Raw genomic sequence first — 72,089 nt, 5'->3', positions numbered from 1 at the left:
CAAAAGAAAGTCATAGACATAAGCAACAGGTAATACATTTGTAATGACTAAATTACAGAGCATGATTAGGCATATGTGCTATGGTCATGTTGAAGGATAGGGTCAGGAGAGCAGGATAGGAAGATAAAACCTATGTGGTGGTACTAGGCAGTGTTGTTAATGAACACTCTGGACTCTGGAGATCATTGTTTTATAAACATTAAGGGGTATTGACAGCAGGAATGGACAGAAGTAAGGCTTATGCCGCGTACACACGGTCGGACTTTTCGTCTACAAAAGTCCGACAGCCTGTCCGACATACTTCCGACGTACCTTCGGCGGACTTGCGGCAGACTTTCTTACGAACGGACTTGCCTACACACGACCACACAAAAGTCCGACGGATTCGTACGTGATGACGTACACCGGACTAAAATAAGGAAGTTCATAGCCAGTAGCCAATAGCTGCCCTAGCATGGGTTTTTGTCCGTCGGACTAGCACACAGACGAGCGGATTTCGGGGTCCGTCGTACTTACGACGTAAAGATTTGAAGCATGTTTCAAATCTAAAGTCCGTCGGATTTGAGGCTAAAAAAGTCAGTTGAAAGTCCGGAGAAGCCCACACACGATCGGATTACCAGCCAGCTTTAGTCCGTCAGCGTCCGTTGGACTTTTGTAGACGAAAAGTCCGACCGTGTGTACGCGGCATTAGAAATTAGACTGAGTGGGACTGGTAGAAAGATAGGGGCTTAAAAAGGCTTGAAGAGGAGAAAGTGAGAAATAGTAGTGTGACACCCCCAAATGGGACAGGGGCTTTTGGAAGGGACAGCAGGGTAGCCTCTTGCCTACTGATTATGGGCCCTGGCTTTTGAGGATGCTCTATTATTTGGGAGGTATGTGCCTGAGGGACCCATGCAGTAGTTTTGCTTTAGTTTCGGGTCCATGTCTTCCCAAAACACACAGACTCTGGGAATCTAGGACCTGGGAACAGATGAGGGGCCTCTGTGCCCAAACCAGCAATGACTGCTTCACCCGCTCCTAGACTCAGAGACTCAGTATAGATGTAATTATAATCAGCTCAAAACAACCTATTGCTGAGGTCTCCTGCTATATTTTGTTTATTAAGGATGAACTCCCTCATTGAATAATTTCCCCATTGTGTGCCTCCTATGTGTGATTTCTCATTGTTAACCACTAGCCGACCAGCACGCAACGATGTACGTCTGCACAATGGCACGGCTGGGCAAATAGGCATACAGGTACATTCCCTTTAAATTGCGGGATTGTGGGCACGCGCGTCAGCCGCGTGCTCTGTGACAGTGCTCGCGGGACACGCAGACTCGATGTCCGTCGGGGGCCTGTGATTGTGTCACAGATCAGAAGGACAGGGAGATGCCATTGTAAACAAGGCATTTCCCTGCTCTGCCTAGTGACTTGACAGGGATCTACTGCTCCCTGTCATTGGGAGCAGTGATCGCTGTCATGTCAGTGGAAGCCCATCCCCCCCCCACAGTTAGAACACCTCCCTATGACACGCTTAACCCCTTCATCGCCCCCTAGTGTTTAACCCCTTCCCTGCCATTGTCATTTACACAGTAATCAAGAAAAAGGAATCCCCCTTCATTGGGACTTTGAAGGCAACAAACACACATGTAATTACAAAAAATATTATTTATTATATGTACATAAAAATATTTAATCATATGATGACCAATATTAAAAAGACATAGAGAAATGTTATACAAGTATGAAAAACAGCATAGACAAACACAAAAATAAACAAGTTACATGAAATGTATGACAAAAAAAGTTGTTACTCTCCGGTATATAGTGATTCCCGGTACTGATTTGCGGGATCGTGCCGCCTTGCCACAGCATACTGACGGCGACTGGTCAGCAAGTGGTTAAGGTTTGTATTGTATAGGATAATGTGATCAAGCTCTGATTTAATTTTGTGTGGTTCAAATTCTAGGTGAGTTTACCATAAACTCAGTTCCAGTTTGCACCTAATCTAGTGTCGTCTAGTACGTGGGTGCATTTCTCAGCTATAATAGTGGGTCCCTGGTTCCAGAGTGGAGGAGGCTATATTTTGGCAGAAGCACCAAAGTAGATGCTGGGTGCCAGGTGGTCCATCACAGGTAGGTTATGGGAAGCCTACAAGGACAAGATAATATGGAAAAGGATGGAACTAGAGTCAGTAAATGGTGATATCTTATGAAGACCAGGTAGGGTCAGAGAGACTCAATTAGACTGTGGTAGTAAAACAAAAGTCAAGCCAATAATACCAGGTTTTCCCAAATGTATCTTCTTGTTGGTGAATGGAAACTGTAAGGTCTTCCATTTGCATTCCTACATTGATGCGGGCAAACCATTGTGATATATTGTGAGGTGTAGTTTGCTTGCATAGAACTGGAATATAGGTTCTAGCAGCTTTTAATAGGTGAATTAACAAAGAATTTGATTTTTTTTTGAGGGAGAGATGATTGATATGAAATAAAAATGAGAGCGGCTAGTCCAAAGTCTTTAATATTGGCATTAATTCATAGTATTAATAGCATAGGTTCTACTGATGATGTCATCTTTGACAAAACTAGTAGGGCAGAGGCGGAACACACGCTACTACACATATGTGATCCCGCCACGGCCATCTTGGATTCTGGAATATGAGTTGTTTATGTGATATGAAGTGCCTGATTGTCATCTCTTTTTGTAAGTGCATTTTACTACATTAAATTGGTGTTTTAATTGTGATTACACAATGGAGAGCGTGTCTTTTTCTTTTTCAGGATACTATGTCCAACTGAGTATATATGCACAGCAATCTATTACAATACGGGCAGTATCATCGTTTGACATTTAGTTTTGAGGAAAGCTGGATATCTTAGATGGAAACACAAGCGCTGGATGACCACTCTTAATTGAGGGTCATATGATTATGGTAACCCTCCCTCTGTTGCACACCAAGGTGCTGTGTGGTTTATCATTAAGAAATTCAGTGGCGGTTGGTATCCACATCTGTTATTTCCCTTATAATCAAAGAATCACTGAATTCACAGTTTTTGGCTTTATGTTTGGATTTCTTTGTTTTATTTTTTATATATAATTTTTTATTTTTTTTTTTAGCAGAGACCCTAGGGAATAAAATAGCAGTCATTGCAATTTTTTATGTCACACAGTATTTGCGCAGCAATTTATCAAAGGCAAATTTTTTTTTAGAAAAATAAAACACTAAAGTTAGCCCAATTTGTTTGTATAATGTGAAAGTCGATGTTACGCAGAATAACGAGATACCTAACATGTCATGTTTAAATTGCACACTCTCATGGAATGGTGCCTAACTTCGGCGCTTAAAAATCTCCATAGGCGATGATTTACATTTTTTACAGATTTCCTGTTTTTGGAGTTATAGAAGAGGTCTTGAGCTAGAATTATTGCCCTCTAACATCTGCGGCAATACCACACATGTGTGGTTTGAACACTGTTTACCTATGCGGGCGCGACTTACGTATGCGCTCGCTTCTGCATGCGAGCACAAGGAGACAGGGGAACACTTTAATTTTTTTTTAGTTGTTTATTTTATTTAACTTTTTTATTTTTACACTTTCCCTTGAAATTTTTTTTTATCACTTTTATTCCTATTACAAGGAGTGCAAACATCCATTGTAATAGGAATAAAGCATGACAGGTTCTCTTTACAGCGAGATCTAGGGTCCCCAGATCTCGCCTCTAGGCTGGAAAGCCTGAAATTAAAAAAGAAAAAGAAATCTCAGCTTCCCAGCAAACAAATCCACAGTGTTTACATCTGTCAGTGCCGGAAGTGACATCAAAACATTGTGCCCGGTCTTCGAAGGTCAATAAGATGGCCAGGGACTATGTGATCTATGGTCAGCTCTATGGTAAGCAGCACCAGCCGATTCTTTCTCTGGCTTGCCAGTCGCACGGGCGTGCCGGTAGAAGCATCGGAGGGCGGCGGGAGGAGGGGGACGTTCCATCCTGCTGCCTGTAAAAACAATCAAGCAGCTGAATAGCCTCTATAATTGTTTTCACATTGCAGGGAATCGCCAGCAGAAAAAAAGATATCATATGACGTCCTACTGTATGGAAGTAGTTAATTCATAAAACAACATGTTTAGGGGGCTCAAAGATCTCCTTCTTCAAGGCTTAGGCTTCATAAGTAGCTAGGAGAACTCATAAATAAAAAAATAATCAGAAGAGTGCACCAGCATCTAAGTGTAGAAGATATATTAAAACATTTAAAAAAAAGGGGGTTAAAATGCACTCACTGAATGGAAAGGGTTAAATAGCATGTTATCCAACTTGGAGTGAAACCACTTGGGGAGTCATGGGCTATTGCAAAGGTCAGCAGGGTAAAAAATGCAGAGCTGCACCAGAAAGCTGCTTGTATGTGGCAGCAGGGTGGTTCAGAGGCTTCCAGGATGTGCCCCTCAGCAGCTCCGGGCTCGGCTTTACTTTGGATGTAGGTGGATGAGTTCTGCTGGGACGTCATGTGTTATAGGCATGGTTACATGTTTCAGGGCTTTGCGGGCTGCTACATATTTAAAGGAAAAAGGGCAGGACCAATTGAAATACGGGTATAGCGCACCCCGCTGTTGTTTCCTGCTTGGAACACTGAATGGAGATATCTAGTGGCGGATTACTATATTGCAACAGCAACAAATGACGTAATAGGCAAGGGAAAATTAATATAAATGGAAAGGAACAGTAATAAACACATTATGAATTTTTGGATGAAGACTTTTTGGACTCATACAGTGCCTTGAAAAAGTATTCACACCCCTTGAATTTTCCCACATTTTGTCATGTTACAACCAAAAACGTTAATGTATTTTATTGAGATTTTATGTGATAGACAAATACAAAGTGACACATAATTGTGAAGTAGAAGGAAAATGATTAATGGTTTTCAAATTTTTTTACAAATAAATATATGAAAAGTGTGGCGTGCATTTGTATTCAGCCCCCCTGAGTCAATAATTTGTAAAACCACCTTTCGCCATAGCTGCAAGTCTTTTTGGGGATGTCTCTACCAGCTTTGCACATCTAGAGAGTGAGATTTTTGCCCATTCTTCTTTGTAAAATAGCTCAAGCTCTGTCAGATTGGATGAAGAGCGTCTATGAACAGCAATTTGTAACTTCAATCATTTTTATTGGTATAAAAGTTGTACAATCAACAACTGACATAACAGAATATCATTTATATGGTTGTCATTACATGTGCAGCTTGGACTCATACAGAAGCAACTTCAAATGTTTGGGTACAATGGAATAAGCAGCTTCTGGATGTATTATATGACTTACAAAGAGTTATTCATAAGTTATTCATACCTTGTATAACTTGGGCTAGGACTAAGAAAACACTAAAAAAATAATAAAAACAGAGATGTGTCATAATCTGACACTGAGTCAAAAGTAAAGAATAACAATAAAGAGGAATGGAATGTTGCACAGCTCGGTTCAAGCATATATCGAAACAGTAAGAACATTTGTTAACAGTTATTTACCACTTGGCTCAACCTTTATGGTTGGCTGTGTTCCATATAGACCAGCTGGACCACTTGCCTCTCATTTTTTGGTAATTACCTTGGGCTGCTGCGAACATTAGTTCATAGGAAGCGTGGGTGTTAGTTGTCTCAACTACTTCCTTGAACGTGGGAGGATTTGCGTCCTCCCAGTGTCGCATTATTGCCAATCTAGTACTAAGGAGGATATGGATGACTATGGTCCTTGCTGCAGTTGGTATGTATTCTATACCTAGTGATAGTACTGCCACAGCTGCATCGGGGGGGGGACTGTGAAATCTTTGAGATTAAATTAAATACTTTGGACCATAGCACCTGTAGGCCTGGGCATTTCCACAAGACATGGTACAATGTGTCAATTTATCTGCAATTTCTCCAACAAAGAGGTGAAGTCTGCGAGTCAAATTTAGAAATTTGGTATGGCGTTAAATAACATCTCAGCAATATTTTGTGGGTTACAATAAAACAATAACAAACAATAACAATAAAGAAGAATGGAATGTTGCACAGCTCGGTTCAAGTGTATATCGAAACAGTAAGAACATTTGTTAACAGTTATTTACCACTTGGCTCAACCTTGATGGTTGGCTGTGTACCATATAGACCAGCTGGACCACTTGGCTCTCATTTTTTGGACCATAGTACCTGTAGGCCTGGGCATTTCCACAAGACATGGTACAATGTGTCAATTTATCTGCAATTTCTCCAACAAAGAGGTGAAGTCTGCGAGTCAAATTTAGAAATTTGGTATAGCGTTAAATAACATCTCAGCAATATTTTGTAGGTTACCTCCCATAAATGAACGCTCTTTGTCGCAGTAAATGTATTGCGCAGAGCTTTTTGCCAATGTTCCTCGGTGTACGTTGTACCCAGGTCTTGTTCCCACGCTTAAATGTTGGTAGTTTTTGTAAATACGTTCTTGTTGTTCAGAAGGCTATAGAACATCGAGATTCCCTTGATAGTAGAGCAGAGATTTGTGAGAAAAAGTGTTGCTCGCCATGGCAATAAAATGGAGATCTTAGGATTTGTGTGAAGGAAGTGGACAATTTGAAGATACCTATACTGGTCATTGTCATCTAATCCATACTCTATTTATAATGCCCTAAATGTTTTAGGTGTTGGACCCACCATTAGGTCTTCCACTACCTTGATGTCTTTGGCCATTCATTGTGTTATATGTAAGTCTGGGATGATTATTGGTAGACTCGATATGGTAAGCGGCAGGGGTTTCATTACCTGATCTGTGAATTCTAAGGATGAAAACGTCTTCCATGCTTGTAGAGTGGCCTCCATCGTAGGTGATATATGCAGATGAATATGTGAATGGATTCTGCAAGTCAGAAGTAGGTCAGCTAAGTTTTTGCTGGGGGTCTGCATTTTCTCTAGTTCTAACCATTTAGGGTTAGGAGCTGGGTAAACCAAGCTTTAGCCTTTGAAAGAATTGAAGCTGTGTGGTAATCTTTCAATAAGACATGCCCTACTCCTCCAGCACTAGGGATGAGCCGAACACCCCCCCTGGTTCGGTTCGCACCAGAACCTGCGAACGAACCGAAAGTTCGCGTAAACTTTAAAACCCCATTAAATTCTATGGGACTCGAACGTTCGAAATCAAAAGTGCAATTTTTAAAGGGTAATATGCATGGTATTGTCCTAAAAAGGGTTTGGGGACCCGGATCCTGCCCCAGGGGACATGTATCAATGCAAAAAAAGTTCTAAAATGCCGTTTTTTCAGGAGCAGTGATTTTAATGATGCTTAAAGTGAAAAAAAAGTGAAATATTCCTTTAAATATCGTACCTGAGGAGTGTCTATAGTATGCCTGTAAAGTGGCGCTTGTTTCCCGTGCTTAAAACAGTCCCTGCACAAAATGACATTTTTAAAGGAATAAAAGTCATTTAAAACTGCTCGCGGCTTTAATGTAATGTCGGGTCCCAGCAATATGGATGAAAATCAGTGAGACAAATGGCATGGGTACCCCCCCAGTCCATTACCAGGCCCTTCGGGTCTTGTATGGATATTAAGGGGAATCCCATACCCAAATTAAAAAAAGGAAAGGCGTGGGGCCCCCAGGCCCTATATACTCTAAACAGCAGGATACAGGCGGGAGACAGGGACTGTAGGTTTGTTGTTAAGTAGAATCTGTTTGTAATTTTAAACTGGTACATTTTTAAAGTGTAGCTCCAGCCAAAAAATCTATTTTTAAGCTTTTTGGAAAACATAGGGAAGGGTTATCACCCCTGTAACATTTGTTTTGCTGTCTGTGCACCTCTTCAGAAGATTTCACCTCACTTTTTGTCCCAATGACATATGTTTTTTGAAAATATGGGGTTTTTAGTGAAACAAGGATTGGTGATAAAGCATCAGTGAAGAGGAGACATGTTTTTCCCATATTAACTCTTACAGGAGAGAATTTTCCTTATTAGGGGTAGATTTCATCTCACTTCCTGTTGTCTCCTCCCGTTTGCAAGTAGGAGTCGTTTGTAAGGTGGATGTTTGAAAGTAGGGGCCTGCCCTATATACTCTGCAGAAATTGGGGCCTTAGGTGTTGGTGTTGCCACAACACTGTAAGTCCTCACAGTTACTCTTGGTGGGTGCTGGAACGGGCCCTGCTGTGAAATATTAGATCAAGAATTGTAATTACATGTCCCTGTTGAACAGGGGCAGAAAAATTGGGCCTTGGGCACTGGTGCTGGTGCCACAACACTGCAACCCCTCACAAATACTCTAGTTGGAGCGCAGGAATGAGCCCTGCTGTAAAGTATTGCATCAAAAATTGTAATTACACGCCCCAGTTAAACAGGGGCTGAAAAATTGGGCCTTAGGCACTGGTGCTGGTGCCACAACACTGCAACCCCTCACAGATACTCTAGTTGAGCACAGCAACGAACCCTCCTGCAAAATGTTGCATCAAAAAATTGTAATTACACGCCCCTGTCAGAGGCTAAAAAATTGGGCCTTAGCCACTGGTGGTGGCGCCCAGAACCAAAAATGTTCTTACAAGCTATCAGCATGATCATTGAGGAGGAAGAGGATAATCACTCAGCATAACAGGATAGTCACTCAGCATCAGCATAGGCAGTCTTGAAGGGATCTGACATTTAAAAAAAAATTATTTGGATACATCAGCATCATGTGCCTGGTAGCTGGTGGTGATCCAAGACTGATTCATTTTTAAGAAGGTCAGTCGATCGACCGAGTCGGTGGACAGGCACACCCTGTGATCGGTTACAAAGCCTCCAGCAGCACTGAATGTGCGTTCCAAAAGAACGCTGGATGCAGGACAGGCCAGTAGCTCAATTGCAAGTCAGATCTTGCCCCTAGGTATTCCTGCACCATGTAAAACAGACGCTGGCAATGGTTGCTGGACCCGATCATACCTTGGGGCTGCGGGCTAAAAAATTGTCTGAACGCATTGGTCAGATGGGCACCTTCTCCACCGCTCCTTCTTCGACCGACCGAAGCCTCGGCAACATGTTGTCCAGGAACAGGAGTTTGTAACCTCTCAGTCTCTGGGAACGCGTTGCACAGACCTTTCTGCAAGGCCTCCCGAAAATATTTCATCCTCTACTCCCTCTGTGACGGCAAGATAAGGTTGGCAACCTTACCCTTGTAACGTGGATCAAGGAGGGTTGCTAGCCAGTAATGATCCCTCTCCTTGATACCACAAATACGAGGATCCTTCCGCAGGCTTTGCAGGATCAGGGAGGCCATACAGCGTAGGTTTGCTAAGGCATTCAGTCAGGAGTCCTCTGGGTCACTAAGGACAACATGATCCGCACTCACCTCCTCCCAGCCAAGTACAAGTCCATGGGTTCCTTGGGACTGTAAATGATCCCTTGAAGACTGCTGCTGATGCTGAGTGCCAGGCTCCACCTCCATGCTGACACAATCCTCCTCCTCCTCGTCTTCCTTGTCCTCTTCCTGTGTGATCGGCGGGCACGCAAGAACACTGTCTGGATAAAGGGGGCCTTGAGAGGTAAGGAAGTCCACCTATTCCTCCCTCTGTTCTGCCTCAAGTGCCCTGTCCATTATTCCACGCAGTGTGTGCTCCAACGAGTGGAAAAGAGGGACAGTGTCACTGATGCATGCATTGTCAATGCTCACCATCCTCGTGGCCTCCTCAAATGGTGACAGGACAGCGCATGCATCCCTAATCATAGCCCACTGGCATGGGAAAAAAAAACAAGGTCCCCTGACCCTGTCCTGGTGCCATAGTCGCATAGCATTCTGATGGCCCTCTGCTGCGTGTGCAGCCGCTGCAGCATGGCCAACGTTGAGTTCCACCTGGTGGGCATGTCACAGATTAGGCAGTTCTTGGGCAGGTTAAATTCCTTTTGGAGGTCAGCCAGCCGAGCACTGGCATTATATGACCTGCGGAAATGCATACAGACTTTCCTGGCCTGCCTCAGGACATCCTGTAAGCCTGGGTACCTGCCCAAGAACCGCTGCACCACCAAGTTAAGGACATGAGCCAAACAGGGCACATGGGTCAGTTGTGCCTGTCGGAGGGCAGAGAGGAGGTTGTTGCCATTGTCGCAAACCACCATACCTGGCTTAAGCTGGCGTGGCGTCAACCACCTCTAAACCTGCCCCTGCAGAACTGACAAAATTTCTGCCCCAGTGTGGCTCCTGTCCCACAAGCACACTAGCTCAAGCACCGCATGGCATCTTTTTTCCGGTGTGCTTGCGTAGCCCCTTGAACACCTACGGAGCATCGCTAGTTTCGAGGACAAATCAGCACAGGAAGAGGCCATGGAGGAAGAAGAAGAGGAGGGGGTGGAGGAGAGAGGTGTGTCACAAGGCAGCAGATTAAGTGCTAGCAATTTATCCAAGCTAGCATTCAACCGCTGGGCATGTGGATGGCTGGGAGTGAACTTCTTTCGGCGGTGCAGCAGCTGGGGCAGGGAAATTTGCCTGGTACAAGCTGAAGTCGGTGTACCGATAGCAAATTGCCCCCAAGTACTTGGCTGTGACACACCTAATTCTATACCTTCATTCCTCTCAGTGCAGTTCTCAGAGAGGACTGAAGGTATAGTGGGGTTGGAGATCCCAGCTGATGAGGAGCAAGAAGAGGTCCTCTTTGTTCTTTGGTGTGGGTCTTTTAGGTACGCTTGCCAATGAACTGCATAGCAGGTCGACATATGTCTGGTCAAGCATGTGGTGCCCAAGCGGGTGATGTATTGGCCACGTGAGATACGCTTGAGACATATATTGCAAATAGCAGCAGTGGGATATGATGCTTTTGTCTCAAAAAAGGCCTAAACCAAAGAACCTTTGGAATAACGCGCAGAGACAGCAGCGCCCTGCACATGCGGAGCTCTGCGGTGTGATGCAGTCGGTGTGCTGCCCTTAAGCTGGCCTCTGGAGGGCATCCTGCCTCGTTGGTGATGTGCCTCCTCCTCCTCCTCCTCTCTCCTATCAGGCACCCACATGGAGTCAGTGACCTCATCATCCCCTCCCTCCTCATCACTGGAGCAAACCTGCCAGTATGCTGCAGCTGGGGGAACATGACTGCCAGATTGCTGTCCTTCTTGGGCACCCCATCTCTCTGGGCTCACGTCACTGCCTTCCTCTAGCTGGGTACAATCATCGGAACCTTCAAAATGGTAGCTTTAGGTGCACACTGTGCAGAGGACGCAGTACACTAACTGTAAATACTGTAGCTGCCTGCCTGTGGTATTAATAGGATCAGAAGAACACCACCAATTTTATTCAGGTAGCTTTAGGTGCACACTGTGCAGAGGACGCACTACACTAACTGTAAATACTGTAGCTGCCTGCCTGTGGTATTAATAGAGCAGAACAACAGTAATTGTCTTCAGGTAGCTTTAGGTGCACACTGTGCAGAGGACACAGTACACTAACTGTAAATACTGTAGCTGCCTGCTTGTACTATTAATAGGAGCAGAACAACAGCAATTTTCTTCAGGTAGCTTTAGCTGCACACTGTGCAGAAAACACAGTATACTAACTGTAAATACTGTAGCTTCCTGCCTGTTGTATTAATGGGAGCAGAACAACAGCAATTGTCTTCAGGTAGCTTTTGGTGCACACTGTGCAGAGGATGCAGTACACTAACTGCAAATACTGCAGCTGCCTGCGGTATTAATAGGATCAGAAAAACACCACCAATTTTCTTCAGGTAGCTTTAGGTGCACACTGTGCAGGAGACGCACTACACTAACTTGCAAATACTACAGATGCCTGTGGTACTAATAGGATCAGAAGAACACCACCAATTTTCTTCAGGTAGCTTTAGGTGCACACTGTGCAGAGGACGCACTACACTAACTGTAAATATTTTAGCTAATAGGGCTAATAGGATCAGAAGAACACCAGCAATTTTCTTCAGGTAGCTGTAAATACTGTAAAAACACCTGCCTGCCTGTCAGTAGGAAGGGAATAACAGGAACGGATCTAGCTAAACTGAATACAGTATATATATATATATATATATATATATATATATATATATATATATATATAACACCTAGGATGCATATATATACACAATACACTGTAAGTGCAGCTAACTGACTTGCCTGCCTACTCTATCCAACTTAAATCAAATGACACTGTCTCTCTCTCTATCTCTCTCTCAACGCCAGAACACACTACACAGGGCCGAAGTGCAGGTGGCCTTATATAGTGTGGGGCGTGTACTAAAACCCCTGAGCCATAATTGGCCAAAGCCACCCTGGCTTTGGCCAATTAAGGCTCTCTGTACAGACGGCGCTGTGATTGGCCAAGCATGAGGTTCATAGTGCATGCTTGGCCAATCATCAGCCAGCAATGCACTGTGATGCCGCAGTGAATTATGGGCCGTGACGCGCCACTCGAATTTGCGCAAACGGCCCATATACATGGGTTCGACTCGAACTCGAAGCTCATCCCTATTCAGCACTTCTGGACATTATTAGTTTCTTAAAGGCACACCTTGCTTTTTTACCTTGCCATAGGTATTTATTTAACAGGGATTGGGCTTTGGAAAAGAAGGTATTGGGGACTGGGATTGGAATTGTACGATATAGGTAAAGCAGCTGTGGCAGGACTATCATCTTAAACGCAGCTAATCGGCCTGACCAAGATAGTTCTACCTTAGAAAACTCCTGTAATTTCTTACTCATTATGCCTAGAAATGGGGTGTAGTTGGCTGTAAAAAAGTTGTCTGTGGTTGCTGTAATGCCGCGTACACACGGTCGGACTTTCTAGAAAGCTAGGTCCGACGTACTTGCCGCCAGACTTCCGGCGGACTACCGCCGGACTTTCTGAACGGCCGGACTTGCCTACACACGGCCGGACTTTCCGGAATCCGGTCTTCCCGACGGACTTCCGCCGGACTTTCAGAATGAACGGACTTTCCCACACACGGACAAGTCCGTTCATTTTGAACGTGACTTGGGTACGACGGGACTAGAAAAGGAATTCAATCTCGCCGCTTTTTTTGGCGAGATTGAAACCTTGCGAGCCCCGTCGCAGGCCCTTAGGTCTGGTATGGAACTTTAAGGGGAACCCCCTACGCCGAAAAACCGGCGTGGGGGTCCCCCCCAAATCCATACCAGACCCCGATCCGAGCACGCAGCCCGGCCGGTGAGGAAAGGGGGTGGGGACGAGCGAGCGCCCCCCCCCCTGAACCGTACCAGGCCGCATGCCCTCAACATGGGGGGGTGCTTTGGGGGAGGGGGCGCCTTGCGGTGCCCCCCCCACCACAAAGCACCTTGTCCCCATGTTGATGAGGACAAGGGCCTCTTCCCGACAACCCTGGCCGTTGGTTGTCGGGGTCTGCGGGCGGGGGCTTATCGGAATCTGGGAGCCCCCTTTAATAAGGGGGCCCCCAGATCTCGGCCCCCCACCCTATGTAAATGAGTATGGGGTACATGGTACCCCTACCCATTTACCTAGGAAAAAAGTGTAAGTAATAAAACACACTACACAGGTTTTTAAAATATTTTATTAAACAGCTCCGGGGGGGGGGGGATCTTCCTCCGGCTTCGGGGGTCCCTCTGCTTCATCTTCTCCTGGCGTCCGGTTGGTTCTTCTCCGCTCTCCGGCCTCTTCTCCCGGTGTCCCAGGTCTTCGGCCGGCCCCTCCGCTGTCTTCAGGTAGCTCTATTGCCAGCGGAGGTCCGGACTTCTGGGCTTCTTGGCTTCTTGGCTTCTTGTGTTCTCTTCTCTTCTCTTCCCCCAGATGTTGACACGACGCTCTCTCCGGCTGGACTGGTCTCTGAGGGCTGCGTTGTGACTTATATAGGCGGAGACCCCGCCCCCATATGATGTCACAGTCCCTGGGCATGCTGGGACTGTGACGTTTTAGGGGGCGTGGTCGACCACGCCCCCTAAAACGTCACAGTCCCAGCATGCCCAGGGACTGTGACATCATATGGGGGCGGGGTCTCCGCCTATATAAGTCACAACGCAGCCCTCAGAGACCAGTCCAGCCGGAGAGAGCGTCGTGTCAACATCTGGGGGAAGAGAAGAGACCACGCCCCCTAAAACGTCACAGTCCCAGCATGCCCAGGGACTGTGACATCATATGGGGGCGGGGTCTCCGCCTATATAAGTCACAACGCAGCCCTCAGAGACCAGTCCAGCCGGAGAGAGCGTCGTGTCAACATCTGGGGGAAGAGAAGAGAAGAGAACACAAGAAGCCAAGAAGCCAAGAAGCCCAGAAGTCCGGACCTCCGCTGGCAATAGAGCTACCTGAAGACAGCGGAGGGGCCGGCCGAAGACCTGGGACACCGGGAGAAGAGGCCGGAGAGCGGAGAAGAACCAACCGGACGCCGGGAGAAGATGAAGCGGAGGGACCCCCGAAGCCGGAGGAAGATCCCCCCCCCCCGGAGCTGTTTAATAAAATATTTTAAAAACCTGTGTAGTGTGTTTTATTACTTACACTTTTTTCCTAGGTAAATGGGTAGGGGTACCATGTACCCCATACTCATTTACATAGGGTGGGGGGCCGGGATCTGGGGGCCCCCTTATTAAAGGGGGCTCCCAGATTCCGATAAGCCCCCGCCCGCAGACCCCGACAACCAACGGCCAGGGTTGTCGGGAAGAGGCCCTTGTCCTCATCAACATGGGGACAAGGTGCTTTGTGGTGGGGGGGCACCGCAAGGCGTCCCCTCCCCCAAAGCACCCCCCATGTTGAGGGCATGCGGCCTGGTACGGTTCAGGGGGGGGGGGCGCTCGTTCGTCCCCACCCCCTTTCCTCACCGGCCGGGCTGCGTGCTCGGATCGGGGTCTGGTATGGATTTTAGGGGGACCCCACGCCGTTTTTTCGGCGTAGGGGTTCCCCTTTATAATCCATACCAGACCTAAGGGCCTGGTATGCCCCGCGCTCGCCGCAATAGGAAGATTTGTTTTTCCTATTGCAGCGAGCGCGAGATGCAGTAACCTGCTCCTCCGTCGTATCTGGTCCTTCGGACTAGCATACAGACGAACGGGCTTTCCGTCAGGAACTGAGTCCGGCGGAGGTACGACGTAAAGATTTGAAGCAGGCTTCAAATCTAAAGTACGTCGGATTTCCGCAAAAATCCGACCAAAACGGTCCGTCGGAAGTCCGATGGAGACCACACACGGTCGGACTTTCCGCCGGACTTTGTCCGGCGGCGTCCATCGGACTTTTGCAGGTGAAAAGTCCGACCGTGTGTACGCGGCATAAGAGTTATTCCCAAATATTTTATCCCATCATTTTTCCAGGAATATGGGATCCTTGAGCTAAGTTTTGCTTGTAGAGGTGGAGCAATACCCAAACCCATTATGTAAGATTTGTTTTTGTTGACTTTATAATAAGATAGTTTATTAAATAGTTCCAAAGTCGAGTGGACTGAAGCCAGGGAAGTTTCCACATCAGTGAGGGTCATAATGATATAGTCTGCGAATAGACTTATTGTATGGGTAGAGTTGGGTGTAGGGAAACCTTTAATGTCAGGGTGCGAGCGGATGTAAATAGCCAAGGGCTCCATTGAAAGATTGAAGATTAGAGGTGACAAAGGGCAACCTTGTCTGGTGCCATTCGTGATGTCGAATGGCTTGGACAGTACACCTGAAGTGAAAACCTGGGCAGAAGGTTTGGAGTATAGAGCTAGGATCACACTTAGGATATTACCTGAAAAGCTAAATCTCCGCAATACTTGGGCAAGATACTGCCAATGAATGCGATCAAAGGCCTTCTCTGCGTATAGTGCTAACAACAGAGAAGGCCTTTTATGCACCTTAGCTAAATGTATAATGTTTGTCAATCTGCGAGTGGCATCGGACGTCTGACGTCCTTTAGTAAATCCCGTCTGGTCTGGGTTTATAAGAAGGGGGAGTAAGTCTAATAGTCGGGAAGCAATAAGCTTAGCATAAACCTTCAGATCAATGTTGAGCAGTGATATGGGCCTGAAGTTTGGGAGTGTGGTAGGATCCTTCCCTGGCTTCGGCAAGGTCACAATTATAGCGTTCAACACAGGACTTTTTTTCAGCAGGAACTAGGGGGAACTCAGTTCCACCACCTCTGGCTCAGGTCTTCTGCTCCCTGCTCACCACTATCACTTGGACTATCACTTGGTAACACTGAAGTCCAGCTTCTGCATTTACAAGTGATAGCTTATCTCAGGTGCCCAGGGTTCAGTGCAGTCATGGGCAGGAGAGGGTGCATGGTAGGCTGCAGGGGGGTTGTATGCAGAGGGAAGAGCTACTATTTGATGCCATTTGGCAGGTATGTGAGTGTGGCGGGCATGGTTGAGTTCCTGCACCTATTCTCTGAGAAAAAAAGCTCTGGTTCAACATCTCAGGAGGGAAGGAGGCTGAGGCAGAAGCAGCATTAAAAGTGCGTTCCATATAAGGGGTCAATAGTAATTTGAAAGTTTTATAGTAGTCATCTGGGCCCGATGATTCATTAATTGGGAGTGAATCAATAGCATTGTGTATCTCTGTAGTACTGAATGGTTGATTCAGAGGCTGTAATTGTTCTTGCGAGATATTGGGTATATCTAAGTCTTGTAAAAATAGGTTGATTGCATCGATATTGGGTTGGACAGTGTCTGTATCATCTTTTAAATTATATAGAGTGATATAATAATGACTGTAGGCATCGGCTATATCTTGAGGATGAAGAAGCTTATTTTTGGGGAGGGGATGTATTATATATGGAATCTTAGTTTTGTGTCTGAACCCTTTTACTCTGCGTAGCATAATATGTCATTTTGAGTTTTTGGGATGCTTTTTCAAAGTTCTCCAATAATAGGAGTCTAATGCCGCTTACACACAAGCGGACTTTACGGCAGACTTTGTCCGATGGACTTTTCGATGGACTTTACGACAGACTTTTCGAATGAACAGACTTGCCTACACACGATCAACCAAAGTCCGACGGATTTGTTCATGATGACGTACGACCGGACTAAAACAAGGAAGTTTATAGCCAGTAGCCAATAGCTGCCCTAGCGTCGGTTTTTGTCCATCAGACTAGCATACAGACGAGCGGACTTTTCGAGCGGACTCGAGTCCATCGAAAAGATATGAAACATGTTTCATTTCTAGGTCCGTCGAACTTTTGGGGAAAAAAAGTCAGCTGGAGCCCACACACGATCGAATTGTCCGACAGACTCCGGTCCACAGGACCAAGTATGCCGTAAAGTCTGGTCGTGCGTACGTGGCATTAGATCATACCTCAACTGTGTGGGTTGTTGAGAAATTATGGGGATGACATTTGTTTGTTGCTTGTTTCTAAAAGGAAAATTTTGTCTGTTAGCTCTTTTATTCAATTTTGCTGCTGCCTCTTGGCCCTTGCTCCTAATTGTATGAGCATACCATGTATATACGCTTTATGTGCATTCCATAATACAAATTGATCCTGCACAGAGGATTCCTTATTACTAAAAAAACTCTTTTAAATGCATTTCAATGACTTTTCTAGAGTCTGTTTGCTGCAACAGATATGAATTTGACCTCCACATTGGAGTTATGTTGCTAGCCGCAGCGTCCTCTAAAGAAAGAGTGATGGACGCATGGTCCGACCACTAGGGATGAGCTTCGCGTTCGAGTCGAACCCATGTTCGACTGGAACATTGGCTGCTCAATCGTTCGATGAATTGCGAACGATATGGGCCGTTAGCGCCAAATTCGTGTTGCGCGTCACGGCCAATAATTCATTGCGGCATCGCAGTGCATTGCAGGCTGATGATTGGCCAAGCATGCACTATGACCCGCATGCTTGGCCAATCACAGCGCCGTCAGTAGAGAGAGCTGTAATTGGCCAAAGCTAGGGTGGCTTTGGCCAATTATGGTTCAGGGGGTTTAGAACACGCCCCACACTATATAAGGCTGCCTGCACAGCAGCCCTGTGTAGTGTGTTCTGGCGTGCTTAGAGAGAGAGAGACAGTGTCATTTCATTTGAGTTAGCTGGATTAGGCAGGACAGTCAGGGAGTTAGCTGCACTTACAATGTATTGTGTATATATATGCATCCCAGGTGTTGTATATATATATAAATATATATATATATATATATATATATATATATATATATATATATACACTGTATTCAGTTTAGCTAGATCCGTTCCTGTTATCTTCCTACTGAAAGCCAGGCTTGTCTTTTTACAGTATTTACAGCTACCTGAAGAAAATTGCTGGTGTTCCTTTGATCCTATTAGTACCACAGTCAGGCAGCTAGACTATTTACAGTTAGTGTAGTGCGTCCTCCTCACAGTGTTCAGTTAAAGCTACAAGTTAGTTTAGTGTGACCTCTGCACAGTGTTCAGCTAAAACTACAAGTTAGTGTAGTGCGTCCTCCTCACAGTGTTCAGCTAAAGCTACAAGTTAGTTTAGTGTGACCTCTGCACAGTGTTCAGCTAAAGCTACAAGTTAGTGTAGTGCGTCCTCTGAACAGTGTTCAGCTAAAACTACAAGTTAGTGTAGAGCGACCTCTGCACAGTGTTCAGCTAAAGCTACAAGTTAGTGTACTGCGTCCTCTGAACAATGTTCAGCTAAAACTACAAGTTAGTGTAGTGCGACCTCTGCACAGTGTTCAGCTAAAGCTACAAGTTAATGTAGTGCATCCTCTGAACAGTATTCAGCTAAAACTACAAGTTATTGTAGTGCGACCTCTGCACAGTGTTCAGCTAAAGCTACAACTTAGTGTAATGCGTCCCCCTCACAGTGTTCAGCTAAAGCTACAAGTTAGTTTAGTGTGACCTCTGCACAGTGTTCAGCTAAAGCTACAAATTAGGGTAGTGTGTCCTCCTCACAGTGTTCAGCTAAAGCTACAAGTTAGTGTAGTGCTTCCTCCACACAGTGTTCAGCTAAAACTACAAGTTAGTGTAGTGCGACCTCTGCACAGTGTTCAGCTAAAGCCACAAGTTAGTGTAGTGCGTCCTCCTCACAGTGTTCAACTAAAACTACAAGTTAGTGTAGTGCGACCTCTGCACAGTGTTCAGCTAAAGCTACAAGTTAGTGTAGTGCGTCCTCTGAACAGTGTTCAGCTAAAACTACAAGTTAGTGTAGTGTGACCTCTGCACAGTGTTCAGCTAAAGCTACAAGTTAGTGCAGTGCGTCCTCTGAACAGTGTTCAGCGAAAACTACAAGTTAGTGTAGTGCGACCTCTGCACAGTGTTCAGCTAAAGCTACAAATTAGTGTAGTGCGTCCTCCTCACAGTGTTCAGCTAAAACTACAAGTTAGTATAGTGCAACCTCTGCACAGTGTTAAGCTAAAGCTACAAGTTAGTGTAGTGCGTCCTCCTCACAGTGTTCAGCTAAAACTACAAGTTAGTGTAGTGCGTCCTCCTCACAGTGTTCAGCTAAAGCTACAAGTTAGTTTAGTGTGACCTCTGCACAGTGTTCAGCTAAAGCTACAAGTTAGTGTAGTGCGTCCTCTGAACAGTGTTCAGCTAAAACTACAAGTTAGTGTAGAGCGACCTCTGCACAGTGTTCAGCTAAAGCTACAAGTTAGTGTAGTGCGTCCTCTGAACAGTGTTCAGCTAAAACTACAAGTTAGTGTAGTGCGACCTCTGCATAGTGTTCAGCTAAAGCTACAAGTTAGTGTAGTGTGTCCTCTGAACAGTATTCAGCTAAAACTACAAGTTATTGTAGTGCGACCTCTGCACAGTGTTCAGCTAAAGCTACAACTTAGTGTAGTGCGTCCGCCTCACAGTGTTCAGCTAAAGCTACAAGTTAGTTTAGTGTGACCTCTGCACAGTGTTCAGCTAAAGCTACAAATTAGGGTAGTGTGTCCTCCTCACAGTGTTCAGCTAAAGCTACAAGTTAGTGTAGTGCTTCCTCCACACAGTGTTCAGCTAAAACTACAAGTTAGTGTAGTGTGACCTCTGCACAGTGTTCAGCTAAAGCTACAAGTTAGTGTAGTGCGTCCTCTGAACAGTGTTCAGCTAAAACTACAAGTTAGTGTAGTGCGACCTCTGCACAGTGTTCAGCTAAAGCTACAAGTTAGTGTAGTGCGTCCTCTGAACAGTGTTCAGCTAAAACTACAAGTTAGTGTAGTGTGACCTCTGCACAGTGTTCAGCTAAAGCTACAAGTTAGTGCAGTGCGTCCTCTGAACAGTGTTCAGCTAAAACTACAAGTTAGTGTAGTGCGACCTCTGCACAGTGTTCAGCTAAAGCTACAAGTTAGTGTAGTGCGTCCTCCTCACAGTGTTCAGCTAAAACTACAAGTTAGTATAGTGCAACCTCTGCACAGTGTTAAGCTAAAGCTACAAGTTAGTGTAGTGCGTCCTCCTCACAGTGTTCAGCTAAAGCTACAAGTTACTGTAGTGTGACCTCTACACAGTGTTCAGCTAAAGCTACAAGTTAGGGTTGTGCGTCCTCCTCACAGTGTTCAGCTAAAACTACAAGTTAGTATAGTGCAACCTCTGCACAGTGTTAAGCTAAAGCTACAAGTTAGTGTAGTGCGTCCTCCTCACAGTGTTCAGCTAAAGCTACAAGTTACTGTAGTGTGACCTCTACACAGTGTTCAGCTAAAGCTACAAGTTAGGGTTGTGCGTCCTCCTCACAGTGTTCAGCTAAAGCTACAAGTTAGTGTAATGCATCCTCCTCACAGTGTTCAGCTAAAACTACAAGTTAGTGTAGTGCAACCTCTGCACAGTGTTCAGCTAAAGCTACAAGTTAGTGTAGTGTGTCCTCTGAACAGTGTTCAGCTAAAGCTACAAGTTAGTGTAGTGCGTCCTCCTCACAGTGTTCAGCTAAAACTACAAGTTAGTTTTTTGCGAGCTCTGCACAGTGTTCACCTAAAGCTACCTTTAGAAGGCTGGTGGTGTTTTCCTGATCCTATCACTACCGCAGGCAGCTAAATAAGCTACAAGTTAGTTTTTTGCGAGCTCTGCACAGTGTTCACCTGAAGCTACCTGTAGAAGGTTGGTGGTGTTTTCCTGATCCTATCACTACCGCAGGCAGCTAAATAAGCTACAAGTTCATTTTTTGCAAGTTCTGCACAGTGTTCAGCTAAAATTACAAGTTAGTGTAGTGCGAGCTCTGCACAGTGTTCAACTAAAGCTACAAGTTAGCGTAGTGCATCCTCTGAACAGTGTTCAGCTAAAACTACAAGTTACTGTAGTGCGACCTCTGCACAGTGTTCAGCTAAAGCTACAAGATAGTGTAGGGAGTCCTCTGAACAGTATTCAGCTAAAACTACAAGTTAGTGTAGTGCGACCTCTGCACAGTGTTCAGCTAAAGCTACAAGTTAGTGTAGTGTGTCCTCTGAACAATGTTCAGCTAAAACTACAAGTTAGTGTAGTGCGACCTCTGCACAGTGTTCAGCTAAAACTACAAGTTAGTGTAGTGCGACCTCTGCACAGTATTCAGCTAAAGCTACAAGTTAGTGTAGTACGTCCTCTGAACAGTGTTCAGCTAAAACTACAAGTTAGTGTAGTGCGACCTCTGCACAGTGTTCAGCTAAAGCTACAAGTTAGTGTACTGCGTCCTCTGAACAGTGTTCAGCTAAAACTACAAGTTAGTGTAGTGCGACCTCTGCACAGTGTTCAGCTAAAGCTACAAGTTAGTGTAGTGCATCCTCCTCACAGTGTTCAGCTAAAACTACAAGTTAGTATAGTGCAACCTCTGCACAGTGTTAAGCTAAAGCTACAAGTTAGTGTATTGCGTCCTCCTCACAGTGTTCAGCTAAAGCTACAAGTTAGTGTAGTGTGACCTCTGCACAGTGTTCAGCTAAAGCTACAAGTTAGTGTAGTGCGTCCTCTGAACAGTGTTCAGCTAAAACTACAAGTTAGTGTAGTGTGACCTCTGCACAGTGTTCAGCTAAAGCTACAAGTTAGTGCAGTGCGTCCTCTGAACAGTGTTCAGCTAAAACTACAAGTTAGTGTAGTGCGACCTCTGCACAGTGTTCAGCTAAAGCTACAAGTTAGTGTAGTGCGTCCTCCTCACAGTGTTCAGCTAAAACTACAAGTTAGTATAGTGCAACCTCTGCACAGTGTTAAGCTAAAGCTACAAGTTAGTGTAGTGCGTCCTCCTCACAGTGTTCAGCTAAAGCTACAAGTTACTGTAGTGTGACCTCTACACAGTGTTCAGCTAAAGCTACAAGTTAGGGTTGTGCGTCCTCCTCACAGTGTTCAGCTAAAACTACAAGTTAGTATAGTGCAACCTCTGCACAGTGTTAAGCTAAAGCTACAAGTTAGTGTAGTGCGTCCTCCTCACAGTGTTCAGCTAAAGCTACAAGTTACTGTAGTGTGACCTCTACACAGTGTTCAGCTAAAGCTACAAGTTAGGGTTGTGCGTCCTCCTCACAGTGTTCAGCTAAAGCTACAAGTTAGTGTAATGCATCCTCCTCACAGTGTTCAGCTAAAACTACAAGTTAGTGTAGTGCAACCTCTGCACAGTGTTCAGCTAAAGCTACAAGTTAGTGTAGTGTGTCCTCTGAACAGTGTTCAGCTAAAGCTACAAGTTAGTGTAGTGCGTCCTCCTCACAGTGTTCAGCTAAAACTACAAGTTAGTTTTTTGCGAGCTCTGCACAGTGTTCACCTAAAGCTACCTTTAGAAGGCTGGTGGTGTTTTCCTGATCCTATCACTACCGCAGGCAGCTAAATAAGCTTGTTAGTTAGTTTTTTGCGAGCTCTGCACAGTGTTCACCTGAAGCTACCTGTAGAAGGTTGGTGGTGTTTTCCTGATCCTATCACTACCGCAGGCAGCTAAATAAGCTACAAGTTCATTTTTTGCAAGTTCTGCACAGTGTTCAGCTAAAATTACAAGTTAGTGTAGTGCGAGCTCTGCACAGTGTTCAACTAAAGCTACAAGTTAGCGTAGTGCATCCTCTGAACAGTGTTCAGCTAAAACTACAAGTTACTGTAGTGCGACCTCTGCACAGTGTTCAGCTAAAGCTACAAGATAGTGTAGGGAGTCCTCTGAACAGTATTCAGCTAAAACTACAAGTTAGTGTAGTGCGACCTCTGCACAGTGTTCAGCTAAAGCTACAAGTTAGTGTAGTGTGTCCTCTGAACAATGTTCAGCTAAAACTACAAGTTAGTGTAGTGCGACCTCTGCACAGTGTTCAGCTAAAACTACAAGTTAGTGTAGTGCGACCTCTGCACAGTATTCAGCTAAAGCTACAAGTTAGTGTAGTACGTCCTCTGAACAGTGTTCAGCTAAAACTACAAGTTAGTGTAGTGCGACCTCTGCACAGTGTTCAGCTAAAGCTACAAGTTAGTGTACTGCGTCCTCTGAACAGTGTTCAGCTAAAACTACAAGTTAGTGTAGTGCGACCTCTGCACAGTGTTCAGCTAAAGCTACAAGTTAGTGTAGTGCATCCTCCTCACAGTGTTCAGCTAAAACTACAAGTTAGTATAGTGCAACCTCTGCACAGTGTTAAGCTAAAGCTACAAGTTAGTGTATTGCGTCCTCCTCACAGTGTTCAGCTAAAGCTACAAGTTAGTGTAGTGTGACCTCTGCACAGTGTTCAGCTAAAGCTACAAGTTAGGGTAGTGCGTCCTCCTCACAGTGTTCAGCTAAAGCTACAAGTTAGTGTAATGCGTCCTCCTCACAGTGTTCAGCTAAAGCTACAAGTTAGTGTAGTGTGACCTCTGCACAGTGTTCAGCTAAAGCTACAAGTTAGGGTAGTGCGTCCTCCTCACAGTGTTGAGCTAAAGCTACAAGTTAGTGTAATGCGTCCTCCTCACAGTGTTCAGCTAAAACTACAAGTTAGTGTAGTGTGTCCTCTGAACAGTGTTCAGCTAAAGCTACAAGTTAGTGTAGTGTGTCCTCCTCACAGTGTTCAGCTAAAACTACAAGTTCGTTTTTTGCGAGCTCTGCACAGTGTTCAGCTAAAACTACAAGTTAGTGTAGTGCGAGCTCTGCACAGTGTTCAGCTAAAGCTACAAGTTAGCGTAGTGCGTCCTCTGAACAGTGTTCAGCTAAAACTACAAGTTAGTGTAGTGCGACCTCTGCACAGTGTTCAGCTAAAGCTACAAGTTAGTGTAGTGCATCCTCTGAACAGTATTCATCTAAAACTACAAGTTAGTGTAGTGCGACCTCTGCACAGTGTTCAGCTAAAGCTACAAGTTAGTGTAGTGCGTCCTCTGAACAATGGTCAGCTAAAACTACAAGTTAGTGTAGTGCGACCTCTGCACAGTGTTCAGCTAAAGCTACAAGTTAGTGTAGTGCGTCCTCCTCACAGTGTTCAGCTAAAACTACAAGTTAGTATAGTGCAACCTCTGCACAGTGTTCAGCTAAAGCTACAAGTTAGTGTAGTGCATCCTCCTCACAGTGTTCAGCTAAAGCTACAAGTTAGTTTAGTGTGACCTCTGCACAGTGTTCAGCAAAAGCTACAAGTTAGGGTAGTGTGTCCTCCTCACAGTGTTCAGCTAAAGCTACAAGTTAGTGTAGTGCTTCCTCCTCACAGTGTTAAGCTAAAGCTACAAGTTAGTGTAGTGCGTCCTCTGAACAGTGTTCAGCTAAAGCTACAAGTTAGTGTAGTGTGACCTCTGCACAGTGTTCAGCTAAAGCTACAAGTTAGGGTAGTGCATCCTCCTCAAAGTGTTCAGCTAAAGCTACAAGTTAGTGTAATGTGTCCTCTTCACAGTGTTCAGCTAAAACTACAAGTTAGTGTAGTGCAACCTCTGCACAGTGTTCAGCTAAAGCTACAAGTTAATGTAGTGTGTCCTCTGAACAGTGTTCAGCTAAAGCTACAAGTTAGTGTAGTGCGTCCTCCTCAGAGTGTTCAGCTAAAACTACAAGTTATTTTTTGTGAGCTCTGCACAGTGTTCACCTAAAGCTACCTTTAGAAGGTTGGTGGTGTTTTCCTGATCCTATCACTACCGCAGGCAGCTAAATAAGCTACAAGTTAGTTTTTTGCGAGCTCTGCACAGTGTTCACCTAAAGCTACCTGTAGAAGGTTGGTGGTGTTTTCCTGATCCTATCACTTCCGCAGGCAGCTAAATAAGCTACAAGTTCGTTTTTTGCGAGCTGTGCACAGTGTTCAGCTAAAACTACAAGTTAGTGTAGTGCGAGCTCTGCACAGTGTTCAGCTAAAGCTACAAGTTAGCGTAGTGCGTCCTCTGAACAGTGTTCAGCTAAAACTACAAGTTAGTGTAGTGCGACCTCTGCACAGTGTTCAGCTAAAGCTACAAGTTAGTGTAGTGCATCCTCTGAACAGTATTCATCTAAAACTACAAGTTAGTGTAGTGCGACCTCTGCACAGTGTTCAGCTAAAGCTACAAGTTAGTGTAGTGCGTCCTCTGAACAATGGTCAGCTAAAACTACAAGTTAGTGTAGTGCGACCTCTGCACAGTGTTCAGCTAAAGCTACAAGTTAGTGTAGTGCGTCCTCCTCACAGTGTTCAGCTAAAACTACAAGTTAGTATAGTGCAACCTCTGCACAGTGTTCAGCTAAAGCTACAAGTTAGTGTAGTGCGTCCTCCTCACAGTGTTCAGCTAAAGCTACAAGTTAGTTTAGTGTGACCTCTGCACAGTGTTCAGCTAAAGCTACAAGTTAGGGTAGTGTGTCCTCCTCACAGTGTTCAGCTGAAGCTACAAGTTAGTGTAGTGCTTCCTCCTCACAGTGTTCAGCTAAAACTACAAGTTAGTGTAGTGCAACCTCTGCACAGTGTTCAGCTAAAGCTACAAGTTAGTGTAGTGTGTCCTCTGAACAGTGTTCAGCTAAAACTAAAAGTTATTTTTTTGCGAGCTCTGCACAGTGTTCACCTAAAGCTACCTTTAGAAGGTTGGTGGTGTTTTCCTGATCCTATCACTACCGCAGGCAACTAAATAAGCTACAAGTTAGTTTTTAGCAAGCTCTAGACAGTGTTCACCTATAGCTACCTGTAGAAGGTTGGTGGTGTTTTCCTGATCCTATCACTACCGCAGGCAGCTAAATAAGCTACAAGTTCGTTTTTTGCGAGCTCTGCACAGTGTTCACCTAAAGCTACCTGTAGAAGGTTGGTGGTGTTTTCCTGATCCTATCACTACCGTAGGCAGCTAAATAAGCTACAAGTTCTTTTTGCAAGCTCTGCACAGTGTTCAGCTAAAACTACAAGTTAGTGTAGTGCGAGCTCTGCACAGTGTTCAGCTAAAGCTACCTGTAGAAGTTCGGTGGTGTTTTCCTGATCCTATCACTACCGCAGGCAGCTAAATAATCTACAAGTTAGTTTTTTGCGAGCTCTGCACAGTGTTCACCTAAAGCTACCTGTAGAAGGTTGGTGGTGTTTTCCTGATCCTATCACTACCGCAGGCAGCTAAATAAGCTACAAGTTAGTTTTTTGGGAGCTCTGCACAGTGTTCACCTAAAGCTACCTGTAGAAGGTTGGTGGTGTTTTCCTGATCCTATCACTACCGCAGGCAGCTAAATAAGCTACAAGTTAGTTTTTTGCGAGCTCTGCACAGTGTTCACCTAAAGCTACCTGTAGAAGGTTGGTGGTGTTTTCCTGATCCTATCACTACCGCAGGCAGCTAAATAAGCTACAAGTTAGTTATTTGCGAGCTCTGCACAGTGTTCACCTAAAGCTACCTGTAGAAGGTTGGTGGCGTTTTCCTGATCCTATCACTACCGCAGGCAGCTAAATAAGCTACAAGTTCGTTTTTTGCGAGCTGTGCACAGTGTTCAGCTAAAACTACAAGTTAGTGTAGTGCGAGCTCTGCACAGTGTTCAGCTAAAGCTACCTGTAGAAGGTTGGTGGTGTTCTCATACTACAGGCAGGCAGTTGATTTTGCTAGCTGCAGTATCAATATATATATATATATATATATATATATATATATATATATATATATATATATATATATATATATATATATATCCCAGCTTAGTGCAGCTACAGGCCATTAGTATGTCTAGAAGGCCAACAAGGAGAGGCAGACAGTCACAAACCGATAAAAGAGGGCAAGCAGGCTCTGTGTCTAGAGGCAACAGTGCTGGTCATGGAGACGGTGCATACTCATCTGCATGTGGCCGTGGGACACGCTTGGCCTTTTTTTCGGCAGCTGGCTGTGTTGAGCCGCAACATGTGGAAGACTTGGTCGAGTGGATGACCAAGCCGTCCTCATCCTCCTCATCCTCTCTCACCCATGCTCAGGGTACTTTGTCTGGCAAAGCAGCTGCCAACACGGCCTCTTCCCTCGGCTCAATGGCATCAGTGACTCCTTCCCTAGCCCCACCATGTCCTCCTGAGGCGTCCCTCGAACTGTTTGACCACAGTGTTGGGTACATGCTCCAGGAGGATGCCCAGCGTTTAGAAGGCTCTGATGATGATACTGAGCTAGATGAAGGCAGTAACGTGAGCACGGACAGAGGGGGTGCCCAAGAAGGACAGCAATCTGGCAGTCATGCTCCCCCTGCTGCAGCATACTGCCAGGTTTCCTCCAGTGATGAGGAGGGAGGGGATGATGAGGTCACTGACTTAACGTGGGTGCCTGATAGGAGAGGGGAGGAGGAGGCACATCACCAACGAGGCAGGATGCCCTCCAGGGGCCAGCCTAAGGACAGCACACTGACTGCATCACACCCCAAAGCTCCGCATGTGCAGGGCGCTGCTGTCTCTGCGCGTTATTCCAAAATTTCTTTGGTGTGGGCCTTTTTTGATAGAGTGCATCAGATCGCACCGCTGCTATTTGCAACATATGTCTCAAGCGTATCTCGCATCGTCAAAACATGTCCCGCTTGGGCACCACATGCTTGACCAGACATATGTTGACCTGCCATGCAGTTCGTTGGCAAGCATATCCAAAAGACCCACACCAAAGAACAAAGAGGACCTCTCCTTGCTTCTCATCAGCTGAGATCTCCAACCCCACTATACCTTCAGTCCTCTCTGAGACCTGCACTGAGAGGAATGAAGGTGTAGAATTAGGTGTGTCACAGCCAAGTACTTGTGGGTAATCTGCTTTCGGTACACCGACGTCAGATTATACCAGGCAAATTTCCCTGCCCCAGCTGCTGCACCACCGAAAGAAGTTCGCTCCCAACCATCCACATGCCCAGCGGTTGAATGCTAGCTTGGCAAAATTGCTAGCACTTCAACTGCTGCCTTTTCAGTTGGTAGACTCTGCCCCCTTCCATGAGTTTGTGGAATGTGCAGTTCCTCAGTGGCAGGTACCCAAACGTCACTTTTTCTCACGGAAGGCGATTCCGGCTCTCTACCGGCATGTGGAAGGCAATGTCTTGGTCTCGCTGGACAGGGCGGTCAGCGGTAAGGTGCATATTACCGCTGACTTATGGTCCAGCAGGCATGGACAGGGACATTACCTAAGTTTCACCGCGCATTGGGTGACTCTTCTGGCAGCTGGGTAGGATGCAGGACAAGGTGCAGTAGTGTTGGAGGTTGTTCCGCCACCACGCCTCCAAAATGCCACTACTAATGATTGTGGCACACCTCTCTCCTCCGCCCCCTCCTCTTCTTTTTCCTCCATGGCCTCTTCCTGTGCTTTGTCCTTGGAATCAGCGGTGCTCCGTAGGCATTCAAGGGGCTACGCAAGTATGCAGGCCAAAAGATGCCATTCGGTGCTTGAGCTGGTGTGCTTGGGGGACAGGAGCCACACTGGGGCAGAGGTTCTGTCAGCTCTGCAGGGGCAGGTTCAGAGGTGGTTGACGCCACGCCAACTTAAGGCAGGAATGGTGGTTTGCGACAATGGCACCAACCTCCTCTCTGCCCTCCGACAGGGACAAATGACCCATGTGCCCTGTTTGGCTCATGTCCTTAACTTGGTGGTGCAGCGGTTCTTGGGCAGGTACCCGGGCTTACAGGATGTCCTGAGGCAGGCCAGGAAAGTCTGTGTGCATTTCCGCCAGTCATATAATGCCAGTGCTCGGCTGGCAGACCTCCAAAAGGAGTTTAACCTGCCCAAGAACCGCCTAATCTGTGACATGCTCACCAGCTGGAACTCAACGTTGGCCATGCTTCAGCAGCTGCACATGCAGCAGAGGGCCATCAATGAGTACCTGTGCGACTATGGCACCAGGACAGGGTCAGGGAGCTTGTTTTTTTTCCCCACGCCAGTGGGCCATGATCAGGGATGCATGCACTGTCCTGTCAGCATTTGAGGAGGCCGCGAGGATGGTGAGCAGTGACAGTGCATGCATCAGTGACACTGTCCCCCTTGCCCACCTGTTGGAGCACACGCTGCGTGGAATAATGGACAGGGCACTTGAAGCAGAACAGAGGCAGGAAGAGGAGGACTTCCTTAGCTTTCAAGGCCCCCTTTATCCAGACAGTGTTCCTGCGTGCCCGCCGATCACACAGGAAGAGGACGAGGAGGAGAAGGATTGTGTTAGTATGGAGGTGGAGCCTGGCACTCAGCATCAGCAGCAGTCTTTAAGGGATCAGTCTCAAGAAACACATGGACTTGTACGTGGCTGGGAGGAGGTGGCTGCGGACCATGCCGCCCTTAGTGACCCAGAGGACTCCGGACCGAATGCCTCAGCAAACCTACGCTGCATGGCCTTCCTGATCCTGCAAAGCCTGCGTAAGGATCCTCGTATTCGTGGTATCAAGGAGAAGGACCAATACTGGCTGGCAACCCTCCTTAATCCACGTTACAAGGGTAAGGTTGCGGACCTTATCTTGCCGTCGCAGAGGGAGCAGAGGATGAAACATCTTTGGGAGGCCTTGCAGAAAGGTCTGTGCAACGTGTTCTCAGAGACTGGGAGGTTACAAACTGCTGTTTCTGGACAACGTGTTGCTGAGGCTTCGGTCAGTCAAAGAAGGAGCGGTGGAGAAGGTGGCCGTCTGACTGATGCGTTCAGACAATTTTTTAGTCCGCAGACCTAAGGGCAAGATCTGACTTGGATACCTTTCCCACCGAAAATGCTCTGGGTTGCTGAGTCTTGAGGATGGATCACTGGCCAGAGCTTGCACAGTATGCAATTGAGCTACTGGCCTGTCCTGCATCCAGCGTTCTTTCGGAACGCACATTCAGTGCTGCTGGAGGCTTTGTAACCGATCACAGGGTGCGTCTGTCCACCGACTCGGTCGATCAACTGACCTTCATAAAAATGAATCAGTCTTGGATCACCACCAGCCAACAAGTACCTGATGCTGATGTAACCGAATATTTTTTTTTTAAATCTCAGATCCCTTCAAAGACTGCCTATGCTGATGCTGAGTGACTATCCTGAGTAATTATCCTCTTCCTCCTCAATGATCACGCTGATAGCTTGTAAGAACATTTTTGGTTCTGGGCGCCGCCACCAGTGCCTAAGGCCCAATTTTTCTGCCCCTGTTTAACAGGGGCATGTAATTACAATTTTTGATGCAATACTTTGCAGCAGGGCTCGTTCCTGCGTTCCAGCTAGAGTATCTGTGAGGGGTTGCAGTGTTGTGGCACCAGCACCAGTGCCTAAGGCCCAATTTTTCTGCCCCTGTTTAACAGGGGCGTGTAATTATAATTTTTGATGCAATACTTTGCAGCAGGGCTCGTTCCTGCGTTCCAACTAGAGTATCTGTGAGGAGTTGCAGTGCTGTGGCACCAGCACCAGTGCCTAAGGCCCAATTTTTCAGCCCTTGTTTAACAGGGGCACGTAATTACAATTTTTGAGGCAATACTTTGCAGCAGAGCTCGTTCCTGCGTTCCAACTAGAGTATCTGTGAGGAGTTGCAGTGTTGTGGCACCAGCACCCGTGCCTAAGGCCCAATTTTTCAGCCCCTGTTCAACAGGGGCATGTAATTACAATTCTTGATCTAATATTTCACAGCAGGGCCCGTTTCTGCACCCACCAAGAGTGAGTGAGGACTTACAGTGTTGTGGCACCAGCACCACCACCACCACCAAAGGCCCAATTTTTCTGCTCCTGTTCAACAAGTGCATGTAATTACAATTCTTGATCTAATAATTCACAGCAAGGCCCTGTGAGGGCTTACAGTGTTGTGGCCACAACAACACCTAAGGCCCAAATTTCTGCTGAGTATATAGGGCAGGCCCCTACTTTGAAACATCCAACTTACAAACGACTCCTACTTTCAAACGGAAGGAGACAACAGGAAGTGAAATGAAATCTACCCCTAGGAAGGGAAATTCTCTCCTGTAAGTGAGTTAATATGGGAAAAACATTTCTCCTTTCCACTGATACTTTATCACCAATCCTTGTTTCACAAATAACCCTAAATTTTCAAAAAACATTTGTCATTCGGACAAAAAGTGAGGTGAAATCTTTTGAAGAGGAGCACAGACAGCAAAACAAATGTCACAGGGGTGATAACCCTTCCCTATGTTTTCCAAAAAGCTTAAAATAGATTTTTTGGTTGGAGCTAAACACGCTCGCTGTATAAATGTTAATGGTCCCAAAAACTGTGTCAAAAGTGTCCGATGTGTCCGCCATAATGTCGCAGTCACGAAAAAAAAATCGCGATCGCCGCTATTACTAGTAAAATAAATAAATAAATAATTTTTTAAAAAATGCCATAAATCTATCCCGTATTTTGTAGACGCTATAACTTTTGCGCAAACCAATCAATATACGCTTATTGCATTTTTTTTTTACCAAAAATATGTAGAAGAATACGCATCGGCCAAAACTGAGGAAAAAATTTGTTTTTTTTAAAGAAAATTGGGATATTTATTATAGCAACAAGTAAGAAATATTGTGTTTTTTTCAAAATTGTCGCTCTTCTTTTGTTTATAGCGCAAAAAATAAAAACCGCATAGGTGATCAAATACCACCAAAAGAAAGCTCTATTTGTGGGGAAAAAAGGACGTCAATTTTGTTTGGGTACAACGGAGCAGAACTGCGCAATTGTCGTTTAAAGTGCGACAGCGCTGAAAACTAAAAATTGGTCTGGGAAGGAAGGGGGTGAAAATGCCCTGTATTGAACTGGTTAAAGCCGCAAGCAGTTTTAAATGACTTTTTTTCCTTTAAAATTTACATTTTGTGCAGGGACTGTTCTAAGCATGGGAAACACGTGCCACTTTACAGGCATACTATAGAAACAGCCATTTTTAAAACTTTTTTTGCATTGATACATGTCCCCTGGGGCAGGAACCGGGTCCCCAAACCCTTTTTAGGACAATACCAAGCAAATTAGCCTTTAAAATGAGCACTTTTGATTTCGAACATTCGAATCCCATAGACGTCAATGGGGTTCTAACATTCGTGCAAATTTTCGGTCCGTTCACAGGTTCTGGTGCGAACCGAACCGGGGGGTGTTCGGCTCATCCCTACCGACCACGTAATAGTGTTTATTGCTGCAGATAGAGTATCTTGATCAACTAGGAATAATTCAATTCGGGAGTAGGCTCTATGTGGCAAAGAAAAAAAGTCAAGTCTCTTTCTCCTGCGTGTAGGCACCTCCAGGCATCAAATAGATCCTGCTTGTGGACTGAAGACAAAAGAGATGGGCTTGTGCATTTGGTGCCTGGGGAAGAGTCCATGCTAGGGTCTGGTGTTGCATTAAAGTTGCCGCACAACATTAACCTTCCTTTTTGGTGTACCTTCACCCTTCGCAGCATTTTGTGGAAGAAGCGGACTTGGTGTTGATTAGGTGATTGCGTTCACGATAGTATATGTGGTTGAATTGAGGTTGCATACTATAATAAGGTAGCGGCAGGGGCGGACTGACCATTGAGCCACTCGGGCACTGCCCGAGGGCCCTGGGCCACTAGGGGGCCCCATCAGAGTTGCCAGCCTCAGTAAAACCAGGGACAGTATGTATAAATCTGTGTTTTTTTACATCTGTCTGTGTATACTGTGTGTACATGTATGTGTATACTGTGTGATTGAATACTGTGTGTGTTTATACTGTGTGGCCCCATAATCTCTGATTGCCTGGGGGCCCCATAATCTCCTATTGCCTGGGGGCCCCATGAGTTATTAGTCTGCCCCTGGGTAGCGGCCTCTGGTGTCTTTAACTACCTCATGTATAGTAAATGCCACAGAGTCTTTTATTGCTGTGAGGACCCCTTTCGGTTTATTGTGGGCGTTAGCAGTGAATATATGTGGAAAGCTTCTATGGGAGCAAGTCGGAGGAGCTGATGCAGAAAAGTGTGTTTCTTGAACACATAGAATGTCAGCATTGTTAGAGGGAGCTTCCTTCCACATGGACCTCCTTTTGGCTGGGTGGTTGAGGCCTTTAGAGTTAATAGAAAGGATTTTTATTCCCATTTTTGAAGAGTAATGCCCTGTACACATGATCGGATATTGATCGGACATTCTGACCACAAAATCCATCGGATTTTTTCCGACGGATGTTGGCTCAAACTTGTCTTGCATACACACGGTCGCACAAAGTTGTTGAAATTTCCGAAAGGTCAACAACACGGTGACGTACAACACGTACGACGGGACTATAAAAGGGCAGTTCAATACCAAGCACGCAACCCTTTGGGCTCCTTTTGCTAATCTCGTGTTAGTAAAAGTTTGGTGGGAGACCCTTTTTCAGACTCGTGGTTTTCAGTTTGTTTTTCTGCTGTTCAGTTTGTGCTTGTGGGTTTATATCTGGTCTTCAGTGCGTGTCGTGAGTTCCCATTGGTTTATCATTGTGTTCTTGTCCTCTCGTTGCTGATTTTCAGGTCGCTCTTCACAGGCCTTGCTGTTCTTCAGTGCGTTCTGTTACTTTGTTCTGACCAGCCGACCGCGTTGAAGCCATGTTGCATGTACGTATTTATCGTAGATTTTATGCTGTGCAGGGGCTTGGTGTTGGGGTTCTTACTTTGACACAAGTCCAGTCCATGAACAGGGTGGGGAGGATTTCATGGACCAAGAATTGGTTGCTCCAGCGCGACCAATTCTGTCACATGCCTTTGCTCCGTGAGATCCGTGAGAATAAATCCTGACGATTTCAGGAATTTTCTCAGGATGACGGACCCCGTTTTTCACCGTTTGTTGGCTTTGCTGACCCTTTATATCGGCAGGCAGGATACCTGCATGCAGCAAGTCCTCACTCCGGAGCAGAGGCTAGTCGCCACATTGCGGTACTTGGGGACGGGGAGAAGCCTGTAGGACCTCAGTTCTCGACAGGCATCTCCCCCCAGACTCTGGGGATCATTATACCAGAGACCTGTTCTGCCATCGTACAGGTCCTGCAGAAGGACTATATTAAGGTAAGATTTATATCCTTTAACATCACATTTTATTGTATTAAATGTTAGATAATATATTGTATTTCTTTCCTAATTCCCTAATTACCATGATTGTAATATGCTGTGAATGTCCCCTTTGTCCTTATGTATGCTGGAATGTTTTAACTTTTTTTTGTCCTTCATACATATTTGCCCTCACTTACCTCCCCAGTATGCTCTCCTGGGCCTATATCCACCTTGCCTAGTCACTTAACAATGTATTTTGTCAGCTCCATAGTAGTGCTTTACCCTAAACACCCCCTAAAATGTGTACAAATGTTATTTGTGTCCTTAAATTCTGGCAGAGTGCCAGAGGCTTTTTTTTTGGGTCCCAAACTCATTCGGAACCCTCCCTCCCCCAACCGCTAAGTCAACCCATAACAATCCTCTATCTGCTGACTTTGCCAAACCCATACACACTATATACCTACCTCTTTTGTGGTCAAATTTCTGTATGAATTCCCCAAAGCATGTAGTGCAAGGGCCTGCCTGAATACTTTCAAATGGTATTGTTTAAAGTTTTTGGACCCTATTATTATTTTGATAGGTAATTGCAGAATGTTAAAATTGTGCTCCAATTTGGACAGTGTGTATTTATGTTTGTATTATGACACTTCTTATCTGTCCAGTGGGCTGCCAATAGTGTAAGTAAGGAGGGGGTGGCCAAAGCAATACACATTATTTAGGCATTCATCTCTCATCATACATCCCCCCCTAAAAAATTAACAATGGGCCATCAGAAGGGGTGAGGAATTTGATAAGTGGACCTTAAACTTTTGTCTTTAAATACTTCCTAAAACAAATGTTATACTGATGTTGGGCAAGAATGTTTGTGTCTAATCTGCTTTCAATGTTTATGTGCAAAATGACTCATTTTTTTATTCTTGTTTGACTCCACAGTTTCCTTCCAACCCACAGGAATGGCAGACTGTGGCCTCCCACTTTGCCCAGCGGTGGGACTTTCCTAACTGAGGAGGGGCAATTGATGGGAAACATGTCCACATAGTCCCACCTCCCAACTCGGGGTCATACTATTACAACTACAAGGGGTTCCTGTATGTGGACGTGGGGAAGAATGGCCGGATGTCGGATGGTGGAGTCATCACCCAGACAGAGTTTTACAGGCATCTCCAGAATGACAGTTTGGGCTTGCCACCTCCAGAAGACAATGCAGAAGGACTCCCATTCGTCTTCGTTGTGGATGAAGCGTTTGCGCTGGGGGACCATCTTATGTGGCCATTCACTATGAGGACCCTCTCCCCGGACCTGAGGGTTTTTAATTACCGACTGGTCAGAGCCAGAAGAGTGGTGGAGAATACGTTTGGAATAATAGCCAGCCGGTTCTGCTTATTTCTTACACCCATACACATACACAATATAAACTCAATCACATCATCCTGTGTTGCTGTGTTCTTCACAACTTTTTAAGGAGAAATTCTTTCAACTATGCTGCCTTAGTTGGGCCTGAGGCCGGAATTCATATTAATGAACCAACCCTGACGGCGCTTGAAACTGGCCGTCCTGGCTTGCCCCCCACACAGTGCCCGCAAGGTCCGTATAAGATACATGGAATACTTTGCGGGTAGGGGGGCCATCGATATGCCAGACAATGTCGGACACATTTTTAAAATAAAAATATATTTGAAACTGAACAAATATTTGCTTTGATTTACTGCTTGGCTTTCTTTTAGCTATCTCCTCGGTTATATTTTATTAATGTTCTAATTTTTTGGCCTTTTTGTTCAACAGTGCAAAAGAAATTTCATTGACACATGAGTTGACAATCTCTTCTTCGGCTAACTATTATTATTATGTTGTGTGTCTGCTACACACACACCTTTTTTTTTGTTAATGTATGTAATGCATTAATGACAAAAATATTAATAATTTTAAACACCGTGACCAAAATTTGGGGAGTCCTGAAAATGGCGTGATTGTGTAAAATTATAAAGCACTGTTGGGTGTTATTTACTAAAGGAAAATACACTTGAGACTGCACTGAAACTGCACTTGTAGTGCAAAGTGGATTTGCCTTTAGTAAATAACCCACATTGTCATTGAAACCAACAACTTTACTACAAAAAATGTTTTTGAGCATTGAAAGAAGAAGCCACACATTGTTGATTATCAATCTTTTTTAATCAAAGCACAATCACATGTTCGTTTAAAAAAGGGTTTTTGAACAAACCAACATGTTTGTTGTATAAAAATTTTTAAGGTCACATTAAGTAGAAATTGCCTTTCAAGGTAAAACAAGCATGTTTAAACCAATAAAACAATACACAACTCTGGAACTTACAAAGTTCAACTTTTATAAAGTGAAGGCAATATCAGACATGAGTATGTACAAACTGTGTTTGATATTGCGTTCAGCAGATGGGGTGATGTCACCCCTGTAAAAGCCAAATTTAGAAGATGCACACAAATTGACTAATGTCAACATGTGCTAGCTGCCATCATGGGGGATCAATGGAGGTGTTTTGTGGGTGCAACCCCTTCCTCTCAGCTACTTTATTATTGAGTAAGGGGTTGCACCCACAAAACGCGTACGTTGATCTCCCGTGATGGCAGATAGCACATGTTGACACACTGTGTGCATCTTCTAAATTTGAGTTTTAACATACGTAAAAAAAAATTGTCACAAAAAACAGAAGAAATATAGTGATTTCTGGGTGTTTTAGATTATCCCTAAAACATCAGTGATGTTCTTCATTTTGTTTTGAACATCATTGATGTTTTACTTTATGTTTCCTAAATCTCAATTACACCCCATTATCTCCCCGATGAGGATCTGGCCACTTTCACTGGTGAAATGACATTCCTCTTCTACAACATCCCGATCACCTACAAAAAAAACAAAAAAACACACCATGTATTACAAATATGCAGACATCCATCTATTACCTGAGGCTGTGGTCGCAGACACTCACTTGTTGTGGTGACAGTTTCTACGTCTCCCTCCTCTTCCCCTGGTTGTGTTTGGGGGATTTCCCCTTCTTCCTGAGGTGGGGGTCCCTGGTGTCCTCTGATGAGTGGTGGCCTCCGAGTCTTTTCTCCCCTATGTGAACAAAAATAGGTATACTTAGCACACAGATATTTGATGGCAGAAATAGGAATATGAAACATTGCTTGGAAGTGGGGTACAATTGTCTGTTTTGGCCGAGTTCCAAGCTGAAGTTTTTTTTTTTTGTCCTTTGTAAAGCTTGAATACTTACCTGTTTTGTGTAAGCTTCAAAGATGGAGACACCCCTATAGTATACACCGGAGCACCTATGTGGGCCCCCTAATAAAAAGGGTGTTCTTTTGTCTCACACTAGTGCTCCAGTGTCCAGATGTGTAAACAGCTGCTGAGTGTCCTCTCCTTACACAGAATCTAGTTAGCATTTCATTCTAGTTACAAACCCATCTAGACAACAAACTTTTCTTAATAGAAGTAGGCACGAAAAACCGTATTGAACTGCATCTGGCCAAAACATTGTATTTTAGTGGCCGAACGAACATGTTTCCTACGAGCGTGAACATGAAAGTTGCCATTTTAAAATGTACAACAGTAAAGAAAAGCACATGGAGCAGCACGAACGTCATAAAAAGAAAGAATAGGAACAAAGGACAACTACTTACTTTTTTGCAGCACTCTCCTGATCCTTCTATACTGATCGTGCTCACTTAATTTGAGGTCCGACCAGTTTCCTGAGTTGATCCTTGGATCACCATACCCCAAAATTCCTGTGCAGACTCTTCACAACTTTAGCCATGATCTTGGCCTTTCTGACATTTGGGTTGGGGTAAGGTCCATACTTCCCATTATAGTCGGCCCTCTTCAATATGTCCACCATCTCCACCATCTCTACAAAGGCCATATTTGAGGCCTTAAATCTCCGCCGGGATCGTAATGTTTCTGGCTCCAAACTTTCCTCCTCCTCCTCGTGGCTACTATTATCATGCACCTGTTGTCTCTCCGCCATGTGCTCTCCCCCACTGCGCCGAAAGAGAAGGGGCGGGTAATAGACTAGAAAGAACGTCAGGGGCAGGCGGAGTTTCACGCATGCGCAGTGTATATAAAGCATAACACGCGTGCGTCATATGTACGATCTGTGAGCGGAGGAAGGAGTCTTGGAAGCGCCAATCGTGATAACGAAGGTAAAAGTTTAACTTGAGCCTATACTGCTTTTAGATTGAGGCCTATGTTGGGACAAGATTAGGAGAGTTTAGCCTGACATTAGGGTTTGTCTTGATTTGTGTCTTGCAGAGAAAATGGATGGCTTCAATGATCACAACTTCCTCCCCCTGTTCATAGACAAGTACAAGGAGCTGCCCTGTCTGTGGCAGGTGAACATCCGCATTATAATCATAAACAAAAGAGTCAGGCAGCGCTGGAGAAACTGCTGGTGTTGGTTAAGCTGGTGGTCCCCACGGCAACCATTCCCTATTTAAAAGCCACAATTGGTGGCCTGGGGAGCACTTATCTTAGGGAGCACAAGAAGGTCCAGGATTCCCAGAGATCTGGAGCTGCAGCAGATGATGTTTATGTCCCCAGGCTGTGGTACTATGAGAGACTGCGATTTCTGTCAGACCAGACTGAAGTCAGGGAATCCCTCTCAACCCTTCCTTCCACTCTTCCTTCCACCCTACCTTCCACCCCAGCTGAGGCTTCCGATGTCCAACCTGGGACTTCCAGCCAGGAAGAAGTGGACGAGCCCAGCCTGAGTTAGGTATAGCATTGTTCTACAGATTTCTTGGCAAAACATAAATGATGTTTACTAGATGTTATTATTGATCATTAATTGCTTATTTAATAAAGGCATTTACATATCAATAGACAGTAGTGGGCAAAAATAATTGGGACAAGAATGAAAAATGCTGGGCGTTTTTTCTATTTATTAACATTCAATTTGCAACATCATGAGATGAAAATTGTGTGTGATTGATGAAGAAAAAACTATGTCCCTTTTTCATACACAGAAAGACCTCAGCCAGGAGGAGGCTATGAAATGTGGCACACAGGAGGAGGCTGTGGAATGTGGCAACCAGGAGGAGGCAGGGGTTAGTGGCAGCCAGGAGGTGACCGGGGTAAGTGGCAGCCAGGAGGTGGCAGGGCCCAGTAGGAGCCTCACATAGTCACAGGTTCCTCCCCTCCGCCTTCCAAACAAAAGACCCAGGAAGGCGGAGTAAGGTGGATTAGTCAGTGCTCAGGCTGATTCAGAAGGCTTCTGCATCCCTCAGAGCCACCCCCACTCGTGAAGAGGCCTTTCCCTCCATGGCTACCACAAAACTGCAGGATATGCAGGAGGGGCAACGCCTCATGTGTGAGGAAATCATTTATAACATTAACATTAACATTAACATTAAATAAGGGGTTGAGGGGCAAAATCACACCCAATACCCACCTGTGTGAGTTGCATCATCCTCCTCCTCCTGCCACACCTCCAACACCACAGACACAGCATGGAAGGAAGAGTGGAAGGAAGACAAGAAAGTGATGGCCTGGGTTCAGTCTGGTCTGACAAAAGGTGCAGGCTCTTGTATGGCCACAGCTTGGGGACATAGATGTCATCTGCTGCTGTTCATGATCTCTTGGACTTCTGGACCAGATTGTACCTTCTTACATAAGGACTCCTCAGGCCACCAATTTTGTCAGAAAATAGTTGATGTGTGCCCTGGGGGCCAAAGGCTTTGCCAATTTCTGCTGTTTCTCCAGCGTTGCCTCCCTCTTTATTTGGTTAGGACCCCTTAATAAAAAATAATAATTTAATAAAGGTAAAGCACCCTCCCAATGTTGAGGGCATGTGGCCTGGTACGGCCCCCCTCTTTTCCTGCGGCCTGACAGGTTTCGTGCTCAGATAAGGGTCTGGTATGGATTTTTGGGGGGACCCCACGCCGTTTTTTTTTTCATTTTGGCGCGGGGTTCCCCTTAAAATTTATACCAGACCTGAAGGGCCTGGTATGGAATTTAGGGGGACCCCCACATCATTTTTTTTTTTAATTTTGGTTCGGGGTTCCGCTATGGGGAATTCCCATGCCGTTTTTATGAATGAACTTCTATGTGTATTGTCGGACCAGCAATGCAATAGCCGTGAGTATTTTTAAATGACTTTTTTCTTTGAAATGTAATTTTGCTGTCAGACTGTTTTAAACACGGGAAACATGCGCCCCTTTACAGGCATACTATAGACACCCCCCAGCTACGAAATTTAAAGGGATATTACACTTTTATTGTTTGATTTTAAGCATTATTAAAATCACTGCTCCTGAAAAAACAGCCGTTTTTTAAAACTTTTTTTTGCATTGATCCATGTCCCCTGGGGCAGGACCCAGGTCCCCAAACACTTTTTTATGACAATAACTTGCATATAAGCCTTTAAAATTAGCACTTTTGATTATTCATGTTCGTGTCCCATAGACGTTAACGGTGTTCGCGTGTTCGAACAAACTTTTTTCCTGTTCGCATGTTCTGGTGCGAACCGAACAGGGGGGTGTTCGGCTCATCCCTAGTCAAGACTATCTTTTTTATTGCAGGGCTCTGCAATTATTTACTAAGTATAGTGACTTTACAGTTTAGAGCAGGGGGAGCTCCCTGGTATAGATATATACAATTAGGTATATTTGTGTATGTTACCAATTGTCATAACTATTTACTTTACTATTGCACTACGTTGGTGTGATAGTGTAGTCATTGTAATAACTCTTTATATAAATATACTACTTACTCAAAGAAAGAAGTTATTTCTGGTTATTATTGAAGTTTATGTGTAGTGTTATTTCTCCTGCAGGTGAAGCTACAGACACCCAGGTAGAGGTAAATATAAATATGAGTGTATATTGTGGGTTAAAGTCAATACTTATATCATTACAACACTGCACTACAGCTGTGCCAAGGGGAATGAACAATTTAAAAGGGGTAAAGAGATAAGAGGACAGGCCCGCTTTAAACCAGCAGCTCCACCGAGAGTTATTGCTACATTTGTTTTAGTACTAATACACTTGGATTGATTATGGACACTTAGCATATATCATTATTTAAGTTGGCAGCTTTAGGGACTTTTGATTTATTTTCACACAGGAGCGCAGTGGTGGAACATCAAGTTGGGTTGCGCGGAACTTGTTGACCGTTTTTATAGTTTTTTTATTAAGACAGTCAAAGATTATAAATAAGTATTCATACATTTGTAAGTATTCATACATATGATGTGCCTTTGTATTAATGATATTAACTGCTTATTACTTATATCATATAATATATAATATAGCGTTTTTGCATTTTAATGCATTTTTGATGCTTTTTCTGGTAGCCTCACCCACAACATGCACCCATGAAACATAGACATATGACTCAAAAAGCTCACCAAAAACTCAACCCCAGTGCATTTTTGATGTGTTTCCCATTTCCCATAGGAAATGCATTTTTGGTGTGCCTTTGAAACAGAGCACCAAGAATGCAGCATGCAGGACTTTCCAAAACACACCGCATCTGCATCACAGTGATGTGAAGAGTTCCATAGGATTTAAAGTTAAAGCTAAGAATCTTTACATTATAAATTAGGGGAAATTTTACTTATCCAATTATATGAAAAGCAAATTGCTGTTTATGTATTTATTCTGCCAATTTCGGCATTTATAGTAAACAGAAATTTGCTTTTCATATAAATGGATAATTGAAATGAATATTGACACAAAACATTGGGGTTGATTTACTAAAACTGCAGAGTGCAAAATCCGATGCAGCTCTGCATAGAAACCAATCAGCTTCCAGGTTTTTTTTTTTTTGTCAAAGCTTAATTCAACAAGCTGAAGTTAGAAGGCGATTGGCTACCATGCACAGCTGCACCAGATTTTGCACTCTCCAACTTTAGCAAATCAACCCCATTGTCTGAAGATTCTTAACTACTCTAGTAATAAAAAAATAAAATTTTTCCAATTCAATTTAACAAATTCATCAAAAAAGTTGTATAAGATTTTTCGTGCTGCATTTAAAAGAAAACATCACAACAACAATTATAAATGATTATAAATTAGTAAATTATTTATAAATAAGTTTACTGCTATTTCCCATCTGCTTATTATGAATATAATTATAACAAAAGTCCTCATCTTTCCTTCAATCACAAAGGGGTCTCCTGCTCCGGCCCTCTAGAGCGAGATCCAGGAGTGTTTCTGTTGAACAAGTAGTCAGTTCCACAATGGACAATTCTGAAGAACTGATTTCTTAGTTTTGTTGCTACATAAATGAGCAAAATAGAGTGTAGAACTGGAAAAACGTTTGTTATAAAATACCACCAAAACACTCCCAATAATCTCATATACACGTGCACTACATTTAATATAGTATACAAACCACAGGCCAGAAAAGAGAAAACAGTAAATGTTATAGTCCTACAATAGGTGTCTGCATGTCCATGATTGTTCAGTCTGCTTGTGTGAAGACCAAGCAAAATGATAAGTAAAACCGAAGTTATGAAGGACATAAGAAGGGGTAAAAGGTTCCACAACGATTTAAAATAGTCCAACATCTCTATCTGTTGCATTATGACTGAAGTGTAAGCTTGCGTTGAATTTCTAAAGAAAATATGAAAAATGAGCAAACCATTCATTGATGTATATCCTAAAGACAAAATGAAAGTGGCAATAATCAGGTAGATGATCCTCTTTGACATGATGACCTTTAGCCTTAAGATAAACACATTGTGAGAGGTGGATATCTTGAAGTAGAAGAAGATGGAGAGTAGGGCCGATAACCAGATGTTGGAAAAGTTTAAGGATTCCAAAGCACAAAAAATAAATATAGAAAATATTATAGTTATGTTTGACAAGTAAGCAAATAAAAATAAGTTCAACAGGAATGCAGCATGAAAGAAGATCCTTGATATCCCAATAGAGGTGATAATTTTGTCAGCACCTGTTATTAATCTTCCCTTCATCCAATCAATGATATTAACAGTCACAATAAATGATTGTATCACCAGACCTGCCAACACTAATATTACAAGCAAGGCAAATGGAAACAAATATTGTTCTAGAATCTCATAATATATTTTTTCTGTGGAATTTGCCATGTTTGTAATCACCTACAAGAGCTATGTGGATATAGTTAATAGACGTACTCTGACAAAACATAACTTCTTAGAAATTATGATGCAAATGGTAATGCAAACACCTTGGCTGTACCGATGGATATACAAATAACAAAGATGAGAGTGAGCATGATACTCCTGGATGTGGTTATATGATAATGCGAGAACATCGGATGGAAAAAATGAACTTGTATAGTGTAAGCAAATACTCCGGACATTTTTTAAGATACCAGAAACTGTTTTTTTGCAAGCACAAAGAATATTTATTACCTTAATTAATCACTTAAGCGCCAGAAGATTTTACCCCCTTCATGACCAAGCGGTTTTTTGCTATTCGGCACTGCGCTACTTTGACTGGCAACTGCTCATGCAACGCTGTACATAAATGAGATTTATATAATTTTTTAAAACATAAATAAAGCTTTCTTTTGGTGGTTTTGATCACCACTGCCTTATGTTATATTTTTTTAAACAATTTTATTGAAAGTTTTTAGGAAATAGAAATTACAAACATTCCAATAAGACGATAGGACATTATCCATTTTTGTCATTAGAAGGTTGGATACATGCTTATGTAGCGCTGGTAGATTTGCGATCTACCATCTGATAGGTAAATTTAGTAAATTGCTCGTTAGGGGAGTTAGATTTGCCTCTGTTCCAGCTTGGCTGACGTTGTATGTGTTTCCATACTGGGCCAGTGGGTGTCGTTGTTACTATCAGCTAGTGTTGGAAAGGCAACGTGTCAAAGCGTATGGATGCTCTTCTGTCCCGGAGACAATTCGGTGGAGGTGGTCCTCCGAGTGGGATTCTGGGAGAGGGTATTTATGGGACAGACGCCATGTTTTAGGTTCGTTTTACAGCCACCTGATGGCCCTCCTGGCCGACAGGTATGCATTAGAGTGCTACCTCGTGGTCCTCCGTTCGGAGGCCCGTGGCGCTGCGGCGCATGGGTGGGCCCAGAGGGTTGTCTGGGGCCTACCACAGCAGCCGAGGAATGGTCCTGAGCTGTCTATCCAGAGTGAAGAAGCTGGGCAACCGAGGAGATCCCAGGGGAGGACCAGTCATGGAAGGATCATGCAGAGTGCTGGTCTGGAGAGGGGCATGGTGACTCGGTTGGAGGACGTATCCTAAAGTGACTTTACAGCATAGTGTTGCCGGGTTTGGCTTAAAGGTTCAAGCACTGTGACTGACATTCACCACAAAACCAATACATCCTGTGGCAGAGGATCGTACGGGTTCATCTCAAGCAAGTCTGTGGCAGAGACTTTTGTTCATGCTATGTACTGGCTGCTAGGCAAGTGAGAGAGGCCTATCCAGGTGAGCAAAGAGTGTGCCCCACAAGGGGAGCGCATTCTACTGTAATATTCAACTCTAAAGGACATTTGTCAAGAATCCTACAGAGAGGTATTTGAGCTTCCCTGCAGTTTCCCTTCTGCCTCTTTCCTGCTACTTCCTTCGTTAATTGTTCAATAAATCATTGAAAACGTACTCAAGTGTTGGTGCTTGTATCGTCCGGAGGTAAACTCAACAGAACCCTAGGCCCGGTGCCAGTGAAACAGAGGGAAGGAGAGTGAAGGTAACAAGCCCGCTTAAACCAGCAGCTCCGCCGAGAGTTATTGCTACACTTGTATAACACAATATATTCAATGCAGACAGTGTAAGTAGAGTATAATAAAACTGTATTGACAGTGGTTATAAATATGTCCACAACAAACCGAAGGTATTGGTCATGTCACCAAAACCTTTGGTTTGTTTCATGATTAAGTGAAGTGACATGGAAGTGATTGATTGTTTACTTCGGAACTTTAGCTGTGACCCACCCACAATGCTCCTGGACAAGAGGAGAACTGAACTGCATTGTGGGAGGATATAAAAGGGTAAGGAGCGGCCATCTTAGGATTCTTGTTCCTGGGACGCGTGGCCTGCCAGCAGGACTCTGTGGGTGTGTGTGTCCCACAGGGTTGCGGCCTACTTTGAGAAGGAGCGGAGCAGCTGCAAGGATCCTGCCGTCGTATCACAGTGTGCTGGAGCAGCAGAAGTGATCGTTCCGGGGACCCGTGGGGAGGTAACCGAGAACTCTTGGTCGTTAGTGAATGGAACAGTGTGACGGCGTGGTGGTGCCTCCATACGGACTGAGAACTGCTGAAACGGAGACATCCATCTGCCTGGATCCCATGGGCTGAGAGGGTTAACACTCGGAAGTTTTTTTAATACTACATACACACTTAGAACTGTTACAGAGTGTTGCTGGGACTGATAGTCCCACAGAACAAGTTAAGTTGGAAAACAGTACATCTGCATAGACTTCAGTATTCAAGAGCGGATGCTAGATGTTTGTCTTCTTCATATGAGGACACTTAGTCAGTCTGCCGGATTATAACTGCCTTAGTGTATTACCATACACTGCGCAACACCAAAGAGGAACCCCTTGTGGATTACAATTACAAATTCTTAGCTAGCGAAGACTGAAGACGTCAAGACTATCTTTTTTATTGCAGGGCTCTGCATTTATTTACTAAGTATAGTGACTTTACAGTTTAGAGCAGGGGGATCTCCCTGGTATAGATATATACAGTTAGGTATATTTGTGTATGTTACCAATTGTCATAACTATTTACTATACTATTGCACTACGTTGGTGTGATAGTGTAGTCATTGTAATAACCCTTTATATAAATATACTACTTACTCAAAGAAAGAAGTTATTTCTCGGGCTATTAATGAAGTTTGTGTGCAGTGTTGTTATTTCTCCTGCAGATGGAGCTACAGACACCCAGGTAGAGGTAAATATAAATATAAGTGTATATTGTGGGTTAAAGTCAATACTTATATCATTACAACACTGCACTACAGCTGTGCCAAGGGGATTGAACAATTTAAGAGGGGTAAAGAGATAAGAGGACAGGCCCGCTTTAAACCAGCAGCTCCACCGAGAGTTATTGCTACATATGTTTTAGTGCTAATACACTTGGATTGATTATGGACACTTAGCATATATCATTATTTAAGTCGGCAGCTTTAGGGACTTTTGATTTATTTGCACACAGGAGCGCAGTGGTGGAACATCAAGTTGGGTTGCGCAGAACTTGTTGACCGTTTTTATAGTTTTTTTATTAAGACAGTCAAAGATTATAAATAAGTATTCATACATTTGTAAGTATTCATACATATGATGTGCCTTTGTATTAATGGTATTAACTGCTTATTACTTATATCATATAATATATAATATAGCGTTTTTGCATTTTAATGCGCTTTTGGTGCTTTTTCTGGTAGCCTCACCCACAACATGCACCCGTGAAACATGGACATATGACTCAAAAAGCTCACCAAAAACTCAACCCCAGTGCATTTTTGATGTGTTTCCCATTTCCCATAGGAAATGCATTTTTGGTGTGCCTTTGAAACAGGGCACCAAGAATGCAGCATGCAGGACTTTTCAAAACACACCACATCTGCATCACAGTGATGTGAAGAGTTCCATAGGATTTAAAGTTAAAGCTAAGAATCTTTACATTATAAATTAGGGGACATTTTACTTATCCAATTATATGAAAAGCAAATTGCTGTTTATGTATTTATTCTGCCAATTTCGGCATTTATAGTAAACAGAAATTTGCTTTTCATATAATTGGATAATTGAAATGAATATTGACACAAAACATTGGGGTTGATTTACTAAAACTGCAGAGTGCAAAATCCGATGCAGCTCTGCATAGAAACCAATCAGCTTCCAGGTTTATTTATTTTTTTTGTCAAAGCTTAATTCAACAAGCTGAAGTTAGAAGGCGATTGGCTACCATGCACAGCTGCACCAGATTTTGCACTCTCCAACTTTAGCAAATCAACCCCATTGTCTGAAGATTCTTAACTACTCTAGTAATAAAAAAATAAAATTTTTCCAATTCAATTTAACAAATTCATAAAAAAATGTTGTATAAGATTTTTCTTGCTGCATTTAAAAGAAAACATCACAACAACAATTATAAATGATTATAAATTAGTAAATTATTTATAAATAAGTTTACTGCTATTTCCCATCTGCTTATTATGAATATAATTATAACAAAAGTCCTCATCTTTCCTTCAATCACAAAGGGGTCTCCTGCTCCGGCCCTCTAGAGCGAGATCCAGGAGTGTTTCTGTTGAACAAGTAGTCAGTTCCACAATGGACAATTCTGAAGAACTGATTTCTTCGTTTTGTTTAGGGATGAGCCGATAACCCCCCGGTTCGGTTCGCACCAGAACCTGTGAACGGACCGAAAATTCGCACGAACATTAGAACCCCGTTGACGTCTATGGGACTCGAACGTTCGAAATCAAAAGTGCTCATTTTAAAGGCTAATTTGCATGGTATTGTTCTAAAAAGGGTTTGGGGACCCGGGTCCTACCCCAGGGGACTTGTATCGATGCAAAAAAAACTTTTAAAAACGGACGTTTTTTCGGGAGCAGTGATTTTAATGATGCTTAAAGAAAAAAAAAAAAAAGGTGAAATATTCCTTTAAATATCGTACCTGGGGTGTGTCTATAGTGTGCCTATAAAGTGGCGCATGTTTCCCGTGTTTAGAACAGTCCCTGCACAAAATGTCATTTTTAAAGGAAAAAATCTCATTTAAAACTGCTTGCGGGTTTAATGTAATGTCGGGTCCTGGCAATATGGATGAAAATCAGTGAGACAAACGGCATGGGTACCCCCCAGACCATTACCAGGCCCTTTGGATGTTGTATGGATATTAAGGGGAACCCTGCACCCAAATTAAAATAAGGAAAGGTGTGGGGCCACCAGGCCCTATATACTCTGAACAGCAGTATACAGGTGGTGCAAACAAGACAGGGACTGTAGGTTTGTTGTTAAGTAGAATCTGTTTGTAATTTTTAACGGGTACATTTTTAACGTGTTTAGCTCCAGCCAAAAAATCTTTTTTAAGCTTTTTGGAAAACATAGGGAAGGGTTATCACCCCTGTGACATTTGTTTTGCTGTCTTTCCTCCTCTTCAGAAGATTTCACCTCACTTTTTGTCCCAATGACAAATGTTTTTTGAAAATTTGGGTTTTTTTGTGGAACAAGGATTGGAAAGCATCAGTGGAAAGGAGCAATGTTTTTCCCATATTAACTCTTACAGGAGAGAATTTCCCTTCCTAGGGGTAGATTTCATCTCACTTCCTGTTGTCTCCTTCCGTTTGCAAGTAGGAGTCGTTTGTAAGTTAGATGTTTGAAAGTAGGGGCCTGACCTATATACTCAGCAGAAATTTGGGCGTTAGGTGTTGTTGTGGCCACAACACTGTAAGCCCTCACAGGGCCCTGCTGCGAAATATTAGATCAAGAATTGTAATTACATGCTCCTGTTGAACAAGGGCAGAAAAATTGGGCCTTTGGTGGTGGTGGTGGTGCTGGTGCCACAACACTGTAAGTCCTCACTCGCTCTTGGTGGGTGCAGAAATGGGCCCTGCTGTGAAATATTAGATCAAGAATTGTAATTACATGCCCCTGTTGAACAAGGGCAGAAAAATTGGGCCTTTGGTGGTGGTGGTGCCACAACACTGTAGGTCCTCACTCGCTCTTGGTGGGTGCAGAAATGGGCCCTGCTGTGAAATATTAGATCAAGAATTGTAATTACATGCCCCTGTTGAACAGGGGCTGAAAAATTAGGCCTTAGGCACTGGTGCTGGTGCCACAACACTGCAACCCCTCACAGATACTCTAGTTGGAATGCAGAAATGAGCCCTGCTGCAAAGTATTGCATCAAAAATTGTAATAACACGCCCCTGTTAAACAGGGGCTGAAAAATTGGGCCTTAGGCACTGGTGCTGGTGCCACAACACTGCAACCCCTCACAGATACTCTAGTTGGAACGCAGAAATGAGCCCTGCTGCAAAGTATTGCATCAAAAATTGTAATTACATGCCCCTGTTAAACAGGGGCTGAAAAATTGGGCCTTAGGCACTGGTGGTGGCGCCCAGAATCAAAAATGTTCTTACAAGCTATCAGCGTGATGATTGAGGAGGAAGAGGATAATTACTCAGGGATAGTCACTCAGCATCAGCATAGGCAGTCTTTGAAGGGATCTGAGATTTCAAAAAAAATTATTCGGTTACATCAGCATCAGGTGCTTGGTAGCTGGTGGTGATCCAAGACTGATTCATTTTTATGAAGGTCAGTCGATCGACCGAGTCGGTGAACAGACGCACCCTGTGATCGGTTACAAAGCCTCCAGCAGCACTGAATGTGCGTTCTGAAAGAACGCTGGACGCAGGACAGGCCAGTAGCTCAATTGCATACTATGCAAGCTCTGGCCAGTGATCCATCCTCAAGACCCAGTAACCCAGAGGATTTTCGGTGGGAAAGGTGTCCAAGTCAGATCTTGCCCCTAGGTATTCCTGCACCATGTAAAACAGACGCTGGCGATGGTTGCTGGAACCGATCATACCTTGGGGCTGCGGACCAAAAAATTGTCTGAACGCATCGGTCAGACGGCCACCTTCTCCACCGCTCCTTCTTTGACTGACCGAAGCCTCAGAACACGTTGTCCAGAAACAGGAGTTTGTAATCTCCCAGTCTCTGGGAACGCATTGCACAGACCTTTCTGCAAGGCCTCCTGAAGATGTTTCATCCTCTGCTCCCTCTGCGATGGCAAGATAAGGTCCGCAACCTTACCCTTGTAACGTGGATCAAGGAGGGTTGCCAGCCAGTATTGGTCTTTCCCCTTGATACCACGAATACGAGGATCCTTACGCAGGCTTTGCAGGATCAGGGAGGCCATGCAGCGTAGGTTTGCTGAGGCATTCGGTCCGGAGTCCTCTGGGATACTAAGGACGACATGGTCCGCAGCCACCTCCTCCCAGCCACGTACAAGTCCATGTGTTTCTTGAGACTGATCCCTTAAAGACTGCTGCTGATGCTGAGTGCCAGGCTCCACCTCCATACTGACACAATCTTCCTCCTCCTCCTCCTCCTCCTCCTCCTCTTCCTGTGTGATCAGCGGGCACGCAGGAACACTGTCTGGATAAAGGGGGCCTTGAGAGCTAAGGAAGTCCTCCTCTTCCTGCCTCTGTTCTGCCTCAAGTGCCCTGTCCATTATTCCACGCAGCGTGTGCTCCAACAGGTGGACAAGGGGGACAGTGTCACTGATGCATGCACTGTCACTGCTCACCCTCCTCGTGGCCTCCTCAAATGGTGACAGGACAGTGCATGCATCCCTGATCATGGCCCACTGGCGTGGGGAAAAAAAAACAAGCTCCCCTGACCCTGTCCTGGTGCCATAGTCGCACAGGTACTCATTGATGGCCCTCTGCTGCGTGTGCAGCCGCTGCAGCATGGGCAACGTTGAGTTCCACCTGGTGGGCATGTCACAGATTAGGCGGTTCTTGGGCAGGTTAAACTCCTTTTGGAGGTCCGTCAGCCGAGCACTGGCATTATATGACCGGCAGGAATGCACACAGACTTTCCTGGCCTGCCTCAGAACATCCTGTAAGCCCGGGTACCTGCCCAAGAACCGCTGCACCACCAAGTTAAGGACGTGAGCCAAACAGGGCACATGGGTCATTTGTCCCTTTCGGAGGGCAGAGAGGAGGTTGGTGCCATTGTCACAAACCACCATTCCTGCCTTAAGTTGGCGTGGCGTCAACCACCTCTGAACCTTCCCCTGCAGAGCTGACAGAACCTCTGCCCCATTGTGGCTCCTGTCCCACAAGCACACCAGCTCAAGCACTGCATGGCATCTTTTGGCCTGCATACTTGCGTAGCCCCTTGATTGGCTACGGAGCACCGCTGGTTCCGAGGACAAAGCACAGGAAGAGGCCATGGAGGAAGAAGAAGAGGAGGGGGTGGAGGAGAGAGGTGTGTCACAATCATTAGCATTTTGGAGGCGTGGTGGTGGAACAACATCCAACACTACTGCACCTTGTCCTGCATCCTTCCCAGCTGCCAGCAGAGTCACCAAATGCGCCGTGAAACTTAGGTAACATCCCTGTCCATGCCTGCTGGACCATGAGTCAGCGGTAATATGCACCTTACCGCTGACCGCCCTGTCCAGCGAGGCATGGACATTGCCTTCCACATGCCGGTAGAGAGCTGAAATCGCCTTCCGTGAGAAAAAGTGGCATTTGGGTACCTGCCACTGAGGAACCGCACATTCCACACGGAAGGGGGCAGAGTCTACCAACTGAAAAGGCAGCAGTTGAAGTGCTAGCAATTTTGCCAAGCTAGCATTCAACCGCTGGGCATGTGGATGGCTGGGAGCAAACTTCTTTCGGCGGTGCAGCAGCTGGGGCAGGGAAATTTCCCTGGTACAATCTGACGTCGGTGTACCAAAAGCAGATTGCCCACAAGTACTTGGCTGTGACAAACCTAATTCTACACCTTCATTCCTCTCAGTGCAGGTCTCAGAGAGGACTGAAGGTATGGTGGGGTTGGAGATCTCAGCTGATGAGGAGCAAGGAGAGGTCCTCTTTGTTCTTTGGTGTGGGTCTTTTAGATACGCTTGCTAACGAACTGCATGGCAGGTCAACATATGTCTGGTTAAGCATGTGTTACCCAAGCGGGAGATGTTTTGGCCACGCGAGATACGCTTGAGACATATGTTGCAAATAGCAGCGGTGCGATCTGATCCACTCATCTCAAAAAAGGCCCACACCAAAGAACTTTTTGAATAACGCGCAGAGACTGTAGCGCCCTGCACATGTGGAGCTTTGGGGTGTGATGCAGTCAAGGTGCTGCCCTTAGGCTGGCCCCTGGAGGGCATCCTGCCTCGTTGGTGATGTGCCGCCTCCTCCTCTCTCCTATCAGGCACCCACGTTGAGTCAGTGACCTCATCATCCCCTCCCTCCTCATCACTGGAGCAAACCTGGCAGTATGCTGCAGCAGGGGGAGCATGACTGCCAGATTGCTGTCCTTCTTGGGCACCCCCTCTGTCTGTGCTCACGTTACTGCCTTCATCGAGCTCAGTATCATCATCAGAGCCTTCCAAACGCTGGGCATCCTCCTGGAGCATGTACCCAACACTGTGGTCAAACAGTTTGAGGGACTCTTCAGGAGGACATGGTGGGGCTAGGGAAGGAGTCACTGATGACATTGAGCCAAGGGAAGAGGCCGCTGCTTTGCCAGACAAAGTACCCTGGGCATGGGTGAGAGAGGATGAGGAGGATGAGGACGGCTTGGTCATCCACTCGACCAAGTCTTCCACATGTTGCGGCTCAACACGGCCAGCTGCCGAAAAAAAGGCCAAGCGTGTCACACGGCCATGTGCTGATGAGGATGCACCGTCTCCACGACCAGCACCAGACACGACCAGCTTGCCCTCTCTTATTGGCTTGTGACTGTCTGCCTCTCCTTCTTGGCCTTCCAGACATACTAATGGCCTGTAGCTGCACTAAGCTGGGATATATATATATATATATATATATACTGATACTGCAGCTAGCAAAATCAACTGCCTGCCTGTAGTATGAGAACACTACCAACCTTCTACAGGTAGCTTTAGCTGAACACTGTGCAGAGCTCGCAAAAAACTAACTTGTAGCTTTTTTAGCTGCCTGCGTAGTGATAGGATCAGGAAAACACCACCAACCTTCTACAGGTAGCTTTAGCTGAACACTGTGCAGAGCTCGCAAAAAAATAACTTGTAGGTTTAGCTGGACACTGTGAGGAGGATGCACCACACTAACTTGTAGGTTTAGCTGAACACTGTGAGCAGGACGCACTGCACTAACTTGTAGGTTTAGCTGAACACTGTGAGGTGGATGCACCGCACTAACTTGTAGTTTTAGCTGAACACTGTGAGGTGGACGCACCACACTAACTTGTAGTTTTAGCTGAACACTGTGAGCAGGACGCACAGCACTAACTTGTAGTTTTAGCTGTACACTGTGAGCAGGACGCACCGCACTAACTTGTAGGTTTAGCTGAACACTGTGAGGTAGACGCACTGCACTAACTTGTAGTTTTAGCTGAACACTGTGAGGTGGATGCACCAGACTAACTGGTAGTTTTAGCTGAACACTGTGAGCAGGACGCACAGCACTAACTAGTAGTTTTAGCTGAACACTGTGAGCAGGACGCACCCCACTAACTTGTAGGTTTAGCTGAACACTGTGAGGTGGACACACCCCACTAACTTGTAGTTTTAGCTGAACACTGTGAGCAGGACGCACTGCACTAACTGTAAATAGTCTAGCTGCCTGACTGTGGTACTAATAGGATCAAAAGAACACCAGCAATTTTCTTCAGGTAGCTGTAAATACTGTAACAAGACAAGCCTGCCTGTCAGTAAGAAGATAACAGGAACGGATCTAGCTGAACACTGTGAGCAGGATGCACAGCACTAACTTGTAGCTTTAGCTGAACACTGTGCAGAGGTCTCACTACACTAACTTGTAGGTTTAGCTGAACACTGTGAGCAGGACGCACAGCACTAACTTGTAGTTTTAGCTGAACACTGTGAGCAGGACGCACCGTACTAACTTCTAGGTTTAGCTGAACACTGTGAGGTGGACGCACCGCACTAACTTGTAGTTTTAGCTGAACACTGTGAGCAAGACGCATTGCACTACCTTCTAGGTTTAGCTGAACACTGTGAGGTGGACGTACCCCACTAACTTGTAGTTTTAGCTGAACACTGAGCAGAACGCACTGCACTAACTGTAAATAGTCTAGCTGCCTGACTGTGGTACTAATAGGATCAAAAGAACACCAGCAATTTTCTTCAGGTAGCTGTAAATACTGTAACAAGACAAGCCTGCCTGTCAGTAAGAAGATAACAGGAACGGATCTAGCTGAACACTGTGAGCAGGACGCACCGCACTAACTTGTAGGTTTAGCTGAACACTGTGAGGTGGACGCACCACACTAACTTGTAGTTTTAGCTGAACACTGTGAGCAGGACGCACTGCACTAACTGTAAATAGTCTAGCTGCCTGACTGTGGTACTAATAGGATCAAAAGAACACCAGCAATTTTCTTCAGGTAGCTGTAAATACTGTAACAAGACAAGCCTGCCTGTCAGTAAGAAGATAACAGGAACGGATCTAGCTGAACACTGTGAGCAGGACGCACAGCACTAACTTGTAGTTTTAGCTGAACACTGTGAGCAGGACGCACCGCACTAACTTCTAGGTTTAGCTGAACACTGTGAGGTGGACGCACCGCACTAACTTGTAGTTTTAGCTGAACACTGTGAGCAAGACGCATTGCACTACCTTCTAGGTTTAGCTGAACACTGTGAGGTGGACGTACCCCACTAACTTGTAGTTTTAGCTGAACACTGTGAGCAGAACGCACTGCACTAACTGTAAATAGTCTAGCTGCCTGACTGTGGTACTAATAGGATCAAAAGAACACCAGCAATTTTCTTCAGGTAGCTGTAAATACTGTAAATACTATATAGTGTGGGGTGTGTGCTAAATCCCCTGAGCCATAATTGGCCAAAGCCTCCTAGGCTTTGGCCAATTACGGCTCTCTGTTCAGACGGCGCTGTGATTGGCCAAGCATGCGGGTCATAGTGCATGCTTGGCCAATCATCAGCCAGCAATGCACTGCGATGCCGCAGTGAATTATGGGCCGTGACGCGCCACACGAATTTGGCGCGAACGGCCCATATCGTTCGCAATTCGGCGAACAGGCGAACAGACGATGTTCGAGTCGAACATGGGTTCGACTCGAACACGAAGCTCATCCCTAGTTTTGTTGCTACATAAATGAGCAAAATAGAGTGTAGAGCTGGAAAAACGTTTGTTATAAAATACCACCAAAACACTCCCAATAATCTCATATACATGTGCAATACATTTAATATAATATACAAACCACAGGCCAGAAAAGAGAAAACAGTAAATGTTATAGTCCTACAATAGGTGTCTGCATGTCCATGATTGTTCAGTCTGCTTGTGTGAAGACCAAGCAAAATGATAAGTAAAACCGAAGTTATGAAGGACATAAGAAGGGGTAAAACATTCCACAATGATTTAAAATAGTCCAACATCTCTCTCTGTTGCATTATGTCTGAAGTGTAAGCTCACATTGAATTTCTAAAGAAAACATGAAAAATGAGCAAACCATTCATTGATGTATGTCCTAAAGACAAAATGAAAGTGGCAATAATCAGGTAGATGATCCTCTTTGACATGATGACCTTTAGCCTTAAGATAAACACATTGTGAGAGGTGGATATCTTGAAGTAGAAGAAGATGGAGAGTAGGGCCGATAACCAGATGTTGGAAAAGGTTAAGGATTCCAAAGCACAAAAAATAAATATAGAAAATATTATAGTTATCTTTGAAAAGTATATATAAACTTAAAATTGTGCGCTAGCATAAATATATCATATATAGTGAAATTAAATCTGCATCTAAAAAGCTTCTTGGAAGAATACCAGAAGCTGTAGTGTATATTTAAAATAAACCACAGTGCAGCAAGATAACAAATTACAAGTTATGACACATCTCCGTGAGGGGAAAAATATGAAAAAAAGAGTGAAAAATTCAAAAGTACAATTGGAATCCAAATCGCTTGAAGAACGCCACATTCAGTTCATGAAAAACAGAATCGCAAGAAAAGGTGTGTGAAGAAAATAAGCCGTTCCTTTGGATTCCGCCAGTCTGTACACACAGTCAGTGTACAGACTGGCGGAATCCATAGACAGTGACATGTGAGAGTCCCGCCGCGGTGTTCTGTGTAATGTGTTTCTCACCCAGGAGGTGGACAGGAAGGAGCTCGTAAAGCTGGAAAGAAACGAGTCTCCCTCCTGATGCTGAAGCAGAGATAACATCTTTGAGTGGGTGGCGCTCGTGAGCAGGACCGGGACATCGATATCCATCTGTCCCTGTAGAGGGCTATATCTGCAAGCCCGTATGACCTCGCTACATAGGGGGTCCAACAAGTTTGGTAAGAGTACATCCATTACTACTCTTCCGCAACTATGGGTGGCTTGGAAGTATTCCTACATCTTTCACCTTTCCACCTTGATGCGATATACCAAAGGAACGGCTTATTTTCTTCACACACCTTTTCTTGCGATTCTGTTTTTCATGAACTGAATGTGGCGTTCTTCAAGCGATTTGGATTCCAATTGTACTTTTGAATTTTTCACTCTTTTTTTCATATTTTTTCCCTCACGGAGATGTGTCATAACTTGTAATTTGTTATCTTGCTGCACTGTGGTTTATTTTAAATATACACTACAGCTTCTGGTATTCTTCCAAGAAGCTTTTTAGATGCAGATTTAATTTCACTATGTATGATATATTTATGCTAGCGCACGATTTTAAGTTTATATATGGTTTTTACACTTTATTGATATTTGAAGTATTTTGTTGCAGCTGCACCTTGCATTTCAAACATTTCATTTTATTTGCTGTTTTTGCTCATTAGCGCAGGTTTTTCTTACAAAATCTTTGAAAAGTAAGCAAATAAAAATAAGTTCAACAGGAATGCAGCATGAAAGAAGATCCTTGATATCCCAATAGAGGTGATAATTTTGTCAGCACCTGTTATTTATCTTCCCTTCATCCAGTCAATGATATTAACAGTCACAATAAATGATTGTATCACCAGACCTGCTAACACTAATATTACAAGCAAGGCAAATGGAAACGAATATTGTTCTAGAATCTCATAATATATTTTTTTCAGTGGAATTTGCCATGTTTGTATTCACCTACAAGAGCTATATGGATATAGTTAATAGACGTACTCTGATAAAACATAACTTCTTAAAAACTATGATGCAAATGGTAATGCAAACACCTTGGCTGTACCAATGGATATACAAATTCACAAAGATGAGAGTGAGCATGATACTCCTGGATGTGGTTATATGATAATGCGAGAACATCGGATGGAAAAAATGAACTTGTATAGTTTAAGCAAATACATTTTTTAAGATACCAGAAACTGTTTTTTTGCAAGCACAAAGAATATTTATAACCTTAATTTTATTGAAAGTTTTTAGGAAATAGAAATTACAAACATTCCAATAAGACGATAGAACATTATCCATTTTTGTCATTAGAAGGTTGGATACATGCTTATGTAGCGCTGGTAGATTTGCGATCTACCATCTGATAGGTAAATTTAGTAAATTGCTCGTTAGGGGAGTTGGATTTGCCTCTGTTCCAGCTTGGCTGATGTTGCATGTGTTTCCATACTGGGCTGGTGGGTGTCGTTGTTACTATCGGCTAGTGTTGGAAAGGCAGCGTGTCAAAGCTTTTGGATTCTGGGAGAGGGTATTTATGGGACAGACGCCATGTTTTAGGTTCGTTTTACAGCCACCTGATGGCCCTCCTGGCCGACAGGTATGCATTAGCGTGCTACCTCGTGGTCCTCCGTTCTGGAGGCCCGCGGCGCTGTGGCGCATGGGTGGGCCCAGAAGCTTGTCTGGGGCCTACCACAGCAGCCGAGGAATGGTCCTGAGCTGTCTATCCAGAGTGAAGAAGCTGGACAACTGAGGAGATCCCAGGGGAGGACCAGTCATGGAAGGATCATGCAGAGTGCTGGTCTGGAGAGGGGCCTGGTGACTCGGTTGGAGGACGTATCCTAAAGTGACTTTACAGCATAGTTTTGCCGGGTTTGGCTTAAAGGTTCAAGCACTGTGACTGACATTCACCGCAAAACCAATACATCCTGTGGCAGAGGATCGTACGGGTTCATCCTAAGCAAGTCTGTGGCAGAGACTTTTGTTCGTGCTATGTACTGGCTGCTAGGCAAGTGAGAGAGGCCTATCCAGGCGAGCAAAGAGTGTGTCCCACAAGGGGAGCGCATTCTACTGTAATATTCAACTCTAAAGGACATTTGTCAAGAATCCTACAGAGAGGTATTTGAGCTTTCCTGCAGTTTCCCTTCTGCCTCTTTCCTGCTACTTCCTTCGTTAATTGTTCAATAAAGCATTGAAAACGTACTCAAGTGTTGGTGCTTGTATCGTCCGGAGGTAAACTCAACAGAACCCTAGACCCGGTGCCGGTGAAACAGAGGGAAGGAGAGTGAAGGTAACAAGCCCGCTTAAACCAGCAGCTCCGCCGAGAGTTATTGCTACACTTGTATAACACAATATATTCAATGCAGACAGTGTAAGTAGAGTATAATAAAACTGTATTGACAGTGGTTATAAATATGTCCACAACAAACCGAAGGTATTGGTCATGTCACCAATATAGCTGGACACACCTTTTGGGAGCAAATGCCGGGTGGGGGCATAGTCAATAAACGCAGTTAAGTATGGTACTTTCTTTTACCAAGAGTTTGTTGTGGTTTTGAAATGATTTCTTTTAATTTAAATAGGGTTTTATTAGTTCAAAAATAAGAGCAGAAGATACAGGGTACAAAGGCTATATCAGATAGAGGGATGGCAATCATCCCAGATATGGAGTTGCAAACAGATACCAAAGCATTACCATCTTGGTAGATACACATCGTGGATGTTACCCATGTTAGTATATACAGACTATAAGGTAGTGTTAGGGTCTCCATGATTATCGCCAACAGGGAAGGCATCAAAGACCAGATAGGAGGGGTGGAAGTAGGGGGTCGAAGATAAGTAGAAGAGTGGTGAATATAGAAGATGCCTAGTAACCAACTTTGAGATTTAGGAATCGATTAGTGATGCAAAAATCCGGATATAAATTTACAAGGGGGCGGGGGGGGGGGGTAGGTATTCACATCTGGCTCTCTTTGGTCTAAACAGTAGCGGGGATTATTTCCAGTGGTCAAAGGTAGTCAGAGAGGAGTGCTACTCCAGTTATGTGAGCTTGATACTTCTGGGGTGGGCCAGCCATGGAGCCCACTGTCTGTGGAACTTCTCTCCCGCTAGGCGAGATTTGGAGAAGAGATATTCCATGTGACAGTACTCATTTAAAGCAGAGATGAGAGAGGAGATAGTTGGTGGAAGTGGGTATTTCCAGGACACGGCTATTTGTATACATGCTGCAATTAAGATATGCTGTATGATTGGTATGTAGGCTGTGGGCCAGGGGAGAGAGTCTAGGCCAAAGAGAGACATTTGTGGGGTCAGTTGTCTGGTAATGTATGTCATGTCCGCGATTAAGGCAGATAATGTCTTCCAAAAGGGGGCTAGGAGAGGGCAGTTCCACCAGATATGAAGGATGTCCCCAATAGCATCACATTACCTCCAGCATTTCGGAGAGCAGGATGGGAAAATGCATGCTAGTCTGTCCGGCGTGTAGTACCATTTGTGGAAAATTTTCATGAGGGTTTCCCAGTGGGATATATTTTTAGATAAGGTAGCAGGAAGCGAAGTGCATGGTACCACGCCTCTGGAGAGAAGGAAGTTTGTAGCTTTGATTCCCAGTATAGCATGCTGGTGGATTTACTTCTGGCTGTGGGTCTAGATAGAATGTTGTAGATGAAGGAGATTCCCTTGGTCTTGGTGCATACTTTTGTAAAATAAAAGCAGGCCTTTAGGGATTGTTTCTAAGAAGGTGGGCACTGAAGAGAGGATATGACGAATCCTGAGAAAGATGTAAAAGTCTTTATTGGGCAGACTGTAAGTCGTTGATAGTTGTTGGAAATTTTTGAGGCTCTATTGGTGAAAAAGGTCCCCTATAGTATAGATTAGAGATGAGCCAAACACCCCCCATTCGGTTTGCGCCAGAACTTGCGAACAGGCAAATAATGTGTGCGAACATGCAAACACCGTTAAAGTCTATGGGACACAAACGTGAAAAATCAAGTGCTAATTTTAAAGGCTTATATTAGAGAAAGTTGCGCTTAATGAGCATTAACTATATACACCAAGTTTGACAAAGTGAATAAATGGATAAAAATTATAAAGTCAATAACTCATATGTGAAATACAATTGATAAATATATACGTCTCTAAAAATATGAGTGTAATAAAGTGCCAAGTGAGCGTCTCTCTTTCTCTGTGAAATTAAAGTGGTTGTAACGGTTCGATTTTTTTTTCTAAAATAACAAACATGTTATACTTACCTCCAATGTGCAGTTCATTTTGCAAAGAGTGGCCCCAATCCTGCTGTTGTGGGGTCCCACGGCGGCTGTCTCGGCTCCTCCCCCCTCTGGGAAGCACTCTCCTGGGGGGGTTAGCTTCTGGGCGCGCTCCCGAGTCCTGTATCCGGCGTCCATAAGCGACGACTACAGGACTTGGGCACGCCCCCCGGCTCTCACATCATTGGAATTGATTGACAGCAGCGCGAGCCAATGGCTGCGTTGCTATCAATCTATCCAATGAAGAGCCAAAAACAAGCGAGAAGACCGGGCCGACATCAAGCGCATTCTCGAAGCAGAACTTTCGAGGGCTCAGGTAAGTAAATGGGGGGGCTGGGGGCCTGCAATCGCTGAATGTTTTTTCACCTTAAAGCATAGGAGGCATTAAGGTGAAAAAACATGAACCTTTACAACCCCTTTAGGAAATAAGGTGCTGCAGGGTTCACACTTATAGCGAATCCAGCAGGATGAAATATTCCAGGGCTTGCACCACCACCAAAAGGGGATTGAGAACTCCGTGTGAAGGAAATTCAGTAAGTGAGGACTCTTACTGGAAAGCGTGGACCTCCTATATTAGCGAGGTCAGAAGCGCCTGCAGAAATAGCCCTCTGTAGGGTCTGGAGATGTATCCTGTCCGCAGGACTCACTGACGTTTGGATGTGATTCTTCCTAACACACCTCCAACTTCTCCTCTTCCCCAGTCAGGTACACCTGATTTCCTGGAAGATCTCATCCACTCTTGGAGAGACATCTGCGAGAGGCTATATTAAGGAGAACCCTGTACCAAAATATAAAAAAAAATTGCGTGGGGGTCCCCCCAAAATCCCTTCAGGTCTGGTATGGATTTTAAGGGGAACTCCGTGCCAAAATTAAAAATAAAATGGCGACCCCCCCCCCCAAAATCCATACCAGACGGCCCCCCTCCTGAACCATACCAGGTTACATGCCCTCAAAATAGGGAGTACATTGTACCCCTACATATTCACCAAAAAAAGTGTCAAAAAAGAGAAAAATTACAGGAGACAGTTTGGGACAAGTCCTTTATTAACGTCAGAGGGGGGCGTGGTCACCCATTTACATCACCGGCTCTCAACTATATAACAGCTGTCATCGCAAAAAGCCTGCAGTTGCGGGATGCCTGCCATGGAGGCGGAATTTTTCCTTTTTTTTTTTTTTTTTGGGTCGTCGGACACTGTGATCGAAGATGGATGGACATTGCAGGACATTTTTTTTTTAATAAAGGACTTGTCCCAAACTGTCTACTGTCATTTTTTTTTGACACTTTTTTGGTGAATGGGTAGGGGTACAATGTACCCGATACCTATTCACATAGGGGGAGCAGGGATCTGGGGGTCTCCTTGTTAAAGGGGGCTTCCATATTTCGATAAGCCCCCCGCCTGCAGACCCCTACAACCACCGGGCAAGGATTGTGGAATGTTGAGGGCATGTGGCCTGGTATGGTTCAGGAGGGCGGCGCTCTTGCCCCCCCTTTTCCTGTGGTCTGCCAGGTTTCATGCTCGGATAAGGGTCAGGTATGGATTTTTTTATCTTGGCGCAGGGTTCCCCTTAATATCCATACCAGACCTGAAGGGTCCGGTATGTATTTTAGGGGGGACCCCCACGCAATTTTTTTAAAATTTTGTTGCGCGTTTCCCCTTAATATCCATACCATGCCCAAAGGGCCTGGTAATGGACTGGGGGGGACCCATGTCATTTTTTCAATGATTTTTATCTATATTACCGGGACCCGGTAATACATTACAGCTGCTAGCAGTTTTAAATGACATTTTTTCCTTTGCAAATGTAATTTTGCTGCTCTCATTCATAAAACTATGTACGGCCGATATGTAAGCAGCCTAACATAGTGTGGGGCATGGACTCAGCCCCCTGAGCCATGATTGGCCAAAGGCACCCTAGAAAACATCCCCTAGGGACACACTTAACCCTTTAATCACCCCTGGTGTTAACTCCTTCCCTACCAGTGTCATTAGTACAGTGACAGTGCATGTTTTTAGCACTGATTACTGTAGTAATGTCACTGGTTCCCAAAAAAGCGTCAAAAATGTCAGTTAGGTATCCAATCTGTCTGCCGTAATGTCACATTCCCGCTAAAAATCGCTGATCGCCGCCATTACATAAAATTAAATAAATAAAAATGCTATAAATCTATTCCCTAGATTGTAGACTATTTAACTTTTGCGCATACCAATTAATATACGCTTATTGGGGTTTTTTTTTTTACCAAAAATGTAGCAGAATACATATTGGCCTAATTTGATGAAGAAATTTGAGTTTTTACAATTTTTTATTGGATGAGTTTTATAGCAGAAAGTAAAAAATATTGGGGTTGATTTACCTGGCTCGAAGTTTCCGTTCTAATTCATCCCAAAGGTATTCTATCGGGGTGAGGTGCAAGCCAGTAAAGTTCCTCCATCCCAAACTCACTCATCCATACTGTAATGCCAAAATTGCCACTATATTTCCCATATTGAACTCTGTCTGCTTTTAGGTGATCCCTGAAAACTAATCTTATCAGAGAAGCCTATTCTGCTTCTGCTTAACAACTGAATTTTTACCCACTGTATCAACTTTTCCCTCACAGTTTTACCATTTCTATCACTTGCTTCCCATTTTATATTCTAAGCCTTCATGAGCAGAACCCTCCTATACCTTTTGTCTTGAATTGTATTGTAACTGTACTGTCTTTCTTTACAGTATATTGTTAAGTGCTGTGCAAACTGTTGGTTACTTTATAAATCTTGTATAATAATGATAATATTAATATCATATAATGACATCAGTATCGGAATCACCCACCAACTGATATATTGATTTATGTCACTGAATACAACATTAAGCGCTTGCCGACCGCCGCACACAGATGTACATCGGCAGAATTGCACAGGCAGGCAAATGGGCGTACAGGTACGTCTCTTTAAATTTGCCACCTTTCGGGCACGCTTCTCCATGCATGATGCTGGGGCTATGACAGGAGTAGCTCTGGACAAGGAGGCAGAATAAGCCACTCTGGCATCTGTGGTGGACTGAACACTAGTCTCTGCTTGGGTGATAGTGGATGAGGAGGATGAGGATGGTTTAATAAGCCAGTCCACCCCCTCCTCTGCATGCTTTGGTTGAAAAGCACAGGCAACATCACTAAACAGAGGAAATGGTGCCCTGCCTGAGGGAACATCTGCCTCTCCTTGTTGGCCTCCCAGACATGATGGGGGGGGGCTTATTACAGAAATATAACAGAGATGGGGAAATGTGTACTTGGACACACTGTAATCAATGGAAAATGGTGTTTGGTGCATTTTAACTTGAGTACTTACTACACAGACACACCCCACTGACACTACAATATACTGCAGTAAAACTGCACTAATGCACATCAATATATTGCAGAAAAAGTGCACTAACACTTCAATATATTGCAGTAAAAAGTGCATTGACGCACTTCAATATAATGCAGTAAAAGTGCACTAATACACTTCAATATATTGCAGTAAAAGTGCACCAATATACTTCAATATATTGCAGTAAAAGTGCACTAATGCTTTTCATTATACTGCAGTAAAAGTGCACTAACACACTTCAATATACTGCAGTAAAAATGCAATAACGCAATTTAATATATTGCACTAAGAGTGCACTAACACACTTCAATATATTGCAGTAAAAGTGCACTGACACACTTCAATATACTGTAGTAAAAGTGCACTAATACACTTTAATATACTGCGGTAAAAGTGCCCTGACACTCTACACTGACACACTTCAATATACTGCAGTAAACATGCCCTGACACACTAAACTGACACTAAAGTAAAAATGAATGGTCGCACTACACTCACGCTGCACTATCACTATTATTCACACAACACTGACACTCTACATTCACAACAGAATCACAATAACACTTTAACTCGCTAGTGGCAGTGAGCAGAGCCCTGTTCTATTTATCTCTACTCCAATATCACACAAATGGCTTCAAATGGCTGCACTGAGAAGGAACTTTCTCCAACCATGGCTCTGATAGTGTTCTGTGCCCTGATTGGGCAAAGCCTTCAATGATTCAGCCAATCAGGGCTTCTAATGCACTGTGTGGCACGCAGTGCATTGTGGTGAGTTTGGCAGGCTGAACAAATGGCCGAACACCCCAACAATTCAGGTGTTCACCAAACGGGCGAACAACCAATGTTCGGGCTGAACTCATGCCTGGGCCAAACCGTTCGCCGAACACTATTCACAAATTACCTTATTCATGAACAGGCACATTTGCTAGCATGAAAAATTAAGATGTGCTTTCATTCCGTACTTGCTTCAGAGCATGCGTTGTTTTCGGTACATCGGAACAGCAAACAGACGATAGGAATTGGTTACGTCTGAAAAATTTAGAACATGTACCATTTCTAGGGCCGTCAGAATTTTTAACGTAAAAAGTCAGATGGGGCATACACACGATCAGAATATACGATGAAAAGCACCCGTCGGACTTTTTCTGTCGGACATTCCGCTCGTGTGTATAGGGCATTACAGGTTTTCTTCTAAGATTGCCCTGTATTTGGTTCCATCTACAGTCAGGTCCATAAATATCGGGACACCGACACAATTCTAATCTTTTTGGCTCTATACACCACCACAATGGATTTGAAATGAAACAAACAAGATCTGCTTTAACTGCAGACTTTCAGCTTTAATTTGAGGGTATTTACATCCAAATCAGGTGAATGGTGTAGGAATTACACCAGTTTGTATATGTGCCTCCCACTTTTTAAGGGACCAAAAGTAATGGGACAATTGGCTGCTCAGCTGTTCCATGGCCAGGTGTGTGTTATTCCCTCATGATTCCATTTACAAGGAGCAGATAAAAGGTCCAGAGTTCATTTCAAGTGTGTTATTTGCATTTGGAATCTGTTGCTGTCAATTCTCAATATGAGATCCAAAGAGCTGTCACTATCAGTGAAGCAAGCCATCATTAGGCTGAAAAAACAAAACAAACCCATCAGAGAGAAAGCAAAAACATTAGGTGTAGCCAAATCAACTGTTTGGAACATCTTTAAAAAGAAAGAATGCACTGGTGAGCTCAGCACCACCAAAAGACCCGGAATACCACGGAAAACCACTGTGGTGGATGACCGAAGACCAGAGTGATGGAAAGAGAAGAGTATGGAGAAGGAAAGGAACTGCTCATGATCCAAAGTATACCACCTCATCAGTGAAGCATGGTGGTGGTAGTGTCATGGCATGGGCATGTATGGCTGCCATTGAAACTGGTTCTCTTGTATTTATTGATGATGTGACTGCTGACAAAAACAGCAGAATGAATTCTGAAGTTTCGGGCAATATTATCTGCTCATATTCAGCAAAATGCTTCAGAACTCATTGGACGGTGCTTCACAGTGCAGATGGACAATGACCCGAAGCATACTGCGAAAGCAACCAAAGGGTTTTTTAAGGGAAAGAAGTGGAATGTTATGCAATGGCCAAGTCAATCACCTGACCTGAATCCGATTGAGCATGCATTTCACTTGCTGAAGACAAAACTGAAGGGAAAATGCCCCAAGAACAAGCAGGAACTGAAGACAGTTGCAGTAGAGGCCTGGCAGAGCATCACCAGGGATGAAACCCAGCGTCTGGTGATGTCTATGCGTTCCAGACTTCAGGCTGTATTTGACTCCAAAGGAATTGCAACCAAGTATTAAAAAGTGAAAGTTCGATGGATAATTGTTAACCTGTCCCATTACTTTTGGTCCCTTAAAAAGTGGGAGGCACATATACAAACTGTTGTAATTCCCACACCGCTGATTTGGATGTAAATACCCTCAAATTAAAGCTGAAAGTCTGCAGTTAAAGCACATCATGTTTGTTTCATTTCAAATCCATTGTGGTGATGTATAGAGCCAAAAAGATTAGAATTATGTCGATGTCCCAATATTTATGGACCTGACTGTATCTTCCCATCAACTCTGACCAGCTTCCCTGTCCCTGGTGCATCCCCACAACATGATGCTGCTACGTGTTTCACAGTGGGGATGGTGTGTTCAGGGGGATGTGCAGTGTTAGTTATCTGCCACACGTAGCGTTTTGATTTTAGGCCAAAAGGTTCAATTTTGGTCTCATCTGACCAAAGCATCTTTTTCCACATGTGTCCCCCACATGGCTTCTCGCAATCATCTTATGGCTTTCTTCCAACAATGGCTTTCTTCTTGCCACTCTTCCATAAAGGCCAGATTTGTGGAATGCATGACTAATAGTTGTCCCGTGGACAGATTCTCCCACCTGAGCTGTGGATCTCTGCAGCTCCTCCAGAGTTACCTTGGACCTTTTTGCTGCTTTTCTGATTAATGTTCTCCTTGCCCGGCCTGTCAGTTTAGGTGAGCAGTCATGTCTTGGTAGGTTTGCAGTTGTGCCATACTCTTTCCATTTTTGGGATGATGGATTAAACAGTGAGGTGTTCAAAGCTTGGGATATTTTTTATAACCTAACCCTGCGTTAAACTTTTCCACAACTTTATCCCAGACCTGTCTGGTGTGTTCCTTGGCCTTCATGATGCTGTTTGTTCACTAAGGTTCTCTAACACACCTCTGAGGGCTTCACAGAGCAGCTGTATTTATACTGAGATTAAATTACACACAGGTGGACTCTATTTACTAATTAGGTGACTTCTTAAGGGAATTGGTTCCATTAAATTTTAGTTAGTTTAGGGGTATCAGAGTAAAGGAGGCTGAATACAAATGTACACCATACTTTCCAGATATTTATTTGTAAAAAAATTGGAAAACCATTTATCATTTTCCTTCCACTTCACAATTATATGCCACTTTGTGTTGGTCTATCACATAAAATTCCAATAAAATTTACACTACAATTTCAAGGGGTATGAATACTTTTCGAAAGCACTGCATTTCTGACATTTGATGCTTACAAGTTAAAATCAGTAATTTTTGCTAGAATATTACTTAGAACCACCAAACTTATATATAAATATATATATATATATTAGCAGAGACCCAAGAGAATAAAATGGTGATCGTTGCAATATTTTATGTCACATTATATTTGCACAGCGGTCAAACGCAATTTTTTTCGTAAAAAACTTCAACAAATTAAAAAAAACGTAACAGTAAAGTTAGCCCAATTTTTTGTGTAGTGTGAAAGATGATGTTATGCCAAGTAAATAGATAACTAACATGTCATGCTTTAAAATTGCACACACTCGTGGAATGGCGACAAACAACGGAACTTAAAAATCTCCGTAAGTGACGTTTTAAAAAAATTAACGGTTACCCATTTAGGGTTACAGAGCAGTTCTTGTTCTAGAATTATTGCTCTCACTCTAATGATCGGAGCGATACCTCACAGTGTGGTATGAAAACTGTTTACATTTGTGGGCGCGACTTATGTATAAGTTTACTTCGGCGCGTGAGCACGGAGAGATGGGGCACTTTACATTTTTTTTCTTATTTATTTTATTTTATTTTTCTATTTTTACACTGCTCCTTTAAAAAAAAAAATTCTGATCACTTTTATTGCTATAACGAAGAATGTAAACATCCCTTACGACAGTAATGCCCCGTACACACGGTCGGACTTTGTTCGGACATTCCGACAACAAAATCCTAGGATTTTTTCCGACAGATGTTGGCTCAAACTTGTCTTGCATACACACGGTCACACAAAGTTGTCGGAAAATCCGATCGTTCTAAACGCGGTGACGTAAAACACGTACGTCGGGACTATAAACGGGGCAGTGGCCAATAGCTTTCATCTCTTTATTTATTCTGAGCATGCGTGGCACTTTGTCCGTCGGATTTGTGTACACACGATCGGAATTTCTGACAACGGATTTTGTTGTCGGAAAATTTTATCTCCTGCTCTCCAACTTTGTGTGTCGGAAAATCCGATGGAAAATGTCCGATGGAGCCCACACACGGTCGGAATTTCCGACAACACGCTCCGATCGGACATTTTCCATCGGAAAATCCGACCGTGTGTACGGGGCATTATAGGCATTGACAGGTACTCGTTATGGAGGGATCTGGGGTCTAAAAGACTGTACTTGAAAGTATTTAAAAAATGCAAAGATCGGCTTTTTTGAATACTTAGGATTTTTTTAAAATGACGCCGTTGGCTGCCAAGTAAACCAGAAGTGACGTTGAGACATCACTTCTAGGTTACTAGATCCAAGATCCGATCAAAGCCGATTCCAGCTTTGTTCAGGTCTTCGGCCAACCAGCGGACATGCTGGCTGGTCACTCGGGCTTCCTGCTGGGGAGGGAAGCCGGTGGAGGGGGGTAGAAGGGGGAGTCGTCCCCTCCCGCTGCTTGTGATAACAATCACGTGGCTGCTTAGCCTCATCGGTTGTTATCACAAGAAAGCCGACCATCGGCTCTAAAAAACAGTACTGGAGTGATGCCTGCAGCCATCACCCCAGTACAACCACTTGAAACAGAAGCAGAATGACCAACAGGTACGTGTTTTTGTGATTTTAAACCCTTCTAGGCGAAACATGTTAGAGAGAGGTGCTTTGCATGCTAATAATTAATAAAGGTATTTTTGTGAACTAATACTCGCCTATTTGTGTTTTCCTTCAAAAAGGACAGTTTGTTTGTGAGGAGGCAGGTACATTTCAAAAATACAATGTGAAATTAACAAGGAACACCAACACCAACCAACCTCCTTGAGATTAAAAAAGACAAGATAATAATGGTGTTGTGGTAACTTGACACACAAAACACACCCAAAACTATTCTGGAGATCACCAAAAAAAAAACAAACAAAAAAAAAACAGGATATCTGTATTTTAAAAAATACAACAAATAATACCAAAAAATAAATTTTAAAAAATCAAGAAATTTTCGGTAGATGTGACAAATCAAAATATTATATTCATGAAATCATGAGAAATAATAAAGAAATAAGTTTGTGAGAAGTCTGTGTGAATATGAGCAGCAAAACAACTTCATTCTTCTAGCATTATAAAGAAGAAAACACTGCAGCGTGACGAAAGTGCTGTATCCATTACGAACGCTAATTTTACCAGACCGAACAGTTCCGTCTCGGAATTTATTCTTAGCATGCATGGCACTTTGTGCATCGGAATTGGCCACACACAGTCGGAATTTACGCAAACGGATTTTGTTGTCAGAAAATTTTATAGCCTGCTCTCAAACTTTGTGTCAGGAAATTCCGATGGAGCCCACACACGGTCGGAATTTCCGACAACAAGCTCCGATCACACAATTTCCGTCAGAAAGTTTGATCGTGTTTACAGGGCATAATGGTGCTTGGAAAATATTTGTGAGGTATGTTCATTTTTGAGGAAATATCGCCATCTTGTGGCTTATTTGATTATGGTATGTAATAAACAATGAGTGCTGAGAGAAATTTTGTATTGTACTCACGCTTTGGTGCGGTTGTCAAGTTCATCCTGGCTTGTGTGGTAAATCATAGCAGACAGCTTTCACATGTGGCAGCTGAGAAGAAGTTTCTTGACCATTCGTTAGCTTTGTAGGTTCCAGCTGTGGAAACTTTTGAGAATGTCAAAAAGAGAACATAGGAACGAAAAAACCATAAAAGTAGTGTAACCATGTAACTTGTGTAAAAACAACATAGTCAAGGGGTGTTTCTAAAAAAAGACAGGGTGGGAAACAGAAATACCCATATGCAGCACTATGCTGCTCAAGTTAGGTGGGGGAAAAGTTCAAGCCTACAGGCTCTCCTGGTTAGTCCTCCAGGGAATTGTAAGAGGTGTATTACCCATTAAGTGTGCGATTTGGCGTTTTTATTGGTGACCTTTTTCCAGACAGGTTCCACGTGTTGCCTTGATCTATCAGTGATCAGGTCGTCTGATTGCTCAGGAAGGATCTTCTACTCTTCCAAGAGAGAAAGGTCTTTCTCCAGGGAGTCCACTGTGTGTGTGTGTGCGACCATCTTTCACAATTGACAGCTTGGTAGGGTATCCCCATCTATAGATGATTTTATGGTTTCTAAGCACTTTGGTAATGGTGTTTAAATTTTTCCTTTTTTGTAATGTATATTGGTACAAGTCCGCATAGAACTGTAAATTTTGATATTGTGCAGGGATTTGAACCTCTTTACGCATTATCATCAACAACTGCTCCTTTGCGTGCTAAAAATGGTGACGCAGGATTACATCCCTGGGCACCTGCTCTGATAGGTATGGCAGTTTAGACAAACAATGGATTCTATCAATAGTATTCTCTAGATCAGAGAGATCAGGGATGAGTGTTTTAAACAGTGAGCAGGCATAAGTGCGCAAGTCAGCTTGCTGGATTGATTCAGGGATCCCCCTTATTTTCATATTGTTCCTCCTATTTCTGTCCTCAATGTCTGCGAGCTTAGCCTTAATCCACTCTGTATCCCCCTCTCTTTCCTCATGTGAATCCACTAAATCATTAATGGTATTGGCGTATTCTCCCATCTTTTGCTCAATGTGCTCTACCCTGGATTCCACTGCTTGCATATCCTTGTTGAATTTGTGCATGCATTTCATCATATCAGATTGCAATGAGCTTCTCAGTGACAAAAGCATATCTTTCAAGACAGTGTCCACCGCAGGCTGGTCCCTGGTAGGGAAAGATTCAATAGAGTCAGGGAGCTCACGTGTATCATCCCCTGACTCAGTGACAGCAGGCTGGCTGTGTGATTGTATCTCTCTCCATCTGTCCTGAATTTTGCCTTAGCTGGGCTGCCCAAAACTGGGGAGGGAGAGTAATGCTGTGGGCTTTCAGGGGAGGCATTATTTTGGAGCTTCTTGTTCGATTTAGGCGGATTATTGCTTGTGTTAGCTACAGGGGTGGATGATGGTTGGGCCCCATCTTGCCTACCGTCATGTTGCTTCTGTGGATAGAAGTCTGTTAGGCACTGCGGCTTTCGCTGCTCCTTCCTCTTTCTGGACATGTTCCCGGGGTGGTCCGGAGGTAGGTCAGCTTGTGAGGTGGGTGAGAGCTTGTCCCGGTGGGTTGCTTTGTGCCGCTGAATCCCCGAACTTTACAGGAGCTCCGGTTTTATGCTGCCATCCGGCTTGGTCGCAAGCCACGTCCCCCCATGAACAGCAATTTTTAAGTCTTTCCACAGATTCTCAAATGATTTAGGTCTGGACTTTGACCGGGCCATTCTAACACATGAAAATGCTTTGATGTAAATCATTCCATTGGAGCTCTGGCTGTATGTTTAGGGTCATTATCCTGCTGGAAAGTGAACTTCCATCCCAGTCTCAAGTCTTTTGCAGACTCTAACAGGTTTTCTTCTAAGATTGCCCTGTATTTGGCTCCATCCATCTTCCCATCAACTCTGGCCAGCTTCCCTTTCCCTGCTGAAGAAAAGCATTCCCACAACATGATGCTGCCACCACCATGTTTCACGGTGGGGGTGGTGTGTTCAGGGTGATGTGCACTGTTGGTTTTCAATTAAACATAGCGTTTTGCTTTTAGGCCAAAAAGTTCAATCTTGGTCTTATCTGACCAGAGCACCTTCTTCCACATGTTTGCTGTGTCCCCCACATGGCTTCTCGTAAACTGCAAATGGGACTTTTTATGGATTTCTTTCAACAATGTTTTTTTTCTTGCTACTATTCCATAAAGGCCAGATTTGTGGAGTGCATGACTAATAGTTGTCCTGTGGACAGATTCTCCCACCTGAGCTGTGGATCTCTGCAGCTCCTCCAGAGTTATCATAAGCCTCTTGGCTGCTTCTCTGATGAATGCTCTCCTTGCCCGGACTGTCAGTTTAGATGGACGGCCATGTCTTGAACTTTGAACTTTAAAATCCCCATATCCCATAGTCCCCCCCCTCCTCGGGAGAGGCATGGGAAAAACATTTTCCGTAACTTTGGCCTTACCCAGGGGATCGTACCAGAATTTTTAAATATGCTTCCCCACCCAATACTCACAAAACCATTTTATAGGGTGACCCCTGATGACGTCAGACGTGCTGACGAAATGTGTTGGGTGGGATCTTGCATGATATGTCACTTCCGTCAGTAGTGGAACGCAGGTGGAGCGCATATCGGCATCCCTGCATCAACTGTGAGCTCTGTTTGTTTTTTACCA

At 44.2% G+C, this 72,089-nt stretch overlaps 1 protein-coding gene and 1 pseudogene across 1 annotated transcript; both read right to left on the bottom strand.

The window, feature by feature from the left end:
* Positions 1-41,469: 41,469 nt before the first annotated feature.
* On the bottom strand, positions 41,470-43,043 carry LOC141141129 (taste receptor type 2 member 50-like). Its single transcript, XM_073628834.1, has one exon. The coding sequence runs from the start codon at positions 43,041-43,043 to the stop codon at positions 42,093-42,095; it is 951 nt and encodes a 316-aa protein (XP_073484935.1). The 3' UTR covers positions 41,470-42,092.
* A 4,108-nt stretch (positions 43,044-47,151) lies between these two features.
* LOC141141128 (taste receptor type 2 member 13-like) lies at positions 47,152-70,938 on the bottom strand (annotated as a pseudogene).
* Between the last annotated feature and the right edge of the window lie 1,151 nt (positions 70,939-72,089).

Source organism: Aquarana catesbeiana, linkage group LG04, assembly GCF_042186555.1.
Source record: "Aquarana catesbeiana isolate 2022-GZ linkage group LG04, ASM4218655v1, whole genome shotgun sequence".
In the NCBI taxonomy this organism is placed as follows: Eukaryota; Metazoa; Chordata; class Amphibia; order Anura; family Ranidae; genus Aquarana; species Aquarana catesbeiana.
This window is presented reverse-complemented; position numbering and strand designations above follow the sequence as displayed.

Coding starts and splice junctions, on each gene's coding strand:
- LOC141141129 (XM_073628834.1), bottom strand. CDS start 43,043: ATGGCAAATTCCACAGAAAAAATATATTATGAGATTCTAGAACAATAT.